Source organism: Drosophila suzukii, chromosome 2L (genome assembly GCF_043229965.1).
Source record: "Drosophila suzukii chromosome 2L, CBGP_Dsuzu_IsoJpt1.0, whole genome shotgun sequence".
Lineage (NCBI taxonomy): Eukaryota > Metazoa > Arthropoda > Insecta > Diptera > Drosophilidae > Drosophila > Drosophila suzukii.
This window is the reverse complement of record NC_092080.1, coordinates 23,661,495-23,733,583: the sequence shown is the minus strand read 5'-3', so window position 1 is coordinate 23,733,583 and position 72,089 is coordinate 23,661,495. Positions and strand designations below refer to the sequence as shown.

Sequence of the window (72,089 nt, the reverse complement as noted above, 5' to 3'; positions counted from 1 at the left end):
TTTTTGTTTCCGAGATCTCAGCGCTCATACGGACAGACGGACATGGCTAGGTCGACTCAACTAGTGATCTTAATCAAGAATATGTATACTTAATTAACTGTGCAAAGTGTTCATTTTTACCATTTGGTAAAAATAGTGACATTTACGATGTTTTTTCTACTAGTGGAAAAAGGAGTAATGTTGCAAAGGTGACATTGGTGAAAACGGGTAAAACGCAACAGGGTAACGAGATTACGGTGAAAAGGGGGGAAGAGATAACGAGGGAAAGACGGACATAATGTTATTGGTTTACTTAGTGTTTAACGTTTCGGTTGTTTATAATAAATATATGGAGAAAAATGGCGCTAAAATCTTTCCTACCACTTTTGAGAAAAGTTTTTTAAGCGCAGAAAAAGTCGGTCCGGGAAAGCTAGTATTACATAATAAATTGACAACGACACATTTAGCATTCGTTATGGCTATATGAGATAAACATTTTATAATAAAAAAAGAGAAAACGCTATAGTCGATGACCTCGACTAGTTCATACTCGTTACTCAGCTTAAGGGAGTGCGAGAGGGATGGAGATATGCTTAAAGCAACTCTGCTTTTTCACTAAAATCATCTTCTACAGCGCCAACTAGTCTATAGCGTCATTAGCGGCTTGGTGGCGTAGGGGTAAAAACAGCTTATTTGCTGAATGAGGGGTGCAATCTCAATTGAACTGCAAAATATTGATTAGAATTTGGTTATAACTTTTTAGTGCTAATCGGACAGATTTTCATCTTTTTTGTCATGTAGACAGGTATAGATAATAAATTCAACAAAATCATTTCTATTTTACAAAATTTAAAGAATGTGGGTGACGGGTTTTAGTATTATAGCTGTTTGTGGGCGTTAGAGTTGGCATGGTACCCTACTGAAACAAACTTGCGCTGCGCAGGATGCTCAAGAATCTGCATGCCAAGCCCAACACTCTAGCTCTAATAGTTTCCGAGATCTCAGCGTTCATACGGACAGACGGACATGGCTAGATTGACTCGGCTAGTTATACTGATCAAGAATATATGTACTTGATAACAAGAACTCTTAGTCAATTACTGTTTGACTATACCAAATATCGAAAATATTCCTATATTTTATTCCAATTCTTAGGATACTATTTTTTCGAGCAATATATGTTTTTGTATAAAACAGGTAACTGAAATTTCAAAAGGTCAATAAAAAAAATCAAGTAAAAACACCTCTTGAAGAGGTAAGGGGTGCGCGTTCGTCACTACGTGAACTGATAATGCAAGATCGTCTTGTGACATACATTGAGATGAAAGATAATAAGATAATAGACTTCAAGATGAGTAACAACCATAAAACAGAATGTACAGCGAAATTTTTGGGGTGGTGACTTTCGATTTTCCTAATGTACATTGTCCGTGCAAGATGTTAGTGTAAAATTTCGTGTCTCTTCTGCAAAAATAGCTCAATGCCACATTTGACTAAAATGCGCTAACAATGGCCTTTATCTATTATAAAATATAATTTAAAAATCTTAATGCAATTTGTATTAAAACCAAAAAAAAGAACATTTATTCATGTAATAATAATTCAAAAAATTTAAACATAGACAAAAAACTAAAAATTCAATCGAATGGGATAACTTTACATTTTAATGGGATTACTTTTTAAAGCTATTGTAATTCTTTTTAATAAACAAGTTGATCTACGATCCCCGACTTCAAACAGGCCACTTTGCTTAAAACATTTTGGAGGTCGTCTTCTAAAGCGCGACATGCTAGATCAGCATTATTTGTCATCTGAAATCCTTGCTTTTTTAATCTTGGGTCTAACATTTTGACAATTCTAGGAACGGTGCATGTTTCGTTGTGGCCAAAATTTTCTTTTATGCGAACACTCAAAGTGTCGAACGCCAATATGGCTTCTCAGCTTTAAAGCGATTTTTGTAAGCAAATCTTGTATTTGCATTTCGCAAGCCATCGGAATGAAAAGCGACAGTAGTCGCTTTTTCAAACGGACGATGTAATAAACGAAGTTCTTCCAATACATCGCTTTCATCCGCAGAAAAATGTGTCGGATTCTTTGCAGTGTCTAGCAATGCAATTGAAAGTCCCTCTTTAGTCTGTACATTTTTATACCCGTTACTCGTAGAGTAAACGGGTATACTAGATTCGTCGGAAAGTATGTAACAGGCAGAAGGAAGCGTTTCCGACCCCATAAAGTATATATATTCTTGATCAGGATCACTAGCCGAGTCGATCTAGCCATGTCCGTCTGTCCGTCTGTCCGTCTGTCCGACTGTCCGTCTGTCTGTCCGTCCGGATGAACGCTGAGATCTCGGAAACTATGGGAGCTAGGCTATTGAGATTTGGCGTGCAGATTCCTGAGCTTCTTACGCAGCGCAAGTTTGTTTCAGCAATGTGCCACGCCCACTCTTACGCCCACAAACCGCCCAAAACTGTGGCTCCTACAGTTTTGATGCTAGAATAAAAACTTTAACATAAATGTAATCTTCTCATCAATACCTATCGAGTGACCCGAAAAAAAAATTGCCACGCCCACTCTAACGCCCACAAACCGCCCAAACCTGTGACGGCCACAGTTTTCATGCTAGATAAAAAACTGAAATGTATTGGTCTCGTCAATACCTATCGATTGATCCAAAAAAAATTTTGCCACGCCCACTCTAACGCCCATAACGCTTAAATCTGTCTACCGCCGGTAGGTGGCGTATTTAAATCTCGATTTGCTGCTTGCATATCTCCATTTCCCTTTGGTCCCTTTAGCTGAGTAACGGGTATCTGATAGTCGAGGTACTCGACTATAGAGTTCTTCCTTGTTTTGATTATTTTAAAGGCACCTTGTTGATAACTCCTGAATTAGTCCTAGGGGGTCTGTCACCATGGCAGTCGAGCTAGGTCAAATTATCTCCATTTTGAGAATTTCTTGAACAAGCAAATTAATTGTACATATGTGCAAAAGATGGAAAATGTTTAATTTCCAGATGCTCGAACGCCTTCTTCATAGTACCGTCGCTATCTGTAACTATAGTTACAACGTTATGTAGAAGACCCCACTCATTCAACACCTGTCGAGCATCAGCGATATTCATAGCTGAGTGATTAGTGGGCGTCACAAGACTTGCCGTCGACATGGCCGCTAAAACTAGCTCAAGCTTTTTGTTCACAAAATGGCAAGTTACTGTGATTTAGGCATCATTTGCACGGGAAGTCCATCCATCCGTGGTAATTGCTTCATAATGGATACCATCGAGCTCACATTCAAGATCCATTCTTAATTCATTGTATAGCTTAGGTAGCATTATGTCCCTGATATAGGTTCTGCTCGGCATTCTATCACGGAATCCATTGTCGTCAATCATGCTAAACGGTTGAAGGACCCGTGCTATTATTACCATTACATACTTGTCAAATGCTTTTTTTGTTGGGACTCTGACGGATACTCTACATTACGTTGCATGTAACTATCCAACCTCGGTGACTGATTATCTATTTCACAAACACTATAGTTCGGATGAATCCGTTTGAGGTGGTTCATTAGGTTATTTGTATTTCCCGCCGATTTTAACGATTTCCCACATTGAACACAGGTGGCCTTTGCTTTGTCCTCGTATTTTTAAAGTGCTGACACACACATGATGATTCTCGTTTTTATTAAGGAGAAGCAGCTTTAATGTTTTCCTTCGTTGTAGATATGACATAAAAAATGTACAGATGAAATTTTGTCGCCACACGTGAGACGTATACAGTCAACTACATTGCTTGCAGTTGGCCATGTACTACGCAGTTTTTAATTACTCACCTAGCTAGCCTAGTACTCATATCGACGAAAACCGCGAGCTAACCATAAGAGTGAACGAGAGGCAAATACGCGGCTAACGCTTTTCGTCGGGTCTGTTTTCCAGCGCGGTACTGAGATAAGCTAAGGAAATACCAGAAAAAGTACCAGATTTAGCGAGTGAATTTCGATGAACGCGGTTAGCCGCGGCCCAAAGAATAAGAAATTTGATCTTTGGCGGTGTTCGTACAAAAGCGGCGTGGAAATTAAGTTTCTCACTAGTGAATTGATTAAAAAAAATTTATTTTTATTTTTAACAATCACTTATTCACTATTACAATTTTACAATAGGTCGAACTTATTTAATTCACTGCTCTTGTATTTATTCTCGAATATTTGTTCTGCTCGATTCGGATCTCAAAAACGGACTGCCTGCTCTCTAGTTCAATGATCAATAATCAAACCTCGGCTTAAGAGATTTTATCCCCAAAAATTGATAAAGAGAATGACTCAAGAGAGTCGGAAAATAGGATGATGCAATTTGCCAATTAAATTCGAAGTCCAATCTTGGCCGGAAATTGGTGTTTACATTAGCGGAGTTTAGGGACCGCTTTGGGGATCTTTTTGTTTACGTTAGCGGACTCGGGACTCGCTTTGGGGATCTTTTGTTTACGTTAGCGGACTCAGGGCTCGCTTGGGGCTCCGATTGTTTACAATATCGGTTCGGATGTTTACAGCATCCGTTTGATTCGGACTGCGTGAAATTGATCTGGGTGGGAATGATTTGGAGGCCTGCTTGGCAGAAATAGCTGACCACGGATTTATCTCGGGTCTGTCAGAGTTCTTTGGAAATTAGCTCTCGGCTCAAAGTAGTTTATAAATTGGGTAAGAGCCCCTAAATAATGTGTCATATAACTCCCCCCATTCTAAATTGAATCGTCCCGATTCATTGGAACTGTTGGGTATATTGAATGTAATTGATTGGTTAATTCGACAATGATATTTTCTTCTAGGGTATTTTCATTGTCGGGTGTATTATTTATCTCAATATCGGAAATATTGCTTTCTGGTTCGATTTCTATACGAATTTGCCATGGTTTGAATATTAAAAATTTTCTGAATTTGATTATAATCATAATAATTAAATATATTAATGTTAATATGATTAATATTAACGTAACTGGTATTTGAGTTTGTTTAATTTGAATAAATGGATTTAGTACGTTAATATTATCAAATGAGAGTTCCGAATCATTAGATATAATATATTCGGATATTAAAAAATCTGTATATTTTCGAGCTGTGATGTATTCCAATATCTTATTGTCTACATTGGTGTAGGAAATATTATTAATTATAGAGGTGCCATTAAAAGTAATTAAATATGACCCATTTAAATGAGTGTCATTAACTGTATTTTCTCCATTTACAAAAATGGCTCCATCTTGGATTACATCTACTTTTTTATTTTTTTCTCTGATTTTGTTACAAAAAGATTTTTCTCCATTTAGTAATCTGGTGAAACAAGAACCTTCTGGGTTAAGTGTGCAATAATTGTTAAATATTTCTGTCTTAAAATTAGACATTACATAGTACTTATTTCTACATTTTGCGACGTGATTATCAATTAATAATTTTCCATCATCATGTGAAATGGATCTTGAATTGTAAACGTCACAGCGATCGGTAATAATAGGGTATTTTATGTAAATTATAATAAGATCTTGATGCAAAGCGATTTTAAATTCAGATATATCTAAAAGGTCTGTTATAACTACAGGTCTATTTTCGTGTTTATAAATTTCTTGTATATCGTCGTTGTTTAGAATTTTAGTATTAAATACATCGATTTTGGCGAGTGTAATTGTGTCCATTAAATTCATAAGATCGTAAGTAAGCAAACGCAGACGATATTTTCTAAGCGGATTTTCTTGATCTTTAAAGGCTGTTTTGAATTCTTCAGATAAAGATTTTATCTCTTTAAATATTTTAGAATTAATAACGTATTGATCGTTATTATTTTGTATTAAATCATCGATTTTATTTTGAACAGTTATGAAATCATCATGATCTGGTGTTCCCGCTATCCATTTCCAAATAGTGCCTATTTCATTAATGCCTCTTTTCGATCTACTGGGTATAATTTGGGAGATAAGTATTTGGATAATTTTTAAATCGTGGGATATTTCCCAAAGAAAATTGTTGCTGTCGTGACTCTTCAGAAATTCTTTTTCAAGATTAATTATATCTCTATAAAGACTTATATTAGTTATATGAAATAAATCTGCGTATGATTCATAAATAAGAACATCTTTGGTATCCTTGTAAAGAAGGAAATCATAGTTCGTGTAATCCATAATTTCGGATTTGGTTGTAGCTACCAGCAGTAATAAGTACATTATTGAAATCATTATCTGTAATTTGAAACAAATTATTTTATATTATCTTTATGAATCGTACGGTTCCTGTTATTTATAATAACTTTATTAGGGAGATTTTCCTTAACTACTTGTTTTTTGTATCTAGAACTTAGCTTGTTTCTTTCCCCATGTTTTTTTTCGTAGATTACCTCTCCTACGTGATAATTCTTATTTTGTCTATCTTTATTGTGGGAATGCAACATTTTCTCTTGAGCTTGTTGCAATAATTTAGGCATATCTTCGTGTTTGATTTTATTAAATAGTATGTCAAAAGGTCGTTGGTTGGTTATTGAGTGAATTGTTAAATTATATTTCTGTGGTGCTTTAATAATAATTTCGGAATAATCAACTAAATTAAGCTCATCTTTAATGCAGCGAGCAATTTCTGTTAAAGTAGAGTGTGCCCTTTCTATTTGTCCGTTGGACGTACTATGTCGAGGATCTGCAAAGAATAGAGATATCCCATTTCTTTGAGCAAAGGATTTGAATTGGGATGAAGAGAAACTTGGTTCGTTATCTATCATCAAAGATTTGGCTAATGGAAATTGTTGTAAAATTTCTGAAACTTTATTTTCTATATTTAGTTTGTTAGGGATTTCTTTTACGACCAAATATTTCGAATAGGAATCTATACAAGTAATGAATATAAGATTTTGGGCGTAATATATGTCAAGATGCAAATTTTCACCTTCTCTTTCTGGAATAGGCGCTTGACCGATAGGAATCTGTACTGGGTGTCTGTTGTATTTGTTTTGATTGCAGATTGTGCAATTCTTTATAAATTCCTTAAGCTTTTTGTATAAATTAGGCCAATAATAGAGTCTAGTTATTTGCTTATAATTTTCATCAAGCCCTCTATGAGCTCTACAATGAGTTTCTGTGATAATCACGGATCTGTCTTCAGCGTCTTCGACATCCTGGACAAATGTCTTAGTGTATAAAAATGTATTTATAAAATTGTCTTTAAGTGTTTTTTGAATTCTATAAAAATCTTCTAGAGTACAGTGAACTCCTATTGTTATATTGGGTGGAATATATTCTCTTAATATTGATATTAAATTTTCTGGAGTATCATACTCTATTATATGTCTAGTATTTCCGAATACATTAATCGACTCATGTATTGTATACCTCCCCGTTGCTATTAGCAATTGTTGCTTAAATTGGTTTAAGGGTTTTCGGGTTTCTTGTATAACATTCTCAAAACTACTCTCTGCTGAATGCTGAGTATTTTGATCTGAGACCGATTCATTACTTTCCGTTAAGTTATTAATTTGTATCCTTGATAAAGCGTCCGCAACAACATTTGTTGCTCCTGGCTTATAAATTATTTTGGGTGAATAGCTTTCAATAAAAGAATACCATCTTTTCATTTCGATATTTGGATTTTTTTGAGAAATGGAAAATGAAAGAGGTTGGTGATCGGTATAGATCTCGATGTTGTTAACCCCATATAAGTAATTACGAAGGTTTTTAAAAGCCCATACTATGGCTAAAAGTTCCTTTTTATTTGTCGCGTATAATTGTTCAGTTTTGGTTAGAGTTTTTGAAATAAATGTGATTGGTTTTCCTTCCTGAGAAAGAACCGCACCAATTGCTAAGTCAGACGCGTCAGTTGTTAGGGTAAATTTTTTATTATAGTCCGGTTGTACTAGTTCTACTTGTGCAATTAAATTTTCTTTGAGCTCGTTAAAAGCTCTTACAGCTGAATCATCAAACTGTATTAAAGTTTTACGTGATGCTTTTTTAGATACTTTGCCGTTTTGGCCTTCTAAATATTTTGTTAATGGTTTAGCTATCTTTGCGTAATTTTGCACAAATTTCCTGTAATATCCTGTAAGGCCTAGGAAGCTTCTAAGCTCTCGAATATTTTTAGGGATCGGATATTCTACAATTGTTGAAATTTTTTCGGGATCGGTTTTGATCACATTTTGAGAAACAACGTAACCGAGAAAGTTTGTTTCTAATTTAAAGAACTTTGATTTTTCAATCGAAATTTTCATGTTTGCGTTCAGCAAAATTTTAATAATGACAATTAGGTCTTCGTAATGTTGCTCAATTGTTTTTGAAAATATGATTATGTCATCCATATAAACATGACATGTTTTACCCACTTGTTCTCTCAAAATATCGTCCATCGCTCGTTGGAATATTCTAGGAGCGTTTGTCAAACCGAAAGGCATTCTTAGGAATTCGTATTTCCCATTATTTATTGAAAATGAGGTTTTTTGTATGTCAGGTTCGTTCATGAGAATCTGATGAAATCCAGATTCCAAGTCAATTGTTGAAAAGTATTTGGCTTTTCCGAGATTTGATAAAATCACTGAAGGGTCCTGCAGTGGATACCTATTAGGTATAGTATTTTCATTTAGTTTTTTATAGTCAATTACGAGTCTTAGTTTTGGAGTTCCATCTTCATTGAAACCCTTTTTTGGTACCACTAGTACAGGGGAATTATAAGGACTTCTACTTGGCCTTATAATTTCTTCTTTTAGCATTCGACTTATTTCAGAATTTACAAAATCTGAAGCTGATAGAGCATAAGGGTATTGTTTGCTGTAAATGGCCCTATCATTTACGGTGTTTATTTCACCGCGTATATCTGTCCTAAAAGGAATCTGCATATTTATTTTTGAATGCTCTTCATTTATAATATTTAATATTTCATTCTCCAGATCTTTTCTTTGATCTGCAGATGATATTTTTATGTTGTTTATTTTTTGATTGTCGGATAGTTCAACGACGGCGTGTTCAGAATTTTTCAATTCCAAACTTTTATTTTTGTCGGATATTTCTACGACGGCGTGTTCGGAATTTTTAAATTCCAAACTTTTATTTTTGTCGGATATTTCAACGACGGCGTGTTCAGAATTTTTAAATTCCAAACTTTTATTTTTGTCGGATATTTCAACGACGGCGTGTTCAGGATTTGTATATCCCAAACTAAATTCGCTTTGATTACCCATTTCAGATTCGGATCTGATTTGAGCCTTTTCATCAAAGTATTTTTTTAATATAAATTCTTTTAATGGAAGAATGGTGTTTTCTTCTGTTAAAGAATGTTGGTTTAAATTGTTTCCGTTGTCATAATTTAATTTCTCTTCTATTCCGTTATATTTAATAACTCCCTTAGCTGTATCAATCACAGCTCCTATTTTTTTCAATAGGTTATAGCCGATCAGTAGATCTGAGTCTAGCCCTTCTATTTCATAAAAAGTATACCGTGTATCCAAAATAGTTATTATATGATAATATTTAATTATTGAATATCCATTCACTGTGGATACTCTTTTGTATATTGGAAGCTCATTCTTATTTTTGTAAACTCCAGTTCTAATATAACACGAGGTTGCCCCAGTGTCAATTAATATTTTTAATTTTTTATTTATTTTCGGGTCATTTCTAAATAAGTAGGGTAAGCCTACTCCTGACTTTTGTCTAAAAAATGGTTCTCCTCAATGTTGTTTAGTCTCATTGTCTTGTTAGCCGGTTGGTTAACAGTTCCAGTTGGTACCCTTTTATTTTGGGCTTGTCCTTGCTGAGTATTCTGGGTCTCAAACTTTTTTGTTTGATCCCACTTGTTTTGGCTATAATTATTATTTTGATATTTATTATAGTTTTGATTATAGCCGTTGTTAGCCCTATTCTGAACCTGGATAGACTCGTCTACCTCCATTGGTTCTGGCTTATTTTGTGGCTGCCTATAGGTGTTCCACTGATTTTGTTGGTTATTATTAAATCTACCCTGGTTCCAGGAATTATTTTTGTTCTGATTATAATAACCATAATTATTTTTGTTCTGGTTGTTGTCATGATTAAACCTTAAATTATTACTATTTCGCTGGTTATTGTAATTGTTGTTTTGTTGTCTTTGCTTTTGGTTGAAATGTGTTTGTCCATTTCCACCAGAGTTTGACTCACTATTTTTTCTCTGAGTGGTTGAGAAACTGTTTGCGAAATGCGCCCTCATGTTGTTGCTTTCCAATTCCTGAACTATGACCATTGCATTCGGTAGGTCAGGTGGATTCATTGAGAAAATTGTGTCTGAAATTTGGCCGTTTAGGCCGGTAATGAAAACTCTAAGAGCAGTCTTCCTATGTTTTTCATTCATTTCTGCTGTTATCGGTTTATTTCTCCCGTAGGTCATAATTGTTTTATTAATAAGTAGAGTTAACTTTCTATTAACTGTACCATAATAATCCATAATTGATAATTTTCCCTGACTCAAAACACTTAGTTCCTGTTCAATAATATGAATAGGACGTTTGTCGCTAAAGACAAAGTCAAGTCTGGCCATTATGGCATCGAAATTTAATACCGTACCGTTATGGGTTAAGGCATCGTTTGCCATTCCCGTTATTTTGTTTCTTAATATCGATAGGGCGGAATAAAATCTTTCACTCCCTCTGGCATATTGCCCCATGGCTATTTCAGCCGATTCTCTCCAACTTACATATTTATCTTCTTCTCCTTTATATTCCCTAACAGATTTGATGATCTCATAAGATGTGTCGCACTTTATATTTGGATCTATAATCTCTATCTGATAATCTTCAACCGTTTTAATTTTATGAGAAAGCTGCGATCTTAAGTTAACGATCTCTTCCTTTAATGGATTCAATTCAAAATTTACTATTTGTTTAATTAAATCTCCTACATTTAACATGGTATTGTTTGTATTCGCCTGATGATGTTCTTGAGGCGAACTTATGTGGAGTCTTTTATTTGCTCCGTTCTGGCTTGTTGAAGGTTCTGACATTTTGAGAATATTTTCGAAATCAGAAATTAATTCTTCCACTTTGTATAATTATATTTTTTTTACAAATTTCTTATTAAATAATAATAATAATAAAAAAAAGGATTATATCGCTCACGAATCGTCCTCCTTATTTTTCTTGTCGTTGTTTTTGGGGTTGTTGTTTTTCTTGGATGATCCTGCTTGGGGTCGTCCTTCCCTTTTTTGTATCTTTGGGTCTTCCTTCCTTCTTCGGGTTTTTAAATTGATGTCTTCCTTCTTTCTTCAGTGTTTATTTCTTGGCGAGGGATTGCCCTTCAGCCTTTTTGTCTTTAAATGTCTTTTCGAAGATTTGTTTGTAGATTTTTGTTTTTAGATATTTTTTTTAATTAAATTGTTTTTCACAATGGTTATTTATTTCGATGAATTTTGTTGTCACCTTTTTAATTTTTTATTTTGTCCGAGCAGTGAATTTATGTTACGAACACTATTTTGTAATGTGAGATTTTAAGGGGATTATTCCATTAATTATTTTCCACCTTATTATTTTTTTGATCAACACAAACTTTTTATTTTTTTGCCGGTTGTATAGAGTTTAAGGGGATTATTGCATTTATTAATTTCCACCTTATTTTTTTCAACACAGGCTTTATATTTTCGTCGGTTGTATCGGGTTGTTGGCCGCGCAAAATTCCTTTTTCACTTTTAAACTTTTTTGGGGTTTATTTAAAAGCTTTGCTTTAGAATTTTTTAATCACACGGCCCCACGTTGGGCGCCAATTAAGTTTCTCACTAGTGAATTGATTAAAAAAAATTTATTTTTATTTTTAACAATCACTTATTCACTATTACAATTTTACAATAGGTCGAACTTATTATACCCGTTACTCGTAGAGTAAAAGGGTATACTAGATTCGTCGGAAAGTATGTAACAGGCAGAAGGAAGCGTTTCCGACCCCATAAAGTATATATATTCTTGATCAGGATCACTAGCCGAGTCGATCTAGCCATGTCCGTCTGTCCGTCTGTCCGTCTGTCCGTATGAACGCTGAGATCTCGGAAACTATGAGAGTTACAATACTGGTATTAGGCACGCAGATTCCTGAGATTCCTGCGCAGCGCAAGTTTGTTTCAGTAGAGTGCCACGCCCACTCTAACGCCCACAAACCGCCCAAAACTGTGGCTCCTACAGTTTTGATGCTAGAATAAAAATTTTAACTGAAATGTAATGTTCTCATCAATACCTATCGATTGACCTAAAAAAAAGTTTGCCACGCCCACTTTAACGCCCACAAACCGCGAAAACCTGTGACGCCCACAATTTTTATGCTAGATAAAAAATTTTAACTGAAATGTATTCGTCTCGTCATTACCTATCGATTGACTCAAAAAAAAGTTTGCCACGCCCACTTTAACGCCCACAAACCGCAAAAACCTGTGACGCCCACAATTTTCATGCTAGATAAAATATTGTAACTGAAATGTATTGGTCTCGTCGATACCTATCGATTGATCCAAAAAAAAATTTGCCACGCCCACTCTAACGCCCATAACGCTTAAATCTGTATACCGCCGGTAGGTGGCGCATTTGAATCTCGCTTTGCTGCTTGCATATCTCCATTTAGCTGAGTAACGGGTATCTGATAGTCGAGGTACTCGACTATAGCGTTCTTCCTTGTTTAATTCACTGCTCTTGTATTTATTCTCGAATATTTGTTCTGCTCGATTCGGATCTCAAAAACGGACTGCCTGCTCTCTAGTTCAATGATCAATAATCAAACCTCGGCTTAAGAGATTTTATCCCCAAAAATTGATAAAGAGAATGACTCAAGAGAGTCGGAAAATAGGATGATGCAATTTGCCAATTAAATTCGAAGTCCAATCTTGGCCGGAAATTGGTGTTTACATTAGCGGAGTTTAGGGACCGCTTTGGGGATCTTTTTGTTTACGTTAGCGGACTCGGGACTCGCTTTGGGGATCTTTTGTTTACGTTAGCGGACTCAGGGCTCGCTTGGGGCTCCGATTGTTTACAATATCGGTTCGGATGTTTACAGCATCCGTTTGATTCGGACTGCGTGAAATTGATCTGGGTGGGAATGATTTGGAGGCCTGCTTGGCAGAAATAGCTGACCACGGATTTATCTCGGGTCTGTCAGAGTTCTTTGGAAATTAGCTCTCGGCTCAAAGTTGTTTATAAATTGGGTAAGAGCCCCTAAATAATGTGTCATATAACTTGGAAACTAAAAATTAAAAATTGAAGGAAAACTCCAAAAACGACGGTAGGAGGTCAGTGCAGATGGAAAGAAGCCTAATCCGAACTGTTCCATTATTGTGGGACTTCACCGACAAAACAAGAGCCATTGGCTAAGCGACTTCCTGCAGCATCAGGCGGAACCCCGTTTCCAATACTGCTTCCACTTCCCCAAGGTCGAATATGCCTATTGGGATTCGGAGCTGGGCTGCAGATGGCGCGGGGAAGATGGCGAAGCCTCCGTGGGACGAGAAGGAAGCTTTAAACTACTAATTTACGTAAATAAAATCATTCGTTGAACATTCCATTTTTATACCCTTGCAGAGGGTATATTGATTTCAGTCAGAAGCTTGCAACGCAGTGAAGGAGACGTTTTCGAACTCATAAAGTATACATATTCTTGATCAGCATGACTAGACGAGTCGATCTAGCCATGTCCGTCTGTCCATCTGTCCGTCCGTCTGTCCGTTCGTTTCTACGCAAACTAGTCTCTCAGTTTTAAAGCAATCGGGCTCAAACTTTTCCAAAAGTCTTATATCTTTTGCAGGTAGTATACGAGTATAAGTCAGAACCAGCCGGATCGGACAACTATATCTTATAGCTCCCATAAGAATAATTGGAAAACAAAATTTAAAAAAATTATATCTTTGGTGTTTTAACATATAACCTCCAACGCTTGGAAATAACATTTTCTAATTAGTTCTGAATTTCGAATTTAATTTGATCAAAATCGGACGACTATATCATATAGCTGCCATAGGAACGATCGGAAAATTGGTGGGAAAATAATATGAAACAAATTATAGCTTCGGTGTTTTTTAACATATAACCTGCTACGCTTGGAAATAACATTTTTTAATTAGTTCTGAATTTTGAATTTAATTTGATCAAAATCGGACGACTATATCATATAGCTGCCATAGGAACGATCGGAAATTGGTGAGAAAATAATATGAAACGCTTCGGTGTTTTTTAACATATAACCTCCTACGCTTGGAAATAACATTTTTTAGTTAGTTCCGAATTTCGAATTTAATTTTATCAAAATCGGACGACTATATTATATAGCTGCCATAGGAACGATCGGAAAATTGGTGGGAAAATAATATGAAACAAATTATAGCTCCGGTGTTCTCTGACATATATACTATTGGGAATACCATTTTTTGTATTTTTAAATTTAATAAATATAACTGCAAGGGTATACAAGCTTCGGCTTGCCGAAGTTAACTTCCTTTCATTTTTTTAATATCGTGAAATTTTTTTTTTAACACTGTCCTAGCGTGGACAACCGATAAATATGAGTTTTTCATCTATGGATCGATGGTCCACTCTGGTTTCAGTGGAGGTCCAGGGGTTGGGTCCTTCGCAGGCTCCTGGTCCGCTCGCCATTGTCCAGCAGGTTAATCGCCAGAGGTGGTCATGCAACCTATGAACGTAGCGTGAAGTTGAGTACATCATGGATGGTGTCGTTGTCGTGGAACAGGTGCGATGCGAAGCATTTTATTTTCGAACGACGGATGCGGGAATGACCACTTCCTTACGTTTCCATGGTGATGGAAAGTGACCCATTGGCAAGCACTTATTGAAAATAAGCGTGACGAGCTTCTTGCTGTTGGGTGGGAGAAGTTTTAATGCAATTGCCTTGTTGTTGGCCATTGCGGATATAAGATCGGCGGTCTCCTCTTCCGGGACCTGCGGGATGGGCTCAGCGTGAACCAGTGGTCCAGCCAGGAGCCTGGCCGTTTCCTCTGCGTCTTCAGGAGTGCATACACGTACTATAAATATCACATATATTTTTTATCAGGATCGTATGATCGCTGAGATTTCGGAATCTATAAGAGCTAGAATGTTGGGAGTTTGCATGCCGATTCCTTTGCTTCCTGCGCAGCGGTAGTTTGTTTTAGCAGCCCACAAACGACCATAACACTGAAATTGGATCAAATCGAACCATTCAATAAAGAGTTATAACCAAACAATAATCAATATTTTGTTAAATAAATCGAAATTGCACACTTCATGCAGCAAATCAGCTGTTTTTACTAATAAGCAAACCAATCCGCTAGGGGCGCTATGGAAAAGTTGACGTTTTAGGCTAGGTGACGCTAGGTGGCGCTAGCCACAAGCAAGCATATTTCCATCCCTGTTTCTTTAGCGGAGTAACGGGTATCTAGCGTTGTACAAAAAAACTTGTTACACCCGTTACATATACTCGATACTCTTTAGAGCCATATATCCACCAAGTTGAAAATGCGTCAAGAGCAAGATAATGCTAGGCTCTGCGCGGGCTCATAATATAGCTGGCCTTGCTGGGACTAGAGGAAGCTCATTAATGAATGTAAAAAGGAGCGGACAAAGGATTTTTGGATGAGAAAGTTTTTTAAAATGATTCTTAGTGCCCTGTCATTTCTATAACTTAAGATCCTTTTAGAAAATTACATGGAAACCCTTTTAGGTCCAGATTCAGGACTGAAAGCGGGTGACTTACAGAACCAGGTCAATCTGAAGAGCTTTTATAAAAGGAATTGATTCTGATCCCAGTGATCCTGATCAAGAACTTATACACAATAGGGCGGGTCAATTTGTATGGGGGGAACGCAAAATTTTTATGCAATAGGGGTTAGGGGTTCTTATGCAATATAAAACAAGGAAGAACAGACGGACAGACGGACATGGCTAGATCGACTCGGCTAGTGATCCTGATCAAGAATATATATACTTTGTGGGGTCGGAAACGCTTCCTTCTGCCTGTTACATACTTTCCGACGAATCTAGTATACCCTTTTACTCTACGAGTAACGGGTATAAAAATATATGCGCGTTTAAACCGTATACCTAATTGCGCTTTCTTACTCTCAAGTGACAATTCCAGGACTGTCACTAAACATATTTTTAATTTATGTTCCGACTTGAACAATTTTTGGAACATAGATGCTTTTTGATACAAAAACAAAATCTCATTTACACTTTAACACACTTCTAAGCATCTGCAGGAATGTATTAAACTATTCGCTTTTATTTTCTTCAACAGAATTCTCACTAAATTCATCTGAATCCAATGATGTCATAACTGTAAATCGCCTTGAAGCCCGATGGTTGAATTTCGAGGAAATGAACTTTAAGTTTTCATCGATGCCTACAAAGTAGGTGGGTATTTCACCGCGACCTTTCACAAAGGTCATGCCGCGGTAGATGCACAGAATATCGAACTGCTCGAGAATATTGGCCGACTCCTCCGTTACTTGGATGTGTCCAGGCAGCCCCGTCGATTCCATTCGGGAGGCCATGTTTACCGGGGTTCCCCAAATGTCGTAGTGCGGCTGGGAAGCACCCACCACTCCAGCCATTATCTCGCCGGTTGAGATGCCGATGCAGATTTCCCCAGAGGATAAGGACCGATTAAAGGGTCTGCCCGCGTACGCTTTGTTGCACACGGAAACGATTCGCATCAGGTCCAGTGCAAACGTTGTCATTATGAAGGCCACCTCATCATGGTTTCCATTGATACCTTTTGCTTCTTGGTGAATGCGAACCTGTTGCACTGAAATAAAGATAGAATTACTTATGTAGACATACACAAATAACCAGATAGAATCAGTAACAATGCTATAGTGGAGTGTCACTCGAATAAGAACTTACTTTCGGATTGAAAGGATCTGCTTTGAAAATTGGAAGTCAGGCTGAAATCCAATCCACAAGCTGCCATATAAGTGCAGCCTACGATTTTTATCTTCTCAACTACGTAATACTCCCTGTAGGCTGTTAACTGCAGTCGGAAGAAGGAGATTGACTACTAAATCAGCTTCAATACATCAACTTACCAGTTTATCAAACTCCGTTATGATATCGTTTAGCACCCTTAGACTTGGCAAATCCATTTGAAAGTTAACTAACATGGCGAACATGACCGATACCATTTCATAATTTTCGTAGTAGAGTTCGTGTTTGGCTAACGAATCGAGATAGAGGTCGACTGGGGAAAGAAGAGGACAAGTTAATGTTTGCTAAAGTCCTTAAAATTATATTCAGGAAAACACCGACCAACATGAGAGGGAAGAATGTTGTTGAGCAGAATAATGATTGATTGGTTTGTAACATCGGCCGCCTTTTGCTTATTGAGCAAGTCAACGTTCTGCCTGTGGGTAGCATTTGTCAATCCGCCTCTTATTTGCTGTTTAAGCATGTGACTCACTTGTAGTTTAATTTGGTATTGAACTCCACCCGACGCTCCTTCGCATACATTGTAATTAACATCACGCACACCCGAAGACAATGCGCTACCTCCGCTCTCATATACGGAGTCGTGGTGGCACTGTGATGAAAAATGAACGCGAACTGGAAGAACACGATCAACAGGAAGGCTACGGTTTCACAGCAACTAATGCATATCTTGAGGGCGAACGGGATACGCGCGAAGGTGTAACTCATACCAAGGATCAGGGTAATCATGTTTGTGAAGACCCACGGATTGAAGCAGGAATCCCTATTCATGTCGTAGTGAAACAGCTTGTTCTCTATGATATCCAACTCAAACTGACTTTGATCACATTTGATCTGGGATTGTTAGAAAGATAAAAGATCAGTGTTTAAATTTACGATAACAAAATTGACAGGGGACATAGAAATGAAGGGAAGAGTGGACAAGTTCTGACAGAATTTTTAAAATCCATTTCTATATAAATTTATATTTAACTGTAATTTATTTCCTCACCTTTCTACTCGTTTCTTCGCCAATAAGTCTTATAATAAACTCTTACATCAAGATCTACTATGACTACGAAGTACCGGTGCCGAAAGGGCAAACTTATTTACCTTTGGTCAAACCTTAAATTAAATAAAATTTCTGATTTCCACCCTTCCCATATCTAGGAATAAACCCATTTCTCAGTACTCACTAATATCAAAGAAATCACCATGTAATACAAAACCATTATAATCATGTAGACTGTTACGCGCAGGACAAAACTGTGCTGGATCCTATCGAACAGATCAAACGCCAAGCAGCTGAGTTTGCTGTACTTTTTGCGCTCGTCATATGCAAACTGCCACCAACACACTTTCTTGTACCATGCGAGGCATAGCATGGAAGTCAGCAGGGAAAACACAATCAGATTGACCACAATACATTTTTTACAATCAACTTTGCTGTTCACTATTTGGATGAAGATCAGGCAGCCCCCAATAGCCCAAGCCAGTAGCATTGAGAACTTGAAGATGAAGTCTGGTTGATGCATATAATTCCATTCCAACGAAGAGTCCTTGAACCCTGCACAAAATATTCCCAATACATGTTCAGCTTTCTCATTATTAGAATTGGTATCCCGGCGGCAGCAAGGCAAACGAAATCTGTGATGAAGGGTATTATTTATGTACCTTATGTATCTTTAGTAGGGAGAAGGAATCGTCTAATTAATGACGACTATAATTAAAGTTGCATAAAGCATTCGGATGTTCTTGCATTACCAACACCCCACTTACTGTAAGCCCCCAACTGGCATCTTGTTAAACTCCTCACGCAACTCATTGGACATTGCGTCAGCAGTGACAATCTGCGTTTTCCGGGTTGGTCGAATAGTTCTAATGTCAAGGTCAGAAAAGGAGGACACTAAATCAACGGATCCGACTGAGTCACGGTTAACCTCGCCCGTTAGAAGGTAGGTGCTCATCGGATGCTTTTGCAGCACGGGATCCATCTGAGCCTTTTCAGTACCCGGGAATATTTTGTAGTCTTCTGGATCTAAGCTACTTAGAGTGCGTCCACTGACGTGAACATAGCCAGGTTTTCCGGTTGCCTCCAGACGATTGGCGATTTCCACGTCAGCCCCTAAAAAGTCATTGATCAGTTTTAATTAAAGGAATTACTTACATCTCCTTTTAAGGAGGGCTTACCCCATATGTCAAACTGCAGCTTGGCCTGTCCAATGACACCTGCAAACAGGGTGCCTGAATGAACACCTATTCTCATGTCGATGTCCAAGTCTTGTTCAGCCCTAGGGATCGGAAGATTACGTCTGAACTGCACCTACATACTTCTCAACTTTTTTAGATCAGAACTACACTCAGGGTAAAAGACGTGCATGTACGAATTATTTACCATAATTCACGCATTTAAAAAGTGGAAAATGACTTCAAAGACATCACAATTTTGAAAGTTTACCAAAACTAATACAATGGGAGCAGCACAGATTGGGCAAGGTTCTTATCGATTGCTCTTAAACTGGTATTGCAAATTAACGGACGGATATGAACCTACATATATCTTATATGGGTTCCTAACTTTCCCATATGAAATATATCAAACTTTATAAGTTCCGCTGCCTGCACATAATTTTCCTTATCCTTGACTTGTTTCTGTGTGTAGGTCTAATCCTAATCTCAATTGCAGACATACCGCACCTCCTGGAGGTTGGCAATCATGGAAATGCCCAGGGACACGGCCATTTTGGCGTGATCGGGGTCAGCCTCCGTCAAACCAGACACACAATAGTAGCAGTCACCCAGGAACTTGATGCGCTGCACATTGAAAGTAGAGGCAGCCATATCGAATCTGCCATAGAGGTCGTGCAGGACCTTCACTAGCTTCTCCACCGTCAGAGTCGTTGTCAAGTGGGTGTAGTTCACCACATCTGCGTAAAGGATAGAGACGTCGGGATGGATCTGGATGGCCATGAAGTTTTCTCTTCTCCGGGGACTACCCAGAATGATACGGTCGGGACCGTTCTCTGACTGGGTGATTTTGTTTTTGATGAAATCGTGGATGGGCTTTGCTATCTGAGGCGGCAGGATGCTGTCCAGCAACATTGATTCCTGGCGCAGGGCGTGACGCAACCACATCTCCTCCTTAATGAACTGGTGGCGGTCCAGGAAGGAGGCGCGCACCATAATGTCGTTCATGATGCGGAAAAATATCCCCATCATATTGAAACCCACGTAGTGGAATACGTCGACAGATATCATGTAAGTGCCGTTAATATTGCGCGCTAGGCTTTCTGGTTCACTCGCTGGAAAGAAAATAAAGTAGCCAATGTACAAAGCACTGACTGAAGTGGCCAGTACGGCTGCTCCAACGATCGAGGGTATCGGCAAAAACATGTAAATCATGCATAGCACAAAGACGTCATAGGTGGTATTGAGAGGCCAATGGGTCTTGTAATAATGATATGTGACATGTGCAATATCTGAAAATGAATGGTCAATGAGTGGGAAATAGTCAAGGGCATAACTCATTTGACTTACCGGCAAATACCACAACATACGCAGACAAAACCGAGGTAAAAACCAAAACCCACCTATGACGAATTACAAAGCTCTCAAAGAAATTTATACCCATAATGCCAGTAACTAGAAATAATGTTATCCCGGCCATAATCGAATCCAGGTGGGTGAATTTGGTATACTGAATAAAAGAAAATTAGGCAAAAACAGCTGGATAGATCAACAGAGAGCATTCACCTCGGCGCAAGACCATGCGACTACTTGAAGGCCGACGACTACTATTATAAACAAGGGATAGAAAACGCTCAGGTAACTGATCATCAGGCGGACCTGATACTTCTTATACTCTTCTTCCAAATCCAAATCCTTACATCTAGCCTAAGGATGACACATTTATTTCCGTTTTCTTTTCTGTCCGCATATAAATACATTGGACTGCGTAAAGATATAAGGTCGGTATCAGAACTATATGACACTTTGGAACTTGTTAAACTTTTGTTTACATTTTTGAATATATTTTATATTTTTCGTCTTTAGTCGTACTAAAAAAAGTCCTTTGATATCGGCTCGATGGTCGATGTGAAATTTCTTAGTGTCGTATAGTTTTGATACAGACCAAAGAGATTTATTACCAACTTTTTGTTTAATTAGCGGACGGGAAATCGACCCACATTAACGTAACACCCTAACCATTATTACCTTTAAATAGCTTGGTTCCCACTTGCGCTCCTCAGAATAGTCAAGATGACATGGTCTAAACCTTTCTCTGAACGAAGTTTTTTGAGCTTTTTTTCTGTTCATATTTCTGGATTGTTTCCAAGTGTTCGACCGTTTTGTTTGAATGCTTTTAAAAAGAACATTGTTCTAAGAGCCTACATGTTTACTTTATAGTTTTACACAAAAAGTTTGCTGTTAAGAGTTACGTTTGAAATAAATATTTATTTTTTTTAACTATCACTTGTGCCATCCCAATCAGAAGAACCTGTACCTTGAGAGTTTGGAGTGAGTGAAGACATGACTGAAAAACGTCTCGACCAACTGTGATTGGCCAATTTCGCGGACATGAACTTCAGGTTTTCATCGATGCCTACGAAGTATGTGGGTATTTCACCACGGCCCTTAACAAAGGTCATTCCGCGGTAGATGCACAGAATGTCAAATTCCTGGAGAATTTTGGCGGACTCCTCCGTCACCTGGATGTGCCCAGGCAGCCCCGTTGATTCCATTCGGGAGGCCATATTGACCGGGTTTCCCCAGATGTCGTAGTGCGGCTGGGAGGCGCCCACCACGCCGGCCATTATTTCGCCACTGGAGATTCCAATGCAGATCTCTGCACTGGACAAAGACCGCTCGAAATAAGAATCCGAGTGGGCCCTGTTGCACGCCGAGAGGGTTCGCATCAGGTCCAGAGCGAACGTGGTCATCATGAACACCGCCTCATCATTGTTGACATCGTCGTTGTAGTTATCTTCGGTGGCGCCCACAGTCGATCTGTGAGTGCGCGCCTGTTCAACTAGAATAACAATAATAAAAATAGTTTAATAAATTTAAACAACAGTTCAAAAAAATCTTATATATGTAAGCTGTTCTTTGAACAAGAACAAAAAATATTGCCCTCAAAATTATCAAAATACAATTTAACCTCGCTATAATGACTTTGATAGAGAAACAAACATTAAATACTAGACAGTCTTCCTGCAACAGCTTGCAGATACAAATTGGTGAGAGGAACAGCATGCTCTTTCACTACTTACCCTCGAAATGAAGTGAACTATTGCGAAAGTGACTGCTTTGACGGATGTTTGAGGCCAAATTGAAATCCAATCCACATGCTGCCATGTAAGTGCAACCAACGACCTTGATTTTCTCAACTACATGATATTCCCTGTATGCCGTCAACTGCGATCGGAAGGAAAAGTTAGATCTGTTAAATATCGCACAGAGGAATAACCAAGAACATTGTTCTTGAATTGAGAACCTGCGTTCCTATAAACCGAATATCACCATCAGATCAAAATGGTAAACAGAAAAATCTAAATTGAGTTGATTTTGTTGATTCAAGAACGAATACCTCTCAGTGTTACTCTTTAAACTTTTCGCTAGGTATTTAATAATACATTACAACATTAAATTGGGTGGTGTTTTAAACAAAAACATTTTTTAGACATTTTGGAATAATATTCTTTCTTATGAAAGTACATCGAACATAATAGATAATGTTCAGATCTCATCAAAAAAGTACATATTTTTTGCGAAGCAAAATCCGAGCGGATTTGAAAAATTGTATAGGTTTGAACTTACACGATTTTGAAGAGCAACCACAAATTTAAGTTAAGCAGTTAGTTAATATGGTGGCGGATTTAATTCCGTCAGTCAAATGCTTAAATGTTAAAGTTAACAGAGTAACAACAGAGGAAATTCGAGTCCGTGCAGTTCTTTCGAACTTGGAAATTCGAATCTGTGTGAATCTCACGAAAGTGAAAACTGAAACTAGGCCGAAAATGTTATGTTTTTAAAAATATTTTTAACTCGGATGAGAACGCAGGAATTCCCTTCATGAAGACACAAATATTTTAGCTTACCAGTCTATCAAATTCAGTTATGATTTCGTTTAGCACTCGTAAGCTGGCCAAATTCATTGGGAAATTGATTAACATAGCGAACATCACCGATACCATTTGATAATTTTCATAGTAGAGTTTATGTTTGGCTAACGAATTGAGGTAGAGGTTGACTGCGGAAGAGAAACCATAATCAATGTGTATGGTAATTTTCGAAAAATTTTACTTAAAACTGACCAACATGCGAAGGGAGAATATTATTGAGCAAGATTACAATTGATTGGTTTGTAACGTCAGCCGCCTTTTGCTTATTTTGCAAGTCAACGTTGAGCCTATTAAGATCGTCAAGTGAAAAAATTATATACATGGTATAAGTCTCTTTTTTTATCTTTTGCACTCACTTGTAGTTCATTTTTGTGTTGAACTCGGAATGACGCTCCTTTGCATACATAGTGGCCAACATCATGCACACCCGAAGACAGTGCGATACTTCCGCTTTCATAAACGGGATTGTGGTGGCACTGTGCTGGAAGTTGAACGAGAACTGGAAAAGCACGATCAACATGAAGGCGATGGTTTCGCAGCCACTAACGAATATCTTGAGGGCAAACGGGATGCGCGAGAAGGTGTAGCTTACGCCAAGGATCAGGGAAATCATGTTGGTAAAGGACCACGGATGGAAGCAGACATCGTCTCTCATTTCGTAGTGAAAGAGCTTGCTCTCAATGTAACTCAGCTGAAACACGTCGCGGTCACAGTCGATCTGCAGATTTGCATAAAATAAATGTAATTAGGATAATATATTATACAATTTTTTAGAAATAAGGTATATACAAACTAAACTACATACAAATGAGTGGTTGTTTGTGAATGCTATCAGGGAACATAAATTTTGGTGGGGTGAACATACAATATTTCAAGGCTAGTCGCATCGATTAAGAATCGAGCAAAACTGACAAAAACAGATCGTTACAATATTAATTAAAAAGCTTTTAAATTGAAAATGGATAAAAGTTAAGTTAAAATGTTAAGATGGCCGCCTTAAAATTGGAATGCGCTTCGAAGATTCGCAAAAAGGACTAATGGGAAAGCAGAAAGATTTACAGCGCTGTTACGTAGACAAATTTTCATTCCTTTTACTGCCTTCTAGTGTTTTTCAACACTGGGTAAACGATCTTCCGCCTCTTTCTTTTCCACTTATGTGAATGCACTGCAGGTCAGAATAAAGAGATAATGGCGACTGGGGGCGCCACAGTTTGTGGGCGTTAGAGTGGGCTTGGCACATTGCTGAAATAAACTTGTGCTGGGTCTCTAGAATCTGCATGCCTAATTCCAAAAAAGGCAAAGTTGCTTTAAGCATGTCTCCATCGCTCTCGCACTCCCTTAAGCTGAGTAACGGGTATCTAATAGTCGAGGCCATCGACTATAGCGTTTTCTCTTTATTTTTTTTTATACTAACTATTTTATTAAATTGTGGGGAAAATAATTGAGGCCCCACGACGAAAAATTTGGGGTTCAACAAGGATTATGTATAGAACATTATATTATTTTTTAATAAAAATTAAAGATGCCCATTTGCAGAGAACCGTTATAAAACTGACGTTATGCAAAACAACTGGCACCAAATTCTTACGTTCCCCAACACTGAAAATTTAAATCAATGTTTAACAGCCGCTGCTCCCGAATACTGAACTTGGGCTTAAATTTAAAAATCTGTAAATAATCGATTTACCAACGGATTGTCGTGATCAGTGTCTCATATTCTCCGTTAAAGTTTAGCCTTCAAGAAAACAACATAAAACTAATTTCGATTTTAAGACGTGTGTTTTTAAAGAAGCCATTAATGCCAGCGTTTTTGCTGCGTTTATCTGAACTCGAGTTAGAAAATAAAAAAGTGCGAAAAACGGTTTTTAAACTTAAAAAAAAAGGTATATTTTTAGGTAAGCTGATGTAATTTATGAGAATTTTAATTATTTTTGTACACCATGTAATTTAAATTTATAAATAAACTGAACAGAAATAATGCATCGCAATATCTTTACAGCTGTAAAATGGATTATTTTTTCGTGATTGGAATAAGAAATCGTTTGGGACCATAAGGAAAAACTTGATACGTTTCACAAAGAAAAACTCTTATAAGCAATTTTCCGAGAACCAGGCCAAAAACATTCAAACTTGAACATATTTCTTTATGATTTTGCACCGATGTGTGTTTCTAATTAGATAGATCCTCAACTAAACTAAGCAATTTGCATATCCTTTAACATTTTTAAGGGCAACACCTACTAATATGGGCAATAGTATTCTTTGGTATATTTTAAAGTTGGTACAAAACCATTAATTTGACGGTCAAAGAAAAAAACCTTACATGACGGACATGTAGCGTGCGACAGTCATTAAAATGTTATTAAGAAAACCATTTAATATATTTTCAGCAAGCCAACAAGCCAAAATATGCATATGTTAAAGAAAAAATTGGAACACGTTTTTCTTTTCAGCCTTAAAGCGCACGACTGTCGCGTGCGACAGAAGAGAATTGCGCATATATATTATGATCAGGGGTTATTATTTTTTGGTTGGTTTCAAATCCCCCGTACTTTGAAAGACAGTCTGATACATTCAAGTAAATTAAGTTTACGTATTGTCTGCATACTAAATTGTTCATATGTATAGCAAGGCATAATCAATGAAGCATTCTAAAAAGAGTCCCGGGGTGTTATCATTGGCCAGTATCCAAACCAAATGTGCCCAAAATGGTCGGAGTCAGAAGTACGTAGGTTGCTATTTATATTACATTATAGTATCACCAAAAATGGTTCACTTGTTTTTCAAAGTATTCGCCAGCAAGATTTATGAGCGCATGCAAGCTCTAACCAATCGTCGAAGCAGATTCTCCACTCCGAATAAGAGACCTAAAAAATATGGCTTTTTAACACTTCAGCAGCGTCTTCTATCGACGAAAATCGTTGTCCACGCATTTTTCTCTTGATGTACGGAAATAAAAAGAAGTCAGTCGAAGGCCTCCGCAGCCAGTGCTCGGAAAGTTAGTATTAAGTTTAACATTGTATGATAAGCTTAATTTGTTAAATAATAATAAAAAGAAGTCATTAGGTGCAAAGTCAGGGCTGTAGGGCGGATAACCCAGTTACGCCACCTGCGAGTGGCCAAGAGGGCGTGGTCCCTGCATATGCATATTAATTGGCCACTCAAGAATTTTGTCTAGTTGGTGCCAAATTTATATGTCGCCTTGACACTAATGAGGACTGCAACTTGTGAGGGTAAAAAGGTATTAGATGTCTTTTTGTTCGATGTCTCTGATCATATTATGGCCAAAACTCTTAGTTAATATCATTTTCTGAATTTTTGATTTCCATAAAATAACCGAAAAAAGGATGATAAATTATTTTTTTGTTTAAATTTTGTTTTTTAGTTAATATCATTTTCTGAATTTTTGATTTCCATAAAATAACCAAAAAAAGGATGATAAATTATTTTTTTGTTTAAATTTTGTTTTTTAGTTAATATCATTTTCTGAATTTTTGATTTCCATGAAATAACCAAAAAAAGGATGATAAATTATTTTTTTGTTTAAATTTTGTTTTTTAGTTAATACCATTTTCTGAATTTTTGATTTCCATAAAATAACCAAGAAAAGGATGATAAATTATTTTTTTGTTTAAATTTTGTTTTTTAGTTAATATCATTTTCTGAATTTTTGATTTCCATAAAATAACCCACAAAATGATCCCTTTGCGCTACATACCAAAAAAAGGATGATAAATTATTTTTTTGTTTAAATTTTGTTTTTTAGTTAATATCATTTTCTGAATTTTTGATTTCCATAAAATAACCAAAAAAAGGATGATAAATTATTTTTTTGTTTAAATTTTGTTTTTTAGTTAATATTATTTTCTGAATTTTTGATTTCCATAAAATAACCCACAAAATGATCCCTTTGCGCTAGATACCAAAAGAAGTTTACAAGTTGTTTAAAAATATTTAGGGTATTGCAAACGTTTGAAAAGTGTAAAAGTGTAAGCAGTTCCAACAACAATTTCCATACAAAATAGTTTTCAAGGCCTACAACACCCCAGCCTATGTATACAAATCTGTTGTACTTGTGTAGAAATAGGGGGTTAATAATGGGTAGGAATTTTATCTAAAATACTAAAAGTATACTGAAAAGTTGGGTTCAAATCCATGGTAATGACAGTGAAAGAAAAGAAACAAATTTGAATTTTAAATGCAAAAGAAAAACATTTGTCTTCTATAAAACAAAATCATTGAAAAACAATTTCAATGGAAGAAAAACCCTCAAGAAAGCGAGCCAGAGAGGTCGAAACTAAGCGATGGTCTGAGAGCGCAGTTAATAAAGTCCTACATTATATGTTGGAGCAATACAAAATTTTAGAAGTTATCTTTCTTTTGTACGTCAATTTCCTGCAACGTTATTTTAAAATCGAGGGCGTTCATAATTCTCGTCTGGCAAACTTTACACTTTTGCAACGCAATTGAATACCCTAATTGTTTTTCGAAAAATTGAAAATTGCGGTAAGTGTGGGCTCTGTTTATTATTATGCAACAGGAATATTTTTGATTTCCCTCGCACAGGTCGATTGCCCTTTGAACCTGTTGTGCCGACACCGACTGAAACAAAAGTCCACGATCCTTGGACAATGGAGCAGCGGCAAATGTAAGGCATCAAAAGAACAGCGACTCGCAATTTGGAATCGGACCAATTAGAGTAGAATGCGACCCAACATTTGTTAAAATATCATTGGGTGCTCCCACAGGCAACGCTGCTTTTGATATCGGAGGCTCCACTCTTCATTCCATGTTCTTTCTCTCTGTTAATTAGGCCTAGACTGGCTACCAGGCTTGTTAATAATATATCATATCTGTATTTTTTATAAAATTTATATTTTTATTTCGAGACTGCTGTGGCAACTTTAAGCGGATTTCTGTTTACATAGAGAATACCTGAAGCGAACAACTGATCGGCACAAGCAAACCTTTTTTGGGAGGTGGATGCGCCTTTAAATTACTTATTCTTAAGATAAAAAATGAAAATTTTGGTACAACAGGTTCCAGGGCTTGCCAAAAAGGAGGTTGGTCCTTTCCTTAAAAAAAAGCTTAGCAACATTTTATTTTAAATATGAGATCGATTGCTCAATTCCGAGCCGTTGAAAGACTACTCGGTCGTGCACCAACAATAATTTTCTTACAACGGCGCCATTGCAGTGTAAATGCATTTTCATCTCAAAAAAATCCCGAAACGCCAAATGCAAAAATTACCGAAACTCGTTAAAAATACTAAATAAATACACTGATACAATACATTTTCGGCTGAAGCGAGTTTTCACCTATTTTTAGCACGTCTATTTCTAATGGAAGTGCCGTTTGCAATTGCACAGCCAAATGTGGTCCGATAATATAAGCTTATTTAAAACCCGAATTTCCGATAAAAGTTGTTATAATTATATATATGTTTGTATATATGTTTGACTATCCGTTGATAAGGTTTGAAAAATAGTTTAGAATTTATTTCAGCGGCACATGTTTTTGAAAAGTAGTTGTTTAGTGCTTGTAGATTTTAATTTATGCCTTCTCCCCATCTCTGGCTGCTGTAAGAGATCTTTCAATTTTAAAGTTAAGCCTAGTACTCACATCGACGAAAACCGCGAGCTAACCATAGGAGTGAGCGAGAGGCAAACAGGCGGCTAACGCTTTTCGTCGTGTCTGTTTTTCAGCGCGGTACTCAGATTGAGCTCAGATAAGCCAGAAAAAATACCAGATTTCGCGAGTGAATTTTCGATGAACGCCGTTATCCGCGGCCCAAAGAATAAGAAATTTAATCTTTGGAGGTGTTCGTGCAAAGGCGATGTGGAAACTAAAACTTAAAAATGGAAGGAAAACACCCAAATCGGATGCAGGAGGTCAGTGCAGATGAAACAGGACGCCAAATCCAAGCTTGTGCCCTTTATTGTGGGATTTCACCGACACGAAGCAATTCCACAAAAGGGGAAAATTCGCAGAATAGTTGAAGTGCTGGAGGAGATCCACTAGAGAATCCCAGTGGGTAGGAACATGGCGAGTGGGACTTCGCTCTCTACATGGTTATCCTTCTATAGGGAGGAGGAAAATAGGGCGCCCGCTAAGAAACAGTTGGAGAAGCCATTGCCAGAATGCTGGGCGACTTTCTGCGGCATCAGCGGATCAACCCCGTTCCCAATCCGGCTCCCACTTCCTTAAGGTCCAATATGCCTATAGGGACTCGGAGCTGGACTCCGGTGGGTCGGCAAAGATGGCAAAGCATCCGTGGGACGTGAAGGAAGCGTTAAACTACTAATGCACATAAATAAAAACTTTGAAAACTTCGGTCACATTAAAAAGAATTACGATTTTTCGACTAGTGAAACTCTTAGCCGATCTGAGTACCAGGATTTAATGCAAAAAGTTTTAGTTCATTGCTAGACTTCGATTCTTCTACAACCAATTCCAATGCTCACATTGATTGGGCGTTTTAAAATATTTTCGATAACAGGCAGAGTAGGTAGTGTCAATTCAATATGAATATATTTAAATATAACATTAATAATATATTGTTAAATTTAAAATAAAACAAATAATTAGAAAAAAAAGGTAAATTAACTATTTATTAACCAAAAAGTAAAAAAATCAAGTTGTTATTAAGAAATAATTAAATATTTAGCTGTAAACCCAAATAATTTCTTCTTAATAAAAAAAACTAACAACTAATTATTTATTATATAAAAAACCAAATATAAAGTAATAAGCTAATTTATGCAATATATATTAGAATATATTTGGTGATACGGATAAACAACATATTTGGGGAACATGGTGTGTTCAAAATTGTAAAAAGTTTGACAACTCAGGTCGTTTCGTACGTCCCCAAATTCTAGTTTGGTTTAAAAGACTACGCAGGAAAGTAACGGCCTCCTCGTGGTGTTCCCTAGGTACCGATTTTAACATAATAATCGGGAGCTAACTTGAGCGGCGAAAAACTACATGAAGGCATATTTGTTTTAAAGTATACCTGAATAACGGGTATATAATAGTCAAGACACTCGACTAAGCATTTACTTTTGTTTTTAATTGCAGCGCGACAAGTTAATACATTTTAGATAGTGTATGTATTTACTAAAGAGAGAATTAGTTTCCTATTGTTTGCTTCTTTATTAGTATACCTCTATACCATGACCACAAGTCGATAAACACGAAACTAAGCCCCGTGTAAACGCAGCCTTATAAAAAAATGTTGTCCAAATGTGGCTCATATCGATAGTTTTACATAATCGATTAATCGTAAATTAACTTAATAATACGATTAAAAATCGCTGTTGCAACTTTAAACGGATTCCGGTTCACAAAGAGAATCGCTGAAGCGATCAGCTGATCGGCATAAGCAAAGAGTATCAGAAGGGAGATGACATGCAATTTCAGTTGTTTCGAAAAAAATGCAAAACATTACAAAACTAAATACAATTCTAACATATCATGTGGAATGTGATCAGCGTAAAATGAATTTTTAAATTGATATAAGCAAATTTATCAAAGATGAGAATTCTATTCAAGCAAGCGTAGTGAAAATAATGTACTTTTGGTGCAACAGGTGCAAAGCCTTGCCAAGCAGGACACAAGATGGAGGTTGGTCATTTTCTTAGAAATGAGCATAGCAATATTTCTTTTCAGGATGAGATCAAATGTTCAGTTTCGAGCCGCTGGAAGGCTACTGGGTACTGCCCCAACAACAACTACCTTTTTTAAAAACATCCCGAAACGTCAAATACAAAAATTAATTTAACTCGTAGAAAATACTAAAATACATTGCGCGTGCGGCCCTATTTGCAGCGAGTGCACTTTAGGCTGGCTGATCACTTTTTGTGGGCAAAAATCCATTTTTTGAAAGTCGTTAATATTAAAATCAAACTTCAATGTTACGTAACAGAAATTTTATCTGAGTCACGATCTGTTAAAATATATAGGCTGTTAAAACAGCTGTTCGGTATCACGGGTGCACGAAAGCTACTCTGCGGAAAAAAGAGTCCGTTTAAAATTATTAAAAATAAAGCACCAATCTAAGTTTTTATCAAACAAGTTGTCGTGGCATCGAAAGAGAGCGGTTCGTACTATATGTTTGTGGTCGTCACAAGTTGGATTTGTTTGTGTTGTCCCTGTAATTGAGTGCTTTTAATTGCCGCTATACGTGTACAAATTAACAATAAAAACTAACACTAAAATATACATTTTTAGGTCACAACCTCAGGTTGGCCAATTCAGAATTGTTTGAGACTTGGAGTTCTGGAGAGAAAAAGCGTGAGAAACAGCAGGCAATATTTGACAGATTTAGAGCTTCAATAGCTGTTTCAGATGCTTATGAGGATGTTTTAAAAAAACAAAGCGAAACTTTTTGTTATAGATTGTCCCGCAAATAGACATATTGCAAAAGAAATTTTAATCATTTCAAGAAAAAGTACTCAACTTGGCTTACATCCCACACTGAGATTTGCATAGATAGGCCGAGATCGACAGGCAGGCCAAAATTGCCTTATTTGTTGTCGAGAGCAAGGGCTCAGAGAAGAGCAGCTTAAAATTTGATCAAATCCACGGCTGGAAATATTAAATTATTAATAAATTCAGCTAGTGCGGCTGCGTGTAAGGGCAGTAAATCAGATCTGGCATGTATTTTAAAACTGTTTGCTATCTGCCCTGAAAAAGCCAAGAGCATGCACACCTTAATAAGTCAGCCCGTCGCGAAATTGGAGAAAATACTATTTAACGACGCACTAGCTGTTCTTTTAGATCAAAATTTAACCAAGCAACAAAATATCTCAATTAGAGATCAAACGAAAAACAACCTTTTTCCTCGTACTACGAAGTTGCAAACAAAAAGAAAGAGTGCCACCCGAATGACACAAAAGCAGAAGTGCCTTTGCTAAGTTTGCTTAACCACACAGTTGGCCGGATTTTAACTTTACAAAAAAAAGTTGTTTCGAAAATAAGGAAAGATCAAGGGACAACATTTTTAATCGCCGAACTTCTACTAAGTTATGGATACGATGGAAGCTCAGGTCATTCGAACTATAAACAGGGATTTGCAGGTCCACAGAAGTGTGATGTCGATGGCAGTATATTCGCCACAGCAGAAACTCCTTTACGAATGATTGATTCTAGCGGAAATATACTATGGAACAATCGATTTCCACAATCTATCAGGTTCTGTTGAAATTCATAAAGGAAACAAAGGAATGCTTAATAAAGGAGCATTCAAACTTGGAGAAGCAAAATAAGATTTTGCAGTCTTCCAAATTTGTTTATGAAAATGGGAAAACGGTTTATATAAACTTTAGTTTATACTTGACAGTAATAGATGGAAAAGTATTAAACACACTGACAGGCACCAGATAAAGCCAACCCTGTCCCATATGTGGGGCGACTCCATTGAATTTTCTAAACAATAAAAACTTCAAATGTTAAAATTTTTTTCCAAATCAGGATAACTTAAAGTACGGGTTGAGTCCACTTCATTGCTAGACTCGATTCTTAAAAAAAATTGGAGAATCGCCGATGATGAAGACAAGAAAATAATGGGTGAAAGTAAAAAATGATTCAACAATTTTCAGAAAAACTGTCCCTGAAAAATGATAAAGCAAAGGTCGGAGGATTCGATACCACGAATGACGGCAATACCGCTCGTCGAGCATTTAATGCACCAGAGATTTTTGCGGAGATAACAGGCTCAATGCCTCAGCTTAATAAAAAACTTAAGAATCATTCTTATATGTTTGTCGTGCCAATTGGCCATCAACGTCACCAAATTTCAAAACTTTTGTTATGCTACGGCAGAAAATGTAATAGATAAATATCCTTGTCTACCCATAACCGTCACGGTTAATTAAATCCTCATTCACTCAAAAAATCATAACAACAAAAATTTGCGAAAAGTAACCAAATCGCCTCTAAAATGTACAAACTTTTTCATAGCAAAGCGGTTTTTTCTAGATATCTAACGGGACTTTCTAAAAATAGAATTGAAACTGTGAACACGTGTTCATTTGCAAAGCGCAGCTGCACGCATCGCGAATATTTCATAGCAAAAGCGAGCTTCAAAGTGTTCAGTCAACTAATTACGCTGCCCAATTTAAATTATATAAAATGGATTTTGAAGCTAAAGGAATTATTTTTAAGTTTCAATATTAATAAAAGCTAACTTGTGTTGTCGTTATTTTAAAATTAATTATTTACTTTTTTATATTTTTATTATCTTTTGTATTCGTGTTTTTTATGTTTACCAAAAGTTTTAACTGTGATCAAGATGGCGCGATTCATTTTTTATTCAGTGTATTTGTCAATATCTTAAGGAATAAAAAAAGTTAAAGCTAGCTGCAGATATTTGCAGATGTGTGCATAATCAACCATACGAGTATACTAACATCGTCCCATCGAATGGGAACTATTGTGGATACACCTAGGAGTTGAGGAAGTGGCTCGTCAAATAATGGCAATACAGCCAGAGCGTTTTTTAAAAATCCGAAATTAGCAGCAGAAATATCGGGTATTGATGAAGATATTATATTCCGGTGTTCAATATTGCTGCAGTGTTTTGCATCAGGCTACAAAATCAATGCGTCAAAATTTGGAGAATATGCACTTGATACTGCCAGAAAGCTGATTAGCTTGTATCCACGGTACTATCTTCCACCATCCGTACACAAAATTTTAGTTCATGCTCCAGATGTCACAAATTATGCACTTGTGCCGATTGGAGAATTATCAGAAGAAGCTGCAGAGTCAAAAAACAAGGACATTAAAATGTTTAGAAGACAGCAAACAGGAAGACTTCTCGGATTGAAACACAGATTTGATACACAGATTACTTCTGAGCTCGGATCCTTATGTTACTGGCCAAAGAAAGCTCCCTCATTCAAAAAAGTCAGTTTTATCAGCATTTGAACTACTCCATGACTTAAATTAAATATATCCTGTTATCATTTATTTTTTCAAATTCTGTTTTCATTTGCTATAATTTGTATTTTTGTTTATTATTATTGCTATGTTTTTTTCATGTAATTTACACAGAAAAATCCAAACTACCGGATTAATATTGGTGGGCGGATAATAAACCACGCCTCTTTCTCTTAAAATATTATTTAAATGTAGCAATACTTAAATAAAAAAGTTTGAAACTGAAAATAGCAACGCGTTTGAAATTTAATCCGATATTTTGTATGGTAGCTATAGGTTCAATTTTTTGTTGCTATAATTAAAATATTTTTATAGAATTTTGGGAAAATTTCGAAACGATATAACAACTAGAAGTAATTTTGGCCGCGGCTCCCATACAGGTCCAACCACTGTGCAATGCTTTCTGGGGGTTACTTTGGAGAGGAGGGTGCTGAGGCTAGCAATAAAGTCTATAAATCGGATAGGCTAAATCATGCGAGGAAAAGCAGTCGTAGCAACAATTTGAAGGACGTATTCCAAAGATCTTTGGATACCTCAGATCCGATCATTTCATCGGTAAACCTAGCGAATCGAATAAAAGTACAACACAGCTTGTGTCTTCCAAGTGAAGTATTAGAATTGCTCGACAGTCCCTTTACAAGCTCTGAAGACAACTTCGAGGATACTGAGGATGATCACCTTCAGTTCACGGAGATTGAACTTGATACCGAAGAAGATGTTACACCCAGAAAAATTGAGAACGGAAAAAACCGAGATCGGTTCTTCTCGGTTTTAGTTTTTTGTCTTCTCAAATTTTTCTTCTCGGTTTCATGACGGAATCGATGTCGATTTTAGTATTCCGAACTAAAATCAATCTCGGTTCTGTGGTTGTTGACAAGGGGCCCGAGGGGAAGACTTAGAAAAAATGAGAGTGAGAGGAGAGAGACCAAACTCCAAAATGTATACATACAAATTAAATTCTTTGTTTGAAGATGATTTTTAGTTAATATCATTTTCTGAATTTTTGATTTCCATAAAATAACCCACAAAATGATCCCATTGCGCTAGATACCAAAAAAAGGATGATAAGGATGAAGTGTCGCACTCGGAATCCTCGGATGATATAATTTTTTTTTTGTTTAAATTTTGTTTTTTAGTTAATATCATTTTCTGAATTTTTGATTTCCATAAAATAACCAAAAAAAGGATGATAAATTATTTTTTTGTTTAAATTTTGTTTTTTAGTTAATATCATTTTCTGAATTTTTGATTTCCATAAAATAACCAAAAAAAGGATGATAAATTATTTTTTTGTTTAAATTTTGTTTTTTAGTTAATATCATTTTCTGAATTTTTGATTTCCATAAAATAACCAAAAAAAGGATGATAAATTATTTTTTTGTTTAAATTTTGCTTTTTAGTTAATATCATTTTCTGAATTTTTGATTTCCATAAAATAACCAAAAAAAGGATGATAAATTATTTTTTTGTTTAAATTTTGTTTTTTAGTTAATATCATTTTCTGAATTTTTGATTTCCATAAAATAACCCACAAAATGATCCCTTTGCGCTAGATACCAAAAAAAGTTTACAAGTTGTTTAAAAATATTTACGGTATTCAATTGCGTTGCAAACGTTTGAAAAGTGTAAAAGTGTAAGCAGTTCCTACAACAATTTCCGTACAAAATAGTTTTCAAGGCCTACAACACCCCAGCCTATGTATACAAATCTGTTGTACTTGTGTAGAAATAGGGGGTTAATAATGGGTAGGAATTCTATCTAAAATACTAAAAATATACTGAAAAGTTGGGTTTAAATCCATGATAATGACAGTGAAAGGAAAGAAACAAATTTGAGTTTTAAATACAAAAAAAAAATACTTGTCTTCCATTTCAATGGAAGAAAAACCCTCAAGGAAGAGAGCCAGGGAGGTCGAAACCAAGCGATGATCATAGCCTTCTTCTCACAAAAATTTAAAAGTTATCTTTCTTTTGTACGTCCATTTTCTTGCAACGTTATTTTAAAATCGAGGGCGTTCATAATTCTCGTCTGGCAAACTTTACACTTTTGCAACGCAATTGAATACCCTAATTGTTTTTCGAAAAATTGAAAATTGCGGTAAGTGTGGGCTCTGTTTATTATTATGCAACAGGAATATTTTTGATTTCCCTCGCACAGGTCGATTGCCCTTTGAACCTGTTGTGCCGACACCGACTGAAACAAAAGTCCACGATCCTGGGACAATGGAGCAGCGGCAGATTCTAAGGCATCAAAGGAACAGCGACTCGCAATTTGGAATCGGACCAATTAGAGTAGAATGCGACCCAAGATTTGTTAAAATATCATTGGGTGCTCCCACAGGGAACGCTGCTTTTGGTATTGGAGGCTCCACTCTTCATTCCATGTTCTTTCTCTCTGTTAATTAGGCCTAGACTGGCTACCAGGCTTGTTAATAATATATCATATCTGTATTTTTTATAAAATTTATATGTTTATTTCGAGACTGCTGTTGCAACTTTAAGCGGATTTTTGTTTACATAGAGAATACCTGAAGCGAACAACTGATCGGCACAAGCAAACCTTTTTTGGGAGGTGGATGCGCCTTTAAATTACTTATTCTTAAGATAAAAAATGAAAGTTTTGGTACAACAGGTTCCAGGTCTTGCCAAAAAGGAGGTTGGTCTTTTCCTTAAAAAAAGCTTAGCAACATTTTATTTTAAATATGAGATCGATTGCTCAATTCCGAGCCGTTGAAAGACTACTCGGTCGTGCACCAACAATAATTTTCTTACAACGGCGCCATTGCAGTGTAAATGCATTTTCATCTCAAAAAAATCCCGAAACGCCAAATGCAAAAATTACCGAAACTCGTTAAAAATACTAAATAAATACACTGATACAATACATTTTCGGCTGAAGCGAGTTTTCACCTCTTTTTAGCACGTCTATTTCTAATGGAAGTGCCGTTTGCAATTGCACAGCCAAATGTGGTCCGATAATATAAGCTTACTTAAAACCCGAATTTCCGATAAAAGTTGTTATAATTGTATATATGTTTGACTATCCGTTGATAAGGTTTGAAAAATAGTTTAGAATTTATTTCAGCGGCACATGTTTTTGAAAAGTAGTTGTTTAGTGCTTGGAGAATTTAATTTATGCCTTCTCCCCATCTCTGGCTGCTGTAAGAGATCTTTCAATTTTAAAGTTAAGCCTAGTACTCACATCGACGAAAACCGCGAGCTAACCATAGGAGTGAGCGAGAGGCAAACAGGCGGCTAACGCTTTTCGTCGTGTCTGTTTTTCAGCGCGGTACTCAGATTGAGCTCAGATAAGCCAGAAAAAATACCAGATTTCGCGAGTGAATTTTCGATGAACGCCGTTATCCGCGGCCCAAAGAATAAGAAATTTAATCTTTGGAGGTGTTCGTGCAAAGGCGATGTGGAAACTAAAACTTAAAAATGGAAGGAAAACACCAAAATCGGATGCAGGAGGTCAGTGCAGATGAAACAGGACGCCAAATCCAAGCTTGTGCCCTTTATTGTGGGATTTCACCGACACGAAGCAATTCCACAAAAGGGGAAAATTCGCAGAATAGTTGAAGTGCTGGAGGAGATCCACTAGAGAATCCCAGTGGGTAGGAACATGGCGAGTGGGACTTCGCTCTCTACATGGACATCCTTCTATAGGGAGGAGGAAAATAGGGCGCCCGCTAAGAAACAGTTGGAGAAGCCATGGCCAGCCACTGCCAGAATGCTGGGCGACTTCCTGCGGCATCAGCGGATCAACCCCGTTCACAATCCGGCTCCCACTTCCTTAAGGTCCAATATGCCTATAGGGACTCGGAGCTGGACTCCGGTGGGTCGGCAAAGATGGCAAAGCATCCGTGGGACGTGAAGGAAGCGTTAAACTACTAATTCACATAAATAAAAACATTCGTTGAACATTCCATTTATTTTTATTTTAACTTCTTTGTGTACCAGCAGACTCCTCCTTTTTAAATTTCTTCAATTGATTTGTTTTCCGTTTGGCAACAAACCCAACTCCTTGACAGTAAGACCATGCTACATACATTGCGGATGAACTTTGAAAACTTCGGTCACATTAAAAAGAATAAGATTTTTCGACTAGTGAAACTCTAAGACGATCTGAGTACTAGGCTTTAATGCAAAAAGTTTTAGTTCATTGCTAGACTTCGATTAATAATATATTGTTAAATTTAAAATAAAACAAATAATTAAAAAAAAGGGTAAATTAAGTATTTATTAACCAAAAAGTTAAAAAATCAAGTTGTTATTAAGAAATAATTAAATATTTAGCAGTAAACCTAATTACTTTCTTCTTAATAAAAAAAACTAACAACTAATTATCTGTTATATAAGAAACCAAATATAAAGTAATAAACTAATTTATGTAATATATATATATTTGGTATGGTAAATATGTGTGCCTTTCGTGTGATACGGATAAACAACATATTTGGGGAACATGGTGTGTTCAAAATTGTAAAAAGTTTAACAACTCAGGTCGTTTCGTACGTCCCCAAATTCTAGTTTGGTTTAAAAGACAACGCAGGAAAGTAACGGCCTCCTCGTGGTGTTCCCTAGGTACCGATTTTTACATAATATTCGGGAGCTAACTTGAGCAACGAAAAACTACATGAAGGCATATTTGTTTTAAATAATACCTGAATAACGGGTATCTAATAGTCGAGACACTCGACTAAGCATTTACTTTTGTTTTTAATTGCAGCGCGACAAGTTAATACATTTTAGATAGTGTATGTATTTACTAAAGAGAGAATTAGTTTCCTATTGTTTGCCTTTTTATTAGTATACCTCTATACCATGACCACAAGTCGATAAACTCGAAACTAAACCCCGTGTAAACGCAGCCTTATAAAAAAATGTTGTCCAAATGTGGCTCAAATCGATAGTTTTACATAATCGATTAATCGTAAATTAACTTAATAATACGCTTAAAAGTCGCTGTTGCAACTTTAAACGGATTCCGGTTCACAAAGAGAATCGCTGAAGCTATCAGCTAATCGGCATAAGCAAAGAGTATCAGAAGGGAGATGACATGCAATTTCAGTTGTTTCGAAAAAAATGCAAAGCAACACAAAACTAAATACAATTCTAACATAGCATGTGGAATGTTTTCATCGTAAAATGATTATTTAATTGATATCAGCAAATTTATCAAAGATGAGAATTCTATTCAAGCAAGCGTAGTGAAAATAATGTACTTTTGGTGCAACAGGTAGAAGGTCTTGCCAAGCAGGACACAAGATGGAGGTTGGTCATTTTCTTAGAAATGAGCATAGCAATATTTCTTTTTAGTATGAGATCAAATGTTCAGTTTCGAGCCGATGGAAGGCTACTCGGTCCTGCCCCAACAACAATTTCCTTCTCAAAATAATTCCGAAACGTCAAGTACAAAAATTAATTTAACTCGTTGAAAATACTGAAATACTGAATCGATTTGCGCGTACGGTCCCATTTCCCATTGAAGCGTGTGCACTATAGGCTGGCTGACCACATTTTGTGGCCAAAAATTAATTTTACGAAAGTCGTTAATATTAAAATCTAATGACGTCATAGTGTTGGGAAAACTTCAAAGATAAAGCCAACCCTGTCCCATATGTGGGGCGACTCCATTGGATTTTCTGAACACTAAAAACTTCAAGTGTGAAAAGTTTTTGGCAAATCAGGATAACGTAAAGTACGAGTTGAGTCCACTGCATTGCTGGATTCGATTCTTAAAGTTTATTGTAAGGGCAAGTTATAAAATCGTTTTAAAAAAGTGGAGAATCGCCAATGATAAAGACAAGAAAATAATGGGTAAAAGAAAAAAAAAATGATTCAACAATTATTTTCAGAAAAACTTTCCCTGAAAATAGATAAACCAACGGTCGGAGGATTCGGTAGCACGAGTGACGGCAATACCGCTTGTCGAACATTTAATGCACCAGGCATTGACCTCAGCTTAATAAAAAACTTAAGAATCGTTCTTATATGTTTTTCGTACCAATTGCCCATCAACGTCACCAAATTTCAAAACTTTTGCTATGCTACGGCAGAAATTATAATACATAAATATCCTAATTCACTCAAGTGATATTATTGAAAATACAATGCTTTCTGGGGGTTACTTTGGAGAGGAGGGTGCTGAGGCTAGGAATAAAGTCTATAAATCGGATAGGCTAAATCATGCGAGGAAAAGCAGTCGTAGCAACAATTTGAAGGACGTATTCCAAAGATCTTTGGATACCTCAGATCCGATCATTTCATCGGTAAACCTAGCGAATCGAATAAAAGTACAACACAGATTGCGTCTTCCAAATAAAGTATTAGAAATGATCGACAGTCCCTTAAGAAGCTCTGAAGACCACTCCGAGGATACTGAGGATGATATCCTTCAGTTCACGGAGATTTAACTTGATACCGAAGAAGATGTTACACCCAGAAAAATTGAGAAAGGAAAATACCGAGATCGGTTCTTCTCGGTTTTAGTATTGTGTCTTCTCAAATTTTTCTTCTCGGTTTCATAACGGAAGCGATGTCGATTTTAGTATTCCGAACTAAAATCAATCTCGGTTCTGTGGTTGTTGACAAGGGACCCGAGGGGAAGACTTAGAAAAAATGAGAGTGAGAGGAGAGAGACCAAACTCCAAAATGAATACATTCAAATTAAATTCTTTGTTTGAAGATGATTTCAAAAAATTTATTTTTTATTTTAAAACTCGGATGTTAAACTTTTATTCTTAATACACAATTAATACAAGACACTTTAATAATACTTGTGAACCGATCGCGGTCTCGAACAAAATAGGACAGACTTCTTAATTCTCAAAATTTATCTAACGAACCTCGGCCAGAAGCTTTTTCTTCTTAAGCTTCCAGAACTTTAATTTTTGTTTAAAATAAAAGCTTATGCTGAAACTGTCGCAAAGGCAGAATCTTAAACAAAGGCAAAGGCAATGTCGCTGAAGGCAAGGGCAACATATATGAAATTGAATACAACAATTTTTTTATAAATTCCATAAGTGGAACCGTTTCACGGGTTGGATAACTTACATATTCGCATGCAATATATATATAAGTGTACATATGTAATAAATTCTAATTTTTATTCGTAGCCATCGTATAGTATAGTATTGAGAACAATTATTTATATCTTGTTGTAGGTACCAGGGTTTCTTACGAGTGCCTTCAGTATATAAATGACGATGAAATTGAAGAGGCCATCCCACCGATTGGGCTCCGTGTGCTTTTCAGGGTTGTCGGAGTGGAAGGAGGTTTAAATAAGAATACTTTTATGTTATTTAAAATTAAACAATTTTTATTTCCCAAAATAAATGTAAGTGAAGTTTATGCTTTTTGTGAAAAAATTGAAGTAGAATACAAAAGTCATTTCAGATCACACGTTGTAAAAAATCCATAAGAAACTACATTTATAATTTGTCCGACTTTGTAACTTTTTTTGAATTAATGTAGCATTTTTATTGAGAATGGATTCTGGGAGCGAGATCGATGCGATGTTGAAACCGAGAACGGTTCTTCTCGAAATCGAGATTGATTCGATGTTGACCCCGAGAACAATTCATACTGAAATCAAGATCGATTATTCTCAAAAGCCCGTTCGCAAACCGAGAAGATTCCGATGACGATTTTAGTATTTTTAGTATGAGTCGTTCTTGGCTCACTTTTGAGATCGAAAATACTGAAATCGAGAACGCTGAGAACGGTTTTTTCATTGAGTGTACAATACCATTATCATAATAATTATTAATGTCCAGGGCTTTTAAAGAACACTTCTTAACATGTAAAAACTGGGCGGTGCCACACCTTTTTCGAAGTATATGTTCATTAAATTAATAAAGATACTTATCAAAAATATACACCCTTATATTAAGTTTTATTTTTAGGGTAAGCATTTTCTTAACTATTTTTATATTGTTTTTAATGATTATCTTACGAAAAAATGTCTGAATTTTTCGATTTTAAACGCCCTAGATAAACTTCTTCAAAAATGTGTTTTGGCATTTTAGTTCCCTTTGCCCACTCTAACATAAACTTTAAAGTCAAATCGGCGTAAGAGATATGAAAAATATAAATAAAATTTGTCTTCTAATTTTAATAGCTTTAATTAGACCCAAACCCGACCTATGCCGGAGAACCCTAGATGGCCTTTGGCTTATTACGATGTGTGATTGTTCTTACATTTCAAAAGCCAAAAAGTATGTCGTTTATTGTAATTTCAGTACAACGAACAGGGGATGCATAGTTTTCGGCCCATTCGAATAACTCTGAACAGTTATTTGATCTTAGCTAAGTTATAGTTTTTGACGCTCAATAAGTTCTAAGCGCCAATTTTATTGATGTGTAAAACGTCAAAAGTTGAGGAATCTCAGATGCTTACAAGTTCTAAGGGTGTTTTCAAATTCAATTGTCCAGTTTTTGAAAAAATACCGAAAAACTTGTAATCCAAAGTTTAAGTTAAGCAGGGATTTTAGAAAGAGCAATTGTGTCAAAGTAAAGTGTTTACATCTTAACTTTATCTTCGGAATTTCGTTACTACTGCCGTCCAAAGTGATTCTAAAAGTAGAATTCACATTTTTATACCCGTTACTCGTAGAGTAAAAGGGTATACTAGATTCGTCGGAAAGTATGTAACAGGCAGAAGGAAGCGTTTCCGACCCCATAAAGTATATATATTCTTGATCAGGATCACTAGCCGAGTCGATCTAGCCATGTTCGTCTGTCCGTCTGACCGTCTGACCGTCTGTCCGTCTGTCTGTCCGTCCGGATGAACGCTGAGATCTCGGAAACTATAAGAGTTAGGCTATTGAGATTTGGCGTGCAGATTCCTGAGCTTCTTACGCAGGGCAAGTTTGTTTCAGCCAAGTGCCACGCCCACTCTAAGGACCACAAACCCCCCAAAACGGTGGGTCCTACAGTTTTGATGTTAGAATAAAAATTTTAACTGAAATGTATTGTTCTCGTCAAAACCTTCAACGCCCACAAACCGCCCACAAACTTCAAAAACTCGTAAATATGAACGTGGATATCTCGGAAACTATCAAAGATAGGGAATTGGGATCTCAGATTTAGATTCCGTAGCCTTGCCACGCCTTCTCTAACGCCCACAAGCCGACAAAACCTGTGACGCCCATTATTTTCATGCTAGATAAAAAATTTTAACTGTATTGGTCTCGTCAATACCTATCGATTGATTAAAAAAACATTTGCCAGGCCCACTCTAACGCCCATACCTCTTAAATCTGTCTACCGCCGGTAGGTGGCGCATTTTAATCTCGCTTTGCTGTTTGCATATTTCCATTTCCCTTTGGTCCCTTTAGCTGAGTAACGGGTATCTGATAGTCGAGGTACTCGACTATAGCGTTCTTCCTTGTTTTGTCTGCTTACAATGCAATGCTCGGTTTGCAGAACCCAAATTAAGTGCGACATTGGCCCAATATGTAAGCTGTTCACTCCTCGCGATTATACAAATTTTTTTCAGAAAGATAAAATGTTACTATATAAAACATTCTATATCCCCCATACCCCTCCCCCGTAGTTCTTATTTATAGCGACTGTTACTTTGGTAAGCTCAGCCGCTCGAATACTTGATACAAGCAACATTTAACAACCCTGACATCATAACATGTACAATGTACATTGTACATACCTCCCGCTCACGGGCTTTAGCAACTTTTATACCGAGCACTTTCAGAAAAAAACATTTGGGAATTATTAGAGTTGACAGACAAAATGTTTTGAATGTGAGAACTTTTTCAGCACGATCGTTCTTAAATGGTAAGCATGAAATCGTTCTTAAATCAAGGCTGTTTTAACTTGATTTACGCACAGTGTTTTTCCCAGAGTGCGGGAAAGCGTTTCATCAATTTTGTATCTATTTTACTATAAAATAATACGACTTGACTGACTGACTTTTCCAAAACTAAAAAAATGTGCATATTTTAACCAATCGTTTTTATGGGGATCGTCCGATCGGCACGTGTTTAGCCAAAAAAAATTCGATTTGCAAAGGTTCATGTCAATAGATCATACGCAGCGCAAAATTTCATCAAAAACAAATATAAACTTATTATTCTAGTTTTAAAAACTTTAACTTTATAATTATAATAGACCAATGAGCAAGTTTGTACAATACTTACCATAATCAGAGATATCACCGAGTAGTAGGAAATTATGATCAGGAAATAGGCGCAAATGCGAAGAGTCGCACTGTGTTGGATCTTTTCAAACAGGTGAAATACGATGCAGCTATATTTGCTGTGCCGTTTGAATTCATTGTGTCCACTTTTCCACCAACATAATTTCTTGTACCACGCGATGCAGAGCAGAGAAGTCAGAAATAAAAACGCAATCAAGTCGACCACAATGCATACAGGACAAGCAAAATTGTTAGTCACTAGCTGGATGTAGATCAGGCAGCACCCGATTCCCCAGGCCAGTAGCACCGAGGACTTCAAGATGAAATCCGGCTGGTGCATATAATTCCATTCCAGAGACTTGTCCTTAAATGCTGCACAAAAAAGGCCGATTTCGCGCTCTGTTTTCTTATGGGTGTCATTACCAGCTTGACGGCAGCAAGGTGAATAAAAGCTAAAGTAAAAAAAAAATGGTTAGTAGTCTTAATAAAAATGAAAGTAGATATTTGAAGCCTAAATTTATTTCAATAAGTAAGTGGTTATAGTACAAACTTTATTAAATGTGGTCAACGAAAACTCATGCCTAGTTAACTTTACATTTAGTTAGGTAAGACTACTTACGATATAATCGAATAACAATTTTGGTACTTTTATTATGTTTCAAACATGGTTTACAAAATACCAAGTTAAAATTAAAAATTAAAAATAAAATAAATATTAAATATAGTTATTAACCCAAGTGGGGGGATCTATCGCCCATATCCCCGCCGTGGATCCGAGCATGAATTGAGGTATTGCTTGCTTTTAGAGGTTGCATTGACAAATTTCCCAGTAAAATAAACAAATTTTAATCGACACCACGAAGAAGGAAAGTGTGAAGTTAACAAACTAATTTCACTTACTCGAAGCCCCCTACTGGCATATTCCGGAAGTCTTCGCGCAACTCCTCATTCATTGACATGTGACTAGTTCTTTGTGATCGTACAGTTTCTACAGGTTTAATATCAAGGCTCGAAGCGGATAAAACTCCTTCCAAGGTGAAGGCGACAGAGTTGCGATTTACTTGGTCAGTAAGTAGATAGGTGCTCATTGATTCCAGCATCGGATCATTTCGGGCCGTTTCAGTACCTGACATTATAATATAATCTGATGGATTCAAGTTACTAAGAGTCCGTCCACTGACGTGAACAAATCCCGGTCTTCCAGTAGCTTCCAGACGACTAGCGATCTCAACGTCAGCACCTGAAAAGTGGTGTTTATTTAATATATACTCTTTGCTTTGCAGGGAATATCTTATGAGTGAAGTACCCCATATGTCATACTGCAGCTTCGCCTCGCCGATAACGCCTGCAAGAAGAGATCCTGAATGTACTCCTATGCGCATGTCGATGTCCAATTTACGTTCAGCCCTGTGGGAGGGTTGGGCATTTTAGAACCTAGTTAAATCCTAGTCCCAATGGCAAGCATACCGCACTTCTTGGATGTTGGCAATCATGGAAAGGCCCAAGGACACGGCACATTTCGCGTGATCTGGATCGGGCGTCGTTAATCCAGCCACACAATAGTAGCAGTCACCGAGGAACTTGATGCGCTGCACATTGAAAGTAGAGGCAGCCATATCGAATCTGCCGTAGAGGTCGTGCAGGACCTTCACCAGGTTCCCCACCGTCAGTGTGGTTGTCAAGTGGGTGTAGTTCACCACATCTGCGTAGAGGATGGAGACATCAGGATGGATCTGGATGGCCATGAAGGTTTCCCTTCTCCAGGAACCTCTCGTGCTAAAGCGGTCGAACTCGTTTTCGTTTTGCTTGATCTTGTTCTTGATGCTGTCCTGGATGGGTTTCGCTATCTGGGGAGGCAGGATGCTGTCCAGAAGCATAGACTCCTGTTGTAGGGCGTGGCGCAACCACTTCTCCTCCATGATGAACTGGTGACGGTCCAGGAAGGAGGCACGAACCATAGTCTCGTTCATGATTCGGAAAAATATACCCATCATGTTGAAGCCCACGTTGTGTAAGATATCAACGGATATATCATCGTAGTCGTCAAAATTCGACACATCGAATTCCGTGTTAAATGAGAATGAGTACATAAGGAAGTAGGTTATGTAAATGAGACTGACTGAGGTGGCCAGTAGGGCTGCTCCCCTAATTGAGGGTATTGGCATGAACATGTAGATCATGCACAGAACAAAGACGTCGAATTTGGCACTGAGCTGCCAGCCGCCCGTATAATAATGATATGAGTTATGACCTAGATCTAAGGATAAACAGCCAATAAGGGCATAAGGCACGTTCTTATGTTTTCTGACTTACCTCCGATTAGTACAACATATGCCGACAAAGCCGAAGATAAAATCATGACCCACCTGTGGCGGCTTACAAAATTTTCACAGAAGTTGACGCTTAAAAAGATCATTACCACGACAAATGATAATTGCCTGCTCATCATATCAACGAAAACCCCTTCCATGCGCTACATAAGTTATTTTAGCCGATTTTTAAGCAATAATCCACTTAGTCTCACCTCTACGAAAATCAGTTCGACTGCTAGAAAGGTTAGACCCAAAAATATGAGCAAGACATAGAACACAGAAAGGTTACTGATCATCAGACGGATCTGATACCTCTTATACTCCTCCTCCAAGCCCAGTTCCTTGCATTTGGCCTATGGATAATACGGTATAAGTTAACGAACAATGGTGAATTATTTCTTTACCCTCAAATAACTCGGTTCCCAAAGACGTTCTTCAGTGTAGTCAATGTGACACGGTCTAAGCCTTCTGTTTCTAAAGGGCGCTTTAGTCGATTTGTTTTGGTTAAAGTTCATTGTTTTTATTAGTTTTCCTTGGTTTTTTCGATTGTTTTTTATGATTTTTTGTTTTTCTTTGTTTTTATGTTTATGTTTATGTTTGGAATGAATGTAATAAAAAGGTTTGCTTTGTAAATGTTTTAACAAAATATCTCCCCCAGTGCGTAACAAACATTTGACCAAAATTATAAAACCCCCTGCAAGGGATACCAAATGGTTGTAGTGAACTTGAAAAACTGCATTTTATTACTGAAAAAAGTCCGTCCCAAATGCGCCTCCAAAAATGAAGTACTATTAAAAGCCAAGGGTCCATATTGGTTATTATGTTGATAAATATAATTAAAGAAAGATGGTAAATATGCCAATGACCCTGAAAGACCCCGCCTCAAAAGTGGTTAAAGAATAGAGCTAAAACTTCAATCGAAATCAAGCCAGAAGGGAAAAGGGAATGTCAGTTGTAGAGTACCCGTCAAAAATCAATGTCGGTCCCAAAAGTACCACTCATCCCGGGAACCACATGCAGTTTGACGGGAGAAGTACTGGACCTGCTCCTCGGCTCCCAGGCCATCTGCATCTGCTGTGTTGTGTTTTGCGGTTTCATTGGTTTGCGCTAGCACATTCCATTTGCGAAATGATTGGAATTTATGCTTACAGATTAGATGGCCTCGCAGGCAGGAGCTAGCGTTAACCCCTAGTGGCCCTCGATTCGCCGCACTGGGATTGGCACCTCCACCCCTCCGGCTGCGGTTGTTGCTCCTCTGGCAGGCGCATGCAGACGGGCTCCTTTGTCCGGCGAAGATGTGTCCTCCTTGGTTTTTGCAAATCACTGCGGCAACTTTGATATCTGCACAAATGTTGCATTTCCATTCGATATTTGGGCCCTGGTTTTGGTCAAAAGTTGCGTGCCCGGCAACCGCTTTGGGCCGCATTCGGGTCCAATGATTCGCCATGGCATCGCATGAGGTGGCCCATAATGAAATGCTGAAATGCAGAAACGTTGGGCTGTGAAAGCTGAACTCTGGCAGTCTGGCACTCTGGCATTCCGAGAGCCTTCGTGTGCCGGCCATGTCAAAGCCGTGGCCGTCGCCCATTTACGCCCAGCTGCGCAAATTAAATAATAGCCGCGAGTGCATAAAAAAGAAAGCGAAGGGAACTTTATTTCACTTAAAGCCAAAAGCAACACCAGCCAGGACGTAACTGTAGCCATTGTAGTGGCAAGAATGCCCATTCCCCGCCCTTCGGTTGGCCAACATACACACTCGCAGGTCGTATAAACAGACCTAGCCACACACATGCATTGTGGGGTTTATACTGTGGGCAATTACGAGATCGATCTAGAAAATGTAAGGGTACATGCTACAAAAATTTGAACTGACTTATGGGAACAGGAGATTAGTGTCTGTGAAAAAATGAAATAAAACATTTATTGAAGGCTAGAAAACACATTGTTACAGAAGGATTATCATAAATGCTTATTAACACATATTAACCAATTTTATTTAGAATCATGGCCTTGTAAACTAAAATACCACGAGCAATAATAACAATAAGCCATAGCTCTTTTGTTTAGATTTTTTGTGTAACAAATATATTGATATCTTTACTTGTGATGTCTCAGTTGGCCTCCCACATGAACTCAATTTCGCCCATAGTGGTATTCAGTTTGTGGCCCACTCTCGCATAAGGTTACATATTTTTTAAGCCAATTTTACAGGCCACTGCCTAACAAGGACATTAATTGGTAGCTGCTGCTCCAGCAAGCCAGGCTAGGGGCTCCGGCTTTGGGTTTTGCCGTGGAACTTTCGCTCTGGCCCGTACGCCTCCTCTACGTGCCACGCCCACAGAGGCGCGACACGGCCAAAAGAGTAGTTAACTGTGTGCGTTGCGTTTCATCTCTCTTTTCTTTGCTGCACAATTGTGGCCAAAATAATAGCACTTGTACTTTACAAAATTTTAGAACCCTCTACATTATAAATGCTGGGTAAGGTTTTTAGTAACCCGTATTTGCCAATTTTAGGTAAAATGCTCGCAATTGTTTTTCATAACTAATCGAATATTTTTTGATTATTCTTACTTGGGGGCCATAATGTTTAAAAGCTCCTAGCTAGAATTTAATACTTTAATTTAGGTACATTTTGTTTTAAGATATTTTGTAAATTAAAATTAAAATGTAACTTTAAGTATCCAACCCTAAGTAAATATTTCATTTATTGGCGTTTCATTTTCATTATAAAGCTTATTATATCCGGTTAGGACTTTAAGTTTAAGTGTCTGTAGTATAAGTTACTTGGTATTCTTCTTAACCTATACTTTGGCCACAGCTGTAGACTTACAAATGTATATATAGATCTATACGTATGCGGGTATTTTTGTCGTAATTTTTTGCTGGATCCCTTTTCATGGTTTTTATTCACTTCAATATTTGCTTAACCCTTTTTTGTATGCCCGCCACGTTGACGTCACTTCTCGGCCAATTCTGTTGCTGCTTTCTCCGAGAAACGAAAGAAACCTTCTGCCTTTGGCAACACGGCAAATGGCGACGGTTCCATGTTGTTTTTGCTCTTATGATTAAACATGCCTTTCGCTTTTGTTTAAGCCCGGCCGGCCGGCGAAGTTGCCTTAAATATTGCATGAATGTGTGGCGGGGGGCGGTGCGGGCGGTTCGGGGTCGTCGTCGGGTCGAGAAGTATGTATGTAAGTCCGTACCTGGCGACCAGTTAATTAGCTGGCACTGCTGACTTTTGCCGCTTGACGACATATTTCGTTTAAGGTTCAAGTGTTTTAGCCAAGTTCGAAGTTCCAAGTTGAGTTTTCCCCGCTGCCCGGCTGTCCTTTGCCTTCTCTTATTTGCTTTCCTCTCCATTTTCCTACCCTCCAAGAACCCCCCCCCCCCAGGACTGGCATGTAAAAGTGCGATTATAGTCGCATAATTATCACGCTGACATGCCCACACACAGTAGATCGGTGGGTTGGGGAAACCGAGGGGTGAACCCATACAGAGAAAATGCCGAAATGTAATTACCTGGCAAACAAACCGCAATTTCTCGGTACACACTAATACAGGGGCTCCGACACACAGATACACACACATACTGATGGAAACTAAGTGAAAGTGGACACGCAACAAGCAAAACGTAGGGAACTCTTTGCCACTGGGCCAGGGGAAAATGGTGTTAGGGATGGCAACGTGACTGTGTATTGACGTCCGTTTGAAAATATATTATTTCCTTATTTGGAACTTACGACAAGCAACGAATAATCTTTTAAAATAACTGCACATTCAACAATCAATACTCAATACTACTCTTGAATTTTTCAAACTAATAATCTTGCATTCCTAAGGTTATGTTTATTGGACTAGCTCTTAACAGTGATAACTGTTACGTATTATCTTAAAAAGTTATGTATGTCATTTAACTAACGTATCGGACTTTAAACAATACATTTAAAGACAGTTAAGCAAGTAGGCATATTATTGAAATAGTATAATAATACAATAATAGTAGTTATCCTTATTCCAATAGTTATCAAAATACCATCCACGCACCCATCGCTAGAAAGTAAAGGCCATCTGCTATACCTGCAAAACTTTTTGGGGTTTGTCATTGGGGGACCTGCGTGTTTGCCGTGCTATTGCCCGGACCCGTACTCCGGACCATAGCAGAACCCGGATCCGGCTGGGTCGGGTCGGTTTTGCTTTTGGCAGGGGCTCGGGTCTTGGGTTGGGTACGGGTCGGCACTTTGAAGGCGATATCGTTAATGTTGCCGTTGATTGTGTCCAAATGGGCCAACACTCAGCAGCCATTCGCAGCGGGAAAACTGTTTGGCGGGGCTTTAGTGAGTTCGATGTCGATTTTTTCTGAGCAACACTCCTTTCTGGGGTTGGCTGTAAATTTCGTAATTTATTTGGCAATTGGCAGTCGTTTGGCGCGTTCAATGCAACACTTTAAGCGTTCGAGGGGCTTTAAAATATAAACAACACTAACAACATAATTCCCGGCCATAAACAAAAGCAAAAAGCAGCCAAAGCAACCGGCGGCAGGGAAAATGTGGGAAGAACAACAGCAGCTGCTGACCAACAGTGACAACAGCAGGCAGGCTTCACTGCTATGGAAAATGCGGGAAAGCGGAAAATGGAAAAGGGGACAGCGGGGCATGCAAATTTTGGGGTATAATAACGATGTGATAATGCCAGAAGTACCTTATATGGTAATTGCAAGTTTGTAATGAATGCAAATATCTTCGGTAGCTAGGCTGAAATTCAAAATTCAAAGACCATATTACTGTAACTTATCTTTATAGAAAGATATAATGAAAAACGAAAATTCACTATTAGTGGATAGTAGGAAATTATTAAAAATGTTTCACATATAACATTACCATGTCTTTTTTAAGCATAAATAAATACTTAATAAATTATAATGGCTTTTGTTAGTGCTAATTAACATTATATTAAACATAAATTGAAAGAAAAAAACTAAAATTAAGGAATTTATTAAAAATGGTTCACTTATAATTTCCGTAAAATATTCTGCGCCTTACGGGGTGAAAATTAAATCACCGGCACAGTTTGGCATCCACGGCTCGCCTGAAAGTTTAAATATTTAAGCAGCGGGCATTAAAAAGCCTTTATGGACTGTCCTCCAGGGTATATAAAAATTCTGTTTCAATGGCTCCTGGACTTTTTGCATTTCCCCCTGCCAGCTATTTAATTTTCGCGCGATTCCATGCAGCCTATTTTGAAGTGGTTCGTTGGTTTTATTGGCCCGGTCGCTGACTGCCGGCTGCTATTTATGTAGTCGCCGATCTGGCGGAAGGTCCGAAACCGAAACTGAGCTGGACATGGCCAAAAGGGTGGTGGAGGGCGGTGAAGGGCGGTGGAGGGGGCTTGCACGGGGCAGCAGCTTCATTTGGTTAACACAATTGTGTGGTGCATGGTCGTTGCCGTTGACGTTTATGATGTGCTGTGTTGGTTGGCCGAGGAGCGGACATCGCAATGTTGCCAGAGCCGTTTCCCTTTTTCCTTTTTTGCAGCCGCAGCCCCCTTTCCCCCCCCAAGGTTGCGTGTGCTATCATTAAGTGTTGAAAATTTCATCAAACACTTCAAAGCGGACCACGTGCCCCGACCCCCTCCTTTGAGCCCCGGTTCGCTCCAGTTTATGATTCTATTATTTTCACAGCAAATAAAAGAGAAAACTGCGTATCATGGCCAAGTGCTAAATGGGCGCAAGGGAAAATTGCGAAAAAAATTCGGTGCTGGCTTCCCAACTCCCTTTTCTTTTCCCATTTTCCTTTTTTTTTTCGCCACTGCCCTTAGCTTCTAGCCAAAATTTAAAGGTGGAATGAGGGGTGCGCGGCAGCTGAGCACGTAAAAAGCGTTGAACCGAAACGTTGTGGGCAACAGCTGCAAAAAAGCGTGGGTGTGTGCGTAAGGAAAGCGAAATTTCCCAGCGCACACGGAAAGTTTGCGCCATGAATCAAAGTTTAGTGTAGCATACTTTTTAGGTGCGATTTATATATTTCAAAATAAAATAAATGAAGGGCGAACGAGGGAGCATTCGATGCGAGGCGAAAGCCCAAAAGACAAAAGATTCTAGGAGGGTGCGGGCTCTGCCGGAGCTAAATTCAAATTCTCTGTTTTATTTCAACGCGCAGGGAAATGCAAAATTTACACTTGGTTAGCTGATTGATGAATGCATAAATGAAGCGTACACATCCGGTTGGGGAGGGGCAAATTGAGTGGCGGGGGAGGGGGCGACAGGTAGGGGTGAATTCATCGCCTTGATTTTGGTTGATGTGTGCCGTCGCTGCAAGCTGGAAGCAATTTGGGAAAGTCTGCAAGACATTTCGCAGGGGATCCCAAACAGGTAGCACTGCGCCGAAAAAGCTTAAAATTAAAGTAATTCAGAAATGCCACGGTTAAATAAAGAAAGTTGGTATACAAATTATATTAAATATCATTCCAGGTTAAGAGACATGTGACAATAGAGAACCCATGGATCAAATATTCCAAAATTAACGGCTGTGATTCAAAATGAATCATTTAATCTTTGCATGCATAATATAAATACAAATTTTTCATTTTAATTATGAATATTTTGTTTTACACTTATAATATAATTCGCCGCACTTCCATACAACAAAATTGGGAAACACCCGAATAAACAAATACAATTATTTTCACCGTGCATCATATGGGATGCGGTTGAGTACACCGATTCCTCTGACGTCACAAGCCATTGCTCCTCTGATTGTTATGCAGAAAATATGCAAATGTGGTTTTTAACTTAAAACGTTGCTCGCAATTTGATTTGATTTCCATTTGGATTCCAGGATTTCGCAGCCCAACGTTCTCCGGCAGCGATTTAGCAAATTATTGTAATTTATTTTGACAATGATGTGGGCAACGGCGGCTAATGCGGCGTATGAGTAATGCTTGAGCTCTGACCTTGGCCGGCTATAATTAGATAAGCGAAAAGGGGAAACGGAACGAGCCAGAGATTTGTATGATTTGTAAACACAATTTGGCGAGCGGGGCATGCACATAAAGTCAAATTTATGGCGACTGAGATTTCGCTTGGTATTTCTGTGGCAGAATCAAACCGAAAACGACGACGACACGGTCCATTCAAATGCTGAGTAATCTGTTTGGGCTGCCGGCGCTGCGTCCTTGTCCAGCCAGACAACGAAATATGCCAAAAATGAGCTGAAATTACTTTTAATATGCATGAACTATGGCCGGGCAGCAGGACGAGGCGGCTATTCTGACAGTCAAAGATAAGTGAAATGCATGGCGTTCGGTACAAGGACGAAGGCGTAGCCCCGCCCACCCATCCACGGCTAGATGAATACATATGTATCTGCGGCTGGGGTGGGGGTTCTGGAGATAGAGCTCGTTAGGCGCCAGACGACGACATAATTTCGTAATTAATTTGCCAAAACACGAATGTAATTTAATAAAATTGCGCATACGACGCGTTGCCTCCAGAGGGTGGGAACAAGAGACCGGCAAAAAGGATGTGAAAGGGTCCAGGGAGGACGAACATTTAGGTAATTTATGCAGGCCCTCAGACAATTTGCGGCTTCTCCCTCAACGGCACTCCATCCTCTAGGCAAGCAGCGATTATTTATGATCTATTTTTGAGCAAAGCACTAATTATGCTTCAGCATTTGATCAGAGTCCTGGCAACGCGTTTCAATTACGCCACCAAAATAAATCAACGGTGGCAAAACGCCGCCGACTTGTGGCACGGAAAATCCCTGAATTTGCCGGGTTTTCTCAGAAGTGCTCTTCTGTACTTAAGCGTTCTAACTTGGGTCTTAGTCAGGCCCTCGTCCTACGTACACAGTTCTCTGCGTTGTAATTAAACAATTAAGTAATTCCATTAATTGACATTTGATATCCTCACTGCGAACAGTTGACTGATGAGTTTTATGGTTTGCACTTTAAAAGGTGAGCCGGATGTGCATTTAATATGAGCATTATGCAGTAAGCTGACGAAATAGGTTTATTAATTGTTGCTAATGATTTTACAAATGCAAGATTTAAGCCAAGACTACACCGCAAAAAATATGTGTGTCGAATACAAATAAGAATACTTTTGTGTGGGTTTTATAAAACTCGTATTGTGCAAACTATTAAACCAATCCAACCAATCAAAACCTATTCAACTTTCCACAAAAGAAAATTGTTTTAAAGGATTACGATTGTCTTGTTTTCTTTACAAATTTACGAACGGTCTCATTTTAATTAAGTTTGGAAGTGTGCAGATCAGGTGAATCTCCTAACTCAATTTGTCTTCCCCTGTGGCTTTCTGTTCTTCAAGACCGCTGCCCCTCCCTTTACCAATCAGCTCCCCAATCCTCCCGTGTTTATCTACCGCCAGCCAAACCAAACTATCCATCTGCAACTTGAGATCCCGGCTCTGATGGCTTACTGCGTCAATTTGAATCGCGATTCGGCCCTTTCCTAGACTTCGGACCCCGTCACGTAGCCCCGCCGGCAGTTAAATCAATTGCCGCAATTTGATAATATTTCACCAGGGAATGATTATGAGTGGCCGGGGACGGAGCAGGGATTTGCGTGGTTGGGGGTGGTAAAGCGTTTTGCTGTTTTGTTGACATTTCCGCCGCGCCGTTTGCCACTTCCGCTCGAAGTTTGTTTTGCCAGGCCAGCCCCCTGACTGCCCCTCAGCCAAAAAAGCGAAAAAAAGGGACCAACTTGCCACCCATTTCTCCGGCCTGTCTTGTCCTTGGGCCACGGGATTCACGTAGAAAGGATTTCGGGGCAGAACGCATTTCGCATGCCTAAATGGCTAAAGACGTCGCATAAACATGACATGCCACGCCCCCAGCTCAGGCAGCGCCCACGTCTTTGAGCCACATTCCGGCCGCCGCAAAAACCGCGCAGGCCAGCAAAAAACGGAATGGAAAAGCGGGCAAGAGGAAAATTTATATATTTTCTTTTATTTTTTGCCTTTGCTTCGCTTCGGGTTGTGTGCGCATTTGGCGGTTTTTATGAAAAATTACCATGTTTTCCTCGCACTCATTCGCAGTGGTCCGCCCCACCCACTCCACCACCCCCTTATCACCACACTCTTGGCCAAAACACGCCCCCAATCTGACGCCTTCACTTGGCCCCGCACTTGCCGCGATATATATATGTGCATATATAACTTCTTCTGTCCTTCTTTTTGCCTTGTTGGTGCTCGGCAATTTCGGTGTTTGACTTTTTTGCGTCAGGCACTTCAGACGGGGGGTTGGGGTGGGTCGAGGGGGTTCAAGGGGGTTCAAGGGGGTGGTGCTGCCATGGGAGTCAAGGCTGCCGGTGGGTGGCTGCCAACATACTTCTTCTAATGATGCCACTTATGTCGTGACGAAATTATTTTTATATACATATTTCCCTTCCCAAATACGCTACAGGCTAAGCCTCGGCGTAAAAGAAGTTTCTACATTAAGAATTAAGGTTAAAATCATTTTTGTTTTAAAGAAAAATATAAAAAAACTAGAATTATTTAAACCATAGTTTCTGAAATATTTAAATTACATATTTTTAGTAAATTTAGACAGTCTTAATTTTTATTTTATTACATTTTGTAATTAAAAAAAAATTGTTACAGCCTTAGAGTGGATGTTATTTTAAAAGATATTAAAATAATTATTATGTGATACCTTTTTCTATAATTCGAAATTAAAAATATTATTTATTTCACTTCTTTTAAAATATTACTTTTTTCATTTGGCCAAAAAAAATTAATTCCTTTTTAACTTTGCTACAGTAATATTAAAAATGTTCTTTTTATATTGTTTTGAACTGTGATAATATATTTATTTATGTTTGTAAATGTAAGTAATCTTTATCTATCTATTGGACTAAAACTAAACCAAAAACATCCTTCAAGGACCTAAAGAACACAGATAACGCCAAAGACGCCCATTTTATCCTTTTATAGTATTCCTAGGCCATACGCAGGTCGACTATTTCTGGCCGACTCATTCTTTCACGTCTTCCTCCTTTGCATACCATTGTGTTGTGCCTATTATACGATATATGGGTGTGTCGAGGAAAAAATAGCCTGGCCTAAGACTTCTTTGGCTTTGATTTCCCGACTCCATATTTCCCGTTTTTTGCCCGTTGCGTATTTCTGGTCACATTTTCATTTCCTTTTGCGATTTTTCTAAGGACTAGAGAAGAATTGCGTGCAGGAATTTGTGGCCTGCTAATTGGCAGCACATAATTTACGTGCCTTTGCCAATTTTTATTTTCACGTTCATTTCCATTCCCCATTTCCAGCTGCAGTCTTTTTTTGGCCTCGACTATTTTTGGCAAAGCATCGGAAACGAGCCGGAGTGGCCATGTGTGGGACAGGTAAATGCAATTACGATGACCCCTTGGGCGGATTTGGGGCCACTTGCAGATTTGATTAACTGCTTCCGTGCGTCATCAAATTCTTTTTTAGCCCGTGGAGTTGGTGGGCAGGTGGGCAGGCGTTCTCCTCCGGGGCCGGGTCACTCAATAAAACTCATTAGTGGCGTTTTTGTCGATACCAGGGCCACTGCCACCCCGGAACTCTTGCACTCCGGCACTCCGGCAGTCCGGACCAGGTCCTCGGGTACTCCACGGAGCTGGCAATTATCACAGGCTTGCCCCCGTTGACTTTGGCAATTGATTGCAGTCGTTGCCGATGCCGATGAGATGTCGATGGCGATGGCGCTGGCGATGTCGCCGCGAGCGGGTCTTCTGGGGCCCTGGCCTCTCGAGCTGCTGGAACTGCTGGAACTGCCAGCAACAGCATCAGAAGTGCCGATAAAAATTTATAGCAAACTGATTTGAAAGTCAATTATCCTTTGCCACCTAGGAGCAGGAACACTCGGGAGCTTCCTGCGCTCCACGCCTCCTTTCCCTGGCCGCCAGTCAACTATTCCGGCCCAGTCGCCGTCGAAGTCAACGGCGTGCAAATGGCTTTTCTATGCAAACGAGCCAGGTCTCCGCTTTTTCTACCTAGTTTATACTTTAAGGTCTTAGTCATACCCTGGTACAAGGGGGTTGTTTGGGCTAAAGGAATGTTTCGGACGGATTTTTAAGTATATTGTCGTCATTGTTTGAGCATTTGGTATTTGAACTATTTCAATCTATTCGCTTTGCCATTTTCATATTTTATCACCTGCATTACCTTAAATTGACTTTAATGTATTATGTTTTTAGAAACATTTTAGAAAAATAAACATGAATTCTTGGTACATATGTATATAGAACAAGTACATTCAAAATTTTTGATTTTCTCATCTCGTTCCCTAAGTGCCTAAAAGTATGCAGTATATAAAATGTATTCGTTCTTCTGAAGTTTTTAATTGGCAAGTCATTTTTCTTCCCATAGCCTAGCTGTTACTATGCCTTACGACATATACTACAGTGCGATCTCAACACAACTGAATATGTGCCTCATACATACTTATTTCTTAACTAAGGTAAGCAAAAGTCTTTGTGAACAAACTCAGTGACCCCCTGAGCTTAAAATATACTGTTGCATAATTTCATACACCTTAAATGACGTTAAAAGGGAGTTTAATTTCAATAATTTGCGGACCCTTACAGGGTATCCGCGCCTTAACAACTACTTGCTCCCAGTTTTCCTCTTTGTTTCTTCGAGTGCCCGTGATGTTTAGTCAAATTACCTGAGCGGAAGCTGTTCGAATCGCAGCAGAGAAAGGCTGAAATGAGGAAAAAACTACTACAAACACCCGAGCAGCTTCGCAGATGACGCTGCCTAATGTCTAATGAAGACAGTTCTTCAATTTGTCGATCGATGGCCGTTAAAGGGGCCGGAACCCCCATCATGGCCCAGGAATCCAATCCCAAAGGACTGTCTGTGCCTGTTTAGGTAGTTTTAGATGTCGTCTCGAATACCCAGAGGTGGGACGGGGACCTCTAGTGTCCGATTCTCGTCCTGCCGGCCTCTGTGTGCAGTTAATGAGTTTAATGGCGAGCATTGAATTTGAATTGCTAATGCACATCCTGTTGGAAATGGAAAATGCGACTGGAAATCAAGTTTATGAATGTTTTCTATGGCTCCCATCGCACTGTTGTTGCGGCTGTCATCGTCGGTGGATCTATGTTTTTGTAATTAGTGGAAACCTGCCCGAAATTCGTATTGTGTTTGTGGTTGCTGTGCGATTTGGCAATTTAATTTTCTGGCGTTTGGTTATTTCATTTTAATGAGTTAGTTCGAATCGCTTGCATAACAATTATGGTGACGGAAAAATTGGATTTTTATTGCGCACTGATTGATATGCACGGCAGATGGCTCTTTTTCCGGTACGTATCATATGGTTGCAAAACAAATAATTGCAGTGTTATTTGATCTAGAATTGGTTATATTTGAATTTTATTATTATTCAGGTGAAAAATATTTAAATTTGGCTATTTGAGAGTTCGATACCAGGCATAAATCAAATCAAACCGGTTTACCTAAAATTAAATAATTATTTAAGTGGTTTTAGAAACTCTAAATTGTAGATCTATTCTATTAATATAATTGCCATGAATTGAAGGTATCAGGCAAAAGTTTATTACTATTTAAAAACCTACATTGTTAAGCATTTAGTCTTCTCCACATTGTCTCAGTGATCGGATACATCATGGTCTAAAACAAAGGCCTGGCTCCGCTCACTTAATGTCCCCTAATTCGCCCAAGCAATTGCAAGTGTTTATCCCCCAGATCGGAGTGGAGTTCCATTTGGTAAATATCAACTAATTGTCGGTCGACTGCCGCAATCCTCTTTTGCTGACAATGGCTGGCTCGCAGCTTACATGTAATATTAGTTTGGCGGCGGTCGACAAATCCCATATCCGGGGCCTGACCTCATCGACCGCGATTTGTATCTAAAACGCGAACCGGCCAATGTGGCCTATTGTTGGCCACCTTATACCTTATAGCCACCATTGTTGACCTAAGCTCCTAGTCCCAGGCACACAAGGCCCCTTATTGTTGTGGATAACGGTCGTCTGGAGGATTCCACTTAAAAAATCATTTAGTTCACTTTCCGTGTTTCTATTTTAGGTCATACTGTCTTGTTCATTTACAAAACATATACCTATAAATGAATATCATTAATAACAATTTATTTTGGCTATTTTACTATATAAAACATCATATATCTGTGAGAAACTATGATAACACATTCTTACTCACCTTTCGTTTATGTTTACCTTTTTCGTTTAGGCCGTCTATATACCTCTAATAAACCATGAGAATGTATATTTTTTTCAAGTGTTCAGCTAATACTCGACAACATTACAGGTAATCTTCGCCAGATACTCATCGCCCCAATTGTTTGTTCCATTGGGGGGACGGGGGCAATAATTTAAATTAAATTTGAGGTAATGTTATTGTTAACATTGCTTTTACTGCAACCGTTACCGTTATTGTTATTGTTATCTTTTCTTTTCCTTTGGGTGTGTGTGTCTTCCGCCCCTGCGAATTGCGAATTGTTTTCCCATTTTCGTCGCGTTGCCAAGGGTCAGAGGACACTTCAGACTTGGCCTTGGGGCTCGTCCCGTAATTTATGCTGCTGATTTATGATCTGTTGCATAGTTTTAGGCGCAATTGGTTTATTGTCGGCATCCGTCTCCACACAATATTACGCCAGCCGCGGTCTTTGGGGCACCATAAAATTAAATTAAACACACAAATTATATTCATTTTAATTTTCATTAAATTTTTATGGCCCGCATTGTTCTGCCGCTGCTGAAGTTGTTTTCGCCCCATTTTTTGCGACTTGTTTTGTCTGGCCACAATTACGACAAACAAATAAAAAAGAACAAAAACACAGGGCAACAACAATGGAAATGTCACAGGTAAAAACGTCAGAGTCGGAGGCTACGATAAAATTTATGGCTCTCGGTGGGTTGAGTGAAACAGCCAAAACAAAAAGAACTGTGCAGAAATTAAACGATTTGTGTAATTTTCATGTTGCTACAAATGGTTCAACATATGTTCGAGGCCGGCAATAACAATAAAAGCAATAATAATATTAATAATGCAGAAAATAATGTTTGCCAACGTTTTTTGTAATTGCCTTAAAATCGGCTTTAAGGCTTCTGTCGAACAGAGTCAGGTAAATAATTAAAATGCAAGCCGATCCAATCCGATCCGCAATAAAAATCTGCGCCTCTGCAGTAGGAGGCCAACACAACTGACCTCGAATTGAAAATCTGTATGTGGAACCGAGAAAAAATTAATCCATTCGATACTTTCAAGTATGTGTGTAACATTGGATGCGTCCTTAGAAATTAATTGCAAGCTCACCCGGTCTAAAAACAAACTCAAGTATTATATTTAAGAAGAAATCTTATAATTGGAAACGTTTCTTTATGAATACTAATGCAGTTACGTCACAAGCTCCTTAAAAACGTATGTTCCAAAAAAATAATAGGTCTTTTATAAGCTATAATAGTGTGTTAATGTAAAACAGTGAAGAAAAATAACTATATTTTTGTGTTGCATACTTTTAGACACCTTTATATTTGAATTCAATATTTTCTTAAAATATTGTTTTATAAAACTCTACTTACACAGAAAGGAACCTATACTTCCATTTGCTGTTTGTGTTGCTATAGATCTATATTATTTGCTTTTGTTAAATTTTCGTTCGTGACTCCCACTGCTCACGCACGCAACTCTGTGCAGTAAATTTTAGCCGGAGCGACCGCAAACACTACAAATTCCCGATTCGGAATTGCGTTCCGTTGTTTTATATTTATGCGCAATTATTACTGCTTAATTAAGCCAATATCAGGGTGCTTATGTCCATTGGCCGTTCGATATATATGTAGGTATACATATGTATTGGTGTACATGGGCATGTAGGCCCACCTACATACTTAAGCGCACATGTGTGTGTGCATTTCCGGCCATAATCGTTGGTCCAATTGTCCTCTTCTCTGCGGCTGTCCGGTCGTTCCAGCTGTCCATATGGTTTTCTGCGGGTTTCGGTGTCATGTCGAGCATTATTGCATTTTGTTTATGGTCCTTGCCTGCTGTTGCAGCCTCCTGTTGCCCTTGTTGTTGCTGTTGTTGCTGCTGTTGATGTTATTATTGTTGTTGCTGACGCACTTAACTGCCTGGCAAATTGAGTGACCACAGTGTCCACCCCCAAAGGCGTCCACTCAACTCGTTTGCTGCGGCTAAGTGTTTGGCTTAATTATCGTATTTACCCCAAAAACGGCACAAGTCTGGGGTTCTAACTTAAGCCCGACAGGTGGGCCACAATTATGAATTAATCGACAGCAATTAAATTGTAATTAATTTTCAAGTCCAAGACAAATGTAAGAAATCCTTAGGTCAACTAAAGTCATATTCATAAAAACTAAGGAACATTGAAGTTGTCACAGAAATCACAACGTGGAAAGACGATGCCTCTTTTCGAAAAATATGTCTCATTTAAAAGTACTGAGTCCCAGTCTAGTTGAAGTTTGTCTTAAATTTCAAAATGTTGGGAATTTTTATAATTATACACAATGTAATACTTATACCGTAATAATTAAACTTATATAAACAAAATTTCAAAGAAATTGCTATTGAATAAATTTAAAGTTATACTCAAATAAAGTATGAAATATTCTTAGGCTGAGGAAACTCGTTGTGTTCTTGTTTTAAGAAGGCTAAAAAAGCAAAAATAATTTTCAGTTTTATACTTTATTTAAGTGCAAAATTATTTTGTTGAAGAGTCCCATTCTTTGATTTGAAAAGTAATAAGTGCATTGTGTTATCGGTTTTGGTAGAAGGGGTACTTAATAGAATAGCAATTTATCTTATTAAACAAGCATTATTTAATACATGTATTTTAAAATTTAAGAATGCTGGTTTCTTAATTTTTTTTCGAGTAGAACATTCACTTGCAAAACAAGAAAACAATTTTCGAAATTAAGTTAGAAATATGTTATATTCTGGCGGTGTGTTAACACCTAATACATTTTTAATTATTTTTAAAATATAATGGCTATTAACAATTCATCATATAATATCCTGCAGTGAATATCAGAAACATGATTTGACTTTCATTTGATCCCGATTCAATTAGGAGGTCTTTGAAGGCTGAGTATATATTTTCTTTTCCCCAGGCTTATTTCTAATTCCGACTGCCAAAGGGGACTGCAAGTTGCACTCGGAGGCTGCGCCAAATTGCCAAATGGCTTTTCATAAAGTTGGGAATTCCTCCTCTAAAATAAATTCGAAAATTGCAACAAAAACTAAGACACCCAGACACTCGTAGAAAAGTGCATTCTCATGTGATTGCGAGTGTGTGTGTGGGTGTGGGCCATGAAGTGGCAGAAAATTTGCACTGGCACTTAAGTTATACAACATTCAAAGATGTTCTTTGTCCGCGACAGACAACGGCCATAAATTTTTGCGACCCAGTGCCAAGACTCTCTCTATAGGTATATAAATGGGGAATGCCATGGGCGACATCGGACCGGGCGGGATGGGCCTGCGACTGCCTGGAGTCGTCTTCAGCAATATTTTTTGGCACATGCTCAACTAATAATTTGCCGTGTGCCAGCTCCGAGCAGCGAGAACTTTTATGCCCTCCGCCGGGATCCTTCGGGCCAAGCGAAATGCTAGGAATGGGCATATTAACTTGCCATAAATCTGTGCCACAATGGATGCACAGGATGCCATCTTAAGTGAATCAAGAGAATGCAATTGAGATCCGAGGTGAATTATTTTCGCTAGATCCCTTAGCAAGGAAGAGCAGGAGAAGAATGGAAAGAATTTTCCAAAGTAATTAATGACGAAAAAACTGTAGATTATATGCTTAAGGAAGTGGGGACATTGTCTTGGGAATATGTGTAAACTTTTTAGACAAGCTTGAGTAATTAGGATTACTTTGGGGAAATGAAAAGGAGTTATTTGATTCAAGTAGTAGTAGTTGCTGTAGAACTAAGGAAACTGTTGGTAATACAACATAGAGCATTAAAATGCTCACTCTTAATTTGTTTTATAATTTTTTATGTACTGTACTTTAAGAAATATATTCTTAAAATCCACATTTTTTTCAGTTCTCTTTTTTGACTTCAACACAAAAGATAACATATAGACCCGAAAGCCTTTACATTGGAGTTCCCTCCGCCTCATGTCTTCATTCCCTTCCATTTGTCATGTGTCCTGGCCATGCCGCCCACTGTATCAACGAAATTGAATATGCCAATACAGGCATTGCTCATTTCCACATTTCCTCCCACACAGTCTGCATTTTCCGTCCCCGATTTCCCGCTTTCCTCCTTGGAGTGCCTGTGGTGGCGTTTTTGTAGCCTACTTTTTGGGGCCAAGCGCTGTCTATTGGCATCTGTTTTGGCATTTGCCGGCTACAATTGCATATTGGTTGGTTAGAACCCTCCACCCCGCCCCTGTTCGCCCGCCTCATTGCGCCTGACAAGCCGCAAAACATTTCACTTGCAAATGTAGAAAAGGCTAAACGACAATGCCGCCAGAGTTGCCATTGTTGTTTCGTTTGCTGCACTGCAGAATCAATGAAAGCGGCGACACAAAAAGAACCCCAAACGGAACCAAAAATAAGCCAAAACCCACAAAAGAGAAACACCTCCGAAGGATACCAAAAAACAAACAAAATCCAAAGGGAATGGCGAATCTAGCCAAGATTTATGGACAATTTTGCACGTTCCTCATGTGTGAAAATCATTCGGTGGGAAGGCCCGAAACTACCAGGCCAAAAGGGATGGAGACCTGTTTTCGGGGAGTTTATTTGAAAATAATGCCGCATTATTTATGGCTCGACTCGAGCTCCTGCTGCAGACTCCGTTCGCAGCACCGCAAGAAGATGCATTTTCAATTTTTGTTCCCCGGCCAATGTTCACAGTTTTGCAGCTTCGAGCAACCGCAGGAAAACAATCAACTTGGCTGGCATCCTCCCGGCTCTTGCCCCGCCCCCGAAAGTGTTGCATGCAAATGCACCACCGGCAACGACAACGACAACGACAACGAAAACAACAACCACAGCAGCTGTGGGTGGGGGCAACGAGTCGGGCGGTGCACCGTGCATTTGCATTCAAATTGAGTGGGCCGAGTGGCTGAGTGGCCGAGCGGATGTCTCAGGACTTCCCGGCCTCTAATGAACAAAGTCCGTGAGGCCACGGATACTTTGTAAATACCCAAAAGAGCTTAATTGGGGAGTTCACTGGGAAGAGACATTTAATGTAGGTTAGTCTCAGAACAAAGGTTTCGTAACACTTACAAAGGGGTAAAAAGCAAATCTTTCAAAAAGGGTTGAGTCTTTACAGCAAAAAAACACACATATGTGTTATTAAAAGAAATTTTAAGTGTGTTTGTGGCATTGAAGTCGGTATAAAGGAACTTACAAAAATATTGCGTGCTAACGGATTTAATAATTATTGGTTACTTTTTTAGGGCTAGGGCACGATAAGTTCATTACAAATTCAATGTTAACAATTATCAAGTTTCAATACTAATAATAGGTCTTAGTCCTTACTACTTTATTATATTTTCTTTAAATCAAAAGATACAATTTTTACTTTTGTACTAAATAGTAGGAATAAAATCTAATATTATCTGTAGACATAGTTTTGGAAACATTTATACTTTGCTATATTATTTTCTCCTCTTAAAGATTTTTAGTTTAGATTGTTTAGTTTATTTATTTATTTTAAAAATATAAAAGGGTTTTTATCCTGCGTACCTAAAAACCTATGGGGCCAATTGTATAATTGGAATCAAGGACTTTTGCCAAATGGCGCACACTGCGTATGAGTAACAATATCCAGATTTCGCTGCCACTATTCTCCACGTTGTCTCTCTTTCTTTCTCTCCCTCTCTCTTTCTGGATCTTGGCCGTGCGGCCTGGCGATTTATAAACAAACGTGCAACACATGCCGCCATATTTCCTTGTCCTTGTTGTGTTTGCCAGTGTGCGTGTGTGTGTGGGGATGCCCTTCGACCCCTCGCCCTTCCCCCTCGCACTCGTGCTTATTAATGTCCTCACCCGCAACCAATAGACAAAAGGACACCAACAGCTGGCTGCGTTTGAATGGGAATTGCGAAACTGTTGTTGGCCGTAGCTTAGCTGCGATTTCATTTCCGCTTCCCCAGTGTACGAGTATGCGTGAGTGCGTGCACACTTGTGTGTGTGTGTGATGTGGTGCTCGTGTATGTGTGGACAGCAGGCAGCAGGTGTTTATGTTTGTGCCTTTTAATTAAAAGCAATTTACAATTTTCTTTCATTTGCCGGGAAACAGAAAAGCACAGCACAAATCGAGCGGAGAATCCTCCGGGCCTAATAAACCAATTGCCAGCTGGCATCGGGGGCGGACTAATGAAAGGGGTGGCGAAGGGGGGCTCTCTATCATTTTGTGTGCTAAATGTCTGTCTACTTGCCCCTGATGAATGCGTTGCAATTAGTGGTCTGAGATTGCACATTTGGCATGCTAAATTGTTGATTGGTTGGCCATAACTAACTTGGAAGACATGGCAAAGCATTTTGCGGTTGCCACCATGTAGTTGGCCCCTTTTGGGGGCGAGGTCCCCGATGGGCGCAAACTTGTGGTTAATGATGGACTGTTACCAATAATGCGGAAATGAAGAGTTTATAGCCCGGCAGGAGCAGATGAACTCGGCACAGATTGGAAGCGGTGGCTTGGTGGTCAGAAGCTTGATAGAGTGCAGGAAGAAAACTGCAAAGTCAGGCTGAGATGGGGCGGACATTCATGGTATTACAGGAAAGATTCGGATGGTTGAAGGGAGGTTTGTTAAAAATAATAAAAAAATTGAGAAGAAAGAGTAAATTATCTAATGCAATACAGTAATGTCTATAAATGTTGGTCTTGTTAGAAAGTGTTAAAGCACCATCTTGCAATTTATTGTGATGCCATAATTTTTATAAGTTCAGAAAATTAATTATTAAGCAGTGTGGAATTGCTGTATCTATTAAATGTGGTTTTTAAATCAGTTATAAAAGTGCTTAGAAGTATGCAAGCATGCATATTGAATCATGAAATTCATTGGATTTCTTACTGTTAGACGCCATTAAAAGTGATTCCAAGGCCCGAGTAATGTTAGAACTTGTTTTACTGTTCCCAACATTTTCTCATCCTGGCGATCGACTTTGAGGGAAAGCCAAGGCAAATCCCAGTTAAATCGATGCCTTGACCCCGGCGCATAATCGTGGCAATGTCGAGTCAAGGATATCGCTGGCAACAGGACATTCTCCCCGGTCTCCTCTCTTTCTCCGGTTCTCCACTGCTCGTTCACCTTTCTCGAAAATCTCTCGTCCTGGCTGTGATTTTATGTGCTGTTTTCGGTTTCGGTATCCGCAAATTTATTTGCCTGCAGTGCAGAAGCGTAGTAAACTTTTCTCGCCAGCTAACCCAGCTCTAACCCCCTCTCCCTCGCATCCTTTTAGCTCGTTTAGCTCCTGGCACACACACACACTCGCTCGCAGGGAAGCACACACACAGTGGAAGCATTTATGCGACGTGCAACAAATTTTAATGCGTTTTCTCGCCAAAACGTTAAAAAATGTGGGCACAACTTGGAATGCCAACAACAAAAGTAACTGCCATTTGCAGTGAGTGTGTATATGGGGAGACTGGGGGAGATATAGGGGTTCTATACCCATTCGAGTTCAACTGGCAACTGTTGCCCAAAGAAAGGATCCAACAAAAGCGTCACGTACTTGGCAAATCGCACATTTTCTATAACTTCTCCGCTCAGTGTGTGTGTGTCTGTTATGGTCGTGTCAAAAATATAACTCATATGGCTGCTCCTGGCCCTTATTTTACCACCCCACGGCTTCCTCCCGGCAAGCTGTTACCTCTTTCTGGGCCTTTCTTCTCCTCTGATGATAACAGCATTTACAGCCCAAAAATTTGATTACAAATGTCAACACTTTTTTCTGGTTTCCGGTCGCTGTGTGTTGTGTATTTTCCGCCCTGCTGCCCAGAGATTGAGGGATAGGACAGCTGAATCTCCACACTCACGCTCCAGAGCCTCCGGCACTTCATCAGCGAAATTTCCCCAACTCTCCATGGATTGCAGTTTTCAATTCGTTACGCAAGACGCGAGCGCATTTAGTTTATATAATGCGAATAAGCTGCCGACTGCAAAACATGCAAACAAAACGTTGGCAATGCGGAGTCACAAAAAAATGGTGAGCAAACAAGTTAGTTTGGGTTGGTTTTTGGGACTATTTAATACTCTGATGAAAGTATTTCATGTATCTTTTATAAGGAAGCAGAATGTTCCTATAATTTTCCTAGTTTCCCAAAGCAGAGTCTAAGTATAAGTGAAAATGCTTTATATGCAGAGGTAATTAATTTTAAGGCAATCAAAATATTTTTGAGTGTCAAATTAAGGAAGTTCGACTTTATAAAAAGCTCCTTTCTTTTAAAAAACAATTATAAATTGGACCAGTTACTAAAAACATGTACATAAGTATTTTATTTGCCATGTCAACAAAAATAAATTAACGTAAGTTAGGAAATATTCAAGAATATTATTCATGATTCAAGAACAAAACCTTCTAGATTATTATTTTCTAACGCTACGGAATCATATTCAGAAAAAGAACGAGTGTAATACTCAACCAGGATAGGGCTTGGTTTTTGAATGATTCGGATATATTTGTAGGTGTTTTATATCGTTATATAGATTTATGATTTAGATATTCGAACAAAATATATAAAACAATGATGTACAATGTATACTATACATCTGTCCGAATATAAAATACTCTTGTGCTCCACGGTTGCCGTGTAAAAAGGCAGAGAATGAAAAACTGCAAAAGGACGCAGCAGCTAGGACTCACACATGCTGTACTACTAGGAAAGCGGGAGAGAGATGACGATTCTACAAACTCGCCGACTACAATTGCATAACAAACAGTTGGCTGTTGTAACGACAAATATGCGACGCATGCAAATGACTGACTTACTCCCAGAGAGAGATGGCATCTGTGTGCGAGAGAGACGGAGACAGACGTTTATGGGGAGAAGAATAGAAGATTTTGAATTAAGAATAAGATGTCTTAAAATTTATTTAAACTTAACTTTTGTTTTGTATTTCCAATAGTATAATATTAAACTGTTTCGGTTGTACCATAGTATTTACAAGAATTATGTAAAAATAATAGCAATAAAACAACTATAACTGTGGCTATCTAAAGTAAATTCTTTCAGTGGTAAATAAAATAGATTTTTAGTGTTCATTGTAGGTTAAACCTAATTAATAAACAAAATGTAGTATAAGATTGGCTGTTCTAGACTTTCGTGCCACGCATAAGCCCCGTAGCAACCGTGCAGCATGTTGTCTTCAGCCAAAAGCGGAAGCAGCAGCAACAACGGGACCAACGTTGCCCTCCATTTGCCGTCGCCGCATTCCGATAAAATGCAAATCCGGGATTACTTCGTCGTTTTGCTTTCGAGAGCTGGCTGTCGTTCAACCCCCTCGAGCGGCGCCCCTGCCCCGGGGGGTTGGGCAACACTATCCCCCAAACGCTGGCGCGCGGCTCTGGCATCGCATTCGTATGCAATTCGTTTTGCCACAATTGATCCTTTTCATGTCGCTAGGATATAAGTACATATGCGAAATTGCATATCTTTGTCGTCGCTGCTCCTTTGGCTCCCTCTGCTTTCCGCTGTTCTGCTCCTCTGCCCTGTTGTTATTATAAAAATGCGAACATGTCGCTGATGTTGCTGCTGCTGCTGGTGTTGCTGCTGCTGCTGGTGTTGCTGCTGTTGCTGCTGTTGCTGCTGTTGCTGCTGCTCCAAGGACTCCTCCAGGGATCGCGTGTGCAGCGCCGTGGCGTATTTGCCTTGTTTTCCGTTTTTTCATTTCTTATTTTGGCCGGGTTTGGTTGCCTCTCGTTTGCATTGTTTGGCCCAAATATTAAAATGCTTGACTTACAAATTTAATGGAGCAATAATGGCTGTGCATGCCGCCTTCAGGGCCACGCCCATGCCCATATGAGGGCATGATGTGTGTGCACAACCAGACGAAGACGAGGTCGTAGCCCAGGGATACAGAGATACTGGGTGAGCTGGGTGCAGTGCTCCCTCAACACGACCACAAGCAAAAGTTGATTTTAAATTTAATAAAGTGACTGCGCTGTCTGCCCGGGAGTCACTCACTCAACTCGGAATTGGCGACCTTGCCAAGTGCCGAGTTAAAAACCAACGACCAAGCACCAGACTTAACCAGGCTAACACCCTTAAAAGCCATGGCACAAGGGGGATCCCAAAACCGATGCTCTTAATGCCCTAAAACGGGTGTAGTTTAAGGAATAAATATTTATACATGTATTTCAAATTTAACGTGGGGTAGACTGCACTTAATAAGTCAGATAGATCATAAGACAGGTGGTTTGTTTTCCACTAGCAATGAAAAATCTTCTTTTACAAATTTGTAGAAATCTCTGTAAAAGATATTTTTTGTTTTTCTATCTATCGTTTTTAATAATATTGTTATTTATTATTTATTTATTATTTATCTTTTCTAACTAACTTAAATATATATTTGCAATTCCTTAAGCAAAAGCACTAAACCTTCTTTTAAAGCATCAAAATAGGACACAATTTACTTTATGAAGCATTAATTTAACACATGGGAAACTCTTCATTTAAATCTTCAATAATATATTAGACATATAATGTAAATAATATTTCCTTACCTCTCCTTATTTACTAAAATATTTCTTTTCAACTTTATCTGTGCCCACTACACCTTCTGTTAGGGCATCGAAATGGGACACATTTTGCTTTATGAGGCATTAATTCAACATATTTTTCATATAAGCAGGGAGGACGCATGGCTCGTTTATAAATCGAATGTCCTGCTGTGCTTTTCCGCCCGAGGACCTTTACGCAGAGTTAACCAGGCTGGCAGGACCCATTCACATGGCCATTTGCCATTGCCCTTGGCCATAAATTTTGCAACTGCTCATGGCTCCTTCCACATCCACATCCACCCCCAGCAGCTCATTCTTCGGGCTAGGCGATTATTGTCATTAGTCTGCCATTATGTGTTGGCCATCAACTTCAGATGCCGTCAATGATGATGACGATAGTCTCTAGTTTCGACGGCATTGCTTAGGGGAGCTTGGGGGCGTTTAGGCCATTGATTGTGGAGTTATTGTTCGATACTTTCGGGCTTCCAAGAGCTAAAGTCAATGGAAGTTGGGAACTCAACTGCAGGGGCAGCAGCAAGTGTAAAGTGAGCCCAATTGTGTTGCTGAATGAGGAGGTTCCATTCGGTTAATGCGGAGGCGATTGTTCGCTCGAAATCCTGTGGCGATGCCACTCAAAACGCTTTCCCCATTCAAAGGCATAATGAAGACCTTTAAAGCGATTCGATTGTTCTGTAGGGATATCTAAAAGGTAGTATTTATACTATCCATTAAATTGGAAAACTATAATAAGTAGTTATACAGACAAAAAGGTAGAGATACCTTGGGTTTAAAATAAAAGAAATATTTCAAAATGTAAGATAATTTTATGAAATAAAGATTGTTTGCCTATTGTACAAAAATAAAACAAAAGGAATGAGGTGCAATTTTTCAATTTTGCATACCCTAACAATACTTATCGCTAGGAAGGAATTATTAACACATGGCGTTTCTGCGTGCCACATGAGCTAATGATTAATGCATCAACTCAGTTAACCACTTTTCTCTGCCACTGCCAGTAAATACTTCCATAAATGTTCCGGCAGCCCCTCGTCAGCTAATGTCTTCTGCAAATAATTGGGCTTTAACGCGGCTCATTGCCAGTCAGTTTTTATAATCCATTATCCCCGACTGCCGTTCAGTCTAAATCGGCGGGGCCTGGCAAACATTTGTATGAATTAGCATATGTCAATATTTGTTAAATTGAATTAACGCCGAATGCGTGTCTGTGTGGATTTCTTTGGCTGAGTGCGTGTGTGTTTGTGGCAGGGAATGTCCTTGCGATTGGGGGTGCCTATTGGCCTTGTCTGCTGCCGTGGCCCCTGCACCCCAATTTGTTATCATTAATTAAACGACAGGCATTGAAATTTATTACACGCGTAGTTGACTTCCCCTTTTCCAACCCCTCACCCGCTCACCCCTCGGAAGTTTTACGTACGGGAGGAAACTTTTGCGACATAAATTGAGGCAATTGTTAAAACTAAAATCCTCGCACAAAATATACGAAAATTTTGCGTCACGACTCGAGTTGAGAATTGTTTTTACCACAAGAAAAAAGTTTCCAAGAGGGCGGGGAAATCCTTGAGCAGTGTGTGTGCGAGTGTGCGTACTCATGCGTGATTCCCACAATCAAAAACTTAACTATCTCGCCATAATTGCGTGCACTTGTCTGTTGTTGGTGTATTTAATGAAATTTTATTCGTAGCCTTCCCCCAATCTCGGCAGCTCCTCAGAGCCTCCTCCTGTGGCCGGGGCACCCCTACACCCCAGCACCCCAGCACCCCAGCACCCCAGCACCCGTCACCTGCTCCGAAACCGCCTCCTCGAGCAATTCCCAGAGCAACTTTTGTGTGCACACGCACATGGGGATTTCCACACGTTGTTGCCATGACTTCCACTGCGGCTCCGACTCCGACTCCGGTGTTCCGGCTCTGAATCTGAATTCGAATCTGGCACTGGGAACTCGGTT

The 72,089-nt window shown here is 38.5% G+C and overlaps 2 protein-coding genes across 3 annotated transcripts; both read right to left on the bottom strand.

Moving 5' to 3' along the window:
* Positions 1–16,175: 16,175 nt before the first annotated feature.
* LOC108011923 (adenylyl cyclase X E-like) lies at positions 16,176–21,326 on the bottom strand. The gene is made up of 12 exons (XM_065868347.2): positions 21,110–21,326; positions 20,648–20,788; positions 20,432–20,591; positions 19,587–20,373; positions 19,085–19,185; positions 18,674–19,019; positions 18,091–18,541; positions 17,388–17,749; positions 17,237–17,331; positions 17,017–17,168; positions 16,835–16,961; positions 16,176–16,736 (listed from the first exon to the last, which is right to left on the bottom strand). Exons 1-12 carry the CDS (start codon positions 21,209–21,211, stop codon positions 16,201–16,203), a joined length of 3,360 nt encoding a protein of 1,119 aa, XP_065724419.2. The 5' UTR covers positions 21,212–21,326; the 3' UTR covers positions 16,176–16,200.
* Positions 21,327–21,329: 3 nt separating this feature from the next.
* On the bottom strand, positions 21,330–47,047 carry LOC108011978 (adenylyl cyclase X E-like). Of its 2 annotated transcripts, none has more exons than XM_036822794.3 (12): positions 46,835–47,047; positions 46,643–46,783; positions 46,432–46,591; positions 45,586–46,375; positions 45,425–45,525; positions 45,019–45,358; positions 44,120–44,570; positions 23,373–23,734; positions 23,209–23,303; positions 22,993–23,144; positions 22,165–22,309; positions 21,330–21,923 (listed from the first exon to the last, which is right to left on the bottom strand). In XM_036822794.3, the coding sequence occupies exons 1-12, from the start codon at positions 46,943–46,945 to the stop codon at positions 21,358–21,360; spliced, it is 3,414 nt and encodes a 1,137-aa protein (XP_036678689.3). In that variant the 5' UTR covers positions 46,946–47,047; the 3' UTR covers positions 21,330–21,357. The 2 variants fall into 2 exon arrangements, with proteins under 2 accessions (XP_036678689.3, XP_065724412.2); XM_065868340.2 differs by having other exon boundaries at positions 46,432–46,665; positions 46,743–46,783; positions 46,835–46,907.
* Between the last annotated feature and the right edge of the window lie 25,042 nt (positions 47,048–72,089).

Excerpts from the sequence above, each read along its gene's own strand:
- LOC108011978 (XM_036822794.3), bottom strand. The coding sequence starts at position 46,945 with ATGAACTTTAACCAAAACAAATCGACTAAAGCGCCCTTTAGAAACAGA. Across the intron at positions 46,592-46,642 it reads TCGAACTGATTTTCGTAGAG|CGCATGGAAGGGGTTTTCGT; the intron begins GTGAGACTAAGT and ends TAACTTATGTAG. Across the intron at positions 22,310-22,992 it reads TAACTGAATTTGATAGACTG|TTGACGGCATACAGGGAATA; the intron begins GTAAGCTAAAAT and ends TTCCGATCGCAG.
- LOC108011923 (XM_065868347.2), bottom strand. The coding sequence starts at position 21,211 with ATGAACAGAAAAAAAGCTCAAAAAACTTCGTTCAGAGAAAGGTTTAGA. Across the intron at positions 20,592-20,647 it reads TCGCATGGTCTTGCGCCGAG|TATACCAAATTCACCCACCT; the intron begins GTGAATGCTCTC and ends TCTTTTATTCAG. Across the intron at positions 16,962-17,016 it reads TAACGGAGTTTGATAAACTG|TTAACAGCCTACAGGGAGTA; the intron begins GTAAGTTGATGT and ends TTCCGACTGCAG.